This window comes from Ochlerotatus camptorhynchus, unplaced genomic scaffold (assembly GCF_037179485.1).
Source record: "Ochlerotatus camptorhynchus isolate MF236.1 unplaced genomic scaffold, CSIRO-AGI_Acam_v1.1 ptg000079l, whole genome shotgun sequence".
Classification (NCBI taxonomy): domain Eukaryota; kingdom Metazoa; phylum Arthropoda; class Insecta; order Diptera; family Culicidae; genus Ochlerotatus; species Ochlerotatus camptorhynchus.
Window position 1 is genome coordinate 31,687 of NW_027040569.1, and position 57,026 is coordinate 88,712.

General features: G+C 40.0%; 1 protein-coding gene across 2 annotated transcripts; it reads left to right on the forward strand.

Annotated features, from left to right (window-relative positions):
• The first annotated feature begins 7,044 nt into the window (after positions 1-7,044).
• Positions 7,045-52,154, forward strand: LOC135697899 (uncharacterized). 2 transcript variants are annotated; one of them, XM_065217752.1, is made up of 7 exons: positions 7,045-7,763; positions 23,453-24,893; positions 35,058-36,122; positions 36,299-36,420; positions 36,627-37,484; positions 37,553-37,693; positions 49,539-52,154. In XM_065217752.1, the coding sequence occupies exons 1-7, from the start codon at positions 7,101-7,103 to the stop codon at positions 49,608-49,610; spliced, it is 4,362 nt and encodes a 1,453-aa protein (XP_065073824.1). In that variant the 5' UTR covers positions 7,045-7,100; the 3' UTR covers positions 49,611-52,154. The 2 variants fall into 2 exon arrangements, with proteins under 2 accessions (XP_065073824.1, XP_065073825.1); XM_065217753.1 differs by having other exon boundaries at positions 35,058-36,116.
• Positions 52,155-57,026: the final 4,872 nt, after the last annotated feature.

Consider the following 57,026-nt stretch of genomic DNA (forward strand, 5'->3'; position numbering starts at 1 on the left):
TATTGAGGTTCATATTGGGTCCCCGGGCATGTTTTTGTTGTTGTTTATTAATTTATTTGATAAGGCTCAACCGAATTAACTTTACAGAGCCGAGGATTCTTGGTCACTATACAATACATCTTAAAGCTATAGTCAAAAGGTACAAAACAATAAACACTTTATCTTCCGCTATCCAAACAGCCTCCTCCATCAGAACTGGAGCCGCTTCCAGTAGTTTCATTGTATGGCAAATTGTTGTACGCCAACGAGGGTCAGAGCGCGTCCATTGCAGCAATGGACGCAAAACGTGGTCAGCACTCATCACGAAACGGTTGCTTTCCAAAGTCGACGACGCATCGACCGAAAGAACTGCTGATGAAGAACAATGAAGAGGACCACACAATGGTTGCTGCCGAGAAAAAAGACGATCGCGTAGCACACATCGAGAGTGGCCTGCTTTTGTCGACAGCCGAGTGAACACTGGGGCATGTTTTTATTTTCTTTGATTTGTTTCCGTTGATCTTGCTGCCGATGCTACCGGCGCCAGCGAGGCAGCTCCAACACCTGGACCCTTCATATCGACATCTACATTGTTGTAGAATAGGGCGAAACAGGGCCCTTGTCGTATCTCTTCGACTCCACAAAGGATCTAGGTGAATTAACTGGCACCGACTTTCGTAGCTTGGAAGCCGATGAGGATCCCTCCAAGGCAATCGTCGAAGGGCAAACCAGATGAATCGTCGTTGAATAGACTCTACTCTTTGTACACTGTTTTGGTAATTGGGATTCCATACAGGGTAGTAGTATTCTAACACCGACCGGACGAGGGAGCAGTAAAGCGACTTCAAACAGTAGATGTCCGTGAAACTCTTAGCTGTCCTGAAAATGAAGCCGAGCGTTCTGGATGCCTTGTCGATCACGTACGAGATATGCTGGCTGTATGTGAGTTGACAATCTAAGATGACTCCCAGATCCTTAATGTGATTCACACGATGTACGTCAACGCCTTCAAGGATATAACTGAATGAAATTGGATGTTTCTTCCGTGAGAACGTGATTACTGAACATTTTGTTGGATTTACAACCATGCGGTTCAGTTGGCACCAATTAGCAAAAGCGTTGAGTTGGAGTTGGAGAAGGTGGCAGTCAGCGATGGCTCGGATTCAGTCGTGGACCGTCGAGGACGAAATTGACTTCGTTGAAATACACAAGGAATATCAACAGGCCAAGGTGGTTACCTTGCGGTATACCCGAAGTGGCAGGGAACGAAGGAGATCGGCAGTCGTCGATTGCAACTTCCAATCGACGATCAGATAGATAGGATGCGAACCATCGTAGGAGACTGCCGTTTATACCGAGCCTATCCAGTTTGGCGATCGCTATAGGATGGCTCAACTTGTCGAAGGCGGCTGATAGGTCAGTGTAGATGACATCTGTTTGCATATGGTCTGTCATACTCTCCGTAATGTACGAGGTGAGAAACAGAAGGTTGGAAATAGTCGACCGCCCTGCCATGAAACCATGCTGGTCTTCGCTCAAGTGCTGCTTGAAGTGAGAGACTAATGGTTCCATAACGACCAACTCGAACAGTTTAGATATGGTACACAACGATGTGATGCCGTGATAGTTTTCGATGTTTTTTTTTGCATCCCTTCTTATGCACTGGAAACATCTCAGCTGATTTCCAGCAGGAAGGCAACACCCCACTGGAGAGGGACATTTCGAACAGAAGGCAGAGCGGAGCCACAAGGCTATCGATGTGTTGCTTGAGGAACTCCGTCAGGTACAGGCTTAAATGAAGACTTCAGTTGCGAAGCCGCCCTAGTTATCATAGCGAGGTCTATGACGGTAAATGTCCGGAGGGGATGAAGCTTCTTCGCTGTTCAGTACCATAGTCGATGGAAGGCCAGACTCCTTTCGTTGCTCATTCACATAATTCCAAAAAGTTTTCGGGTGAGATTGAAGCTTCCGTTGAACATCTCGTTGATAAGGCCGATAACATTGGCGACTGGTTCGTTGATACGTATGATTGATCCTTGCAAGATGGTCCTTGAGTTGTAGGCTGTAGTACTTGGTGTATTTTCTTATCGTGGCTCTTTTGGAAGACTTTAACATACGGAGTTCACTTGTTTGCCAAGGATGATGATTACCTTGTTTAGGAACTTTTTTCCGGAACGTGTCGCTCAATGACGTAAGCCAAAATATGCGTTTGGGCAGCTGCATTGACATCGGCAGCGACGAGTATCCGGTGCCAGTCCAAATTCGAAAGAAGTTCCCCGATACTGTCGTGGTCAGCATTTCGGAAATCGTAGGAGACCTCTAGGGAGGGGTGGAATGACCTCAGGAATTTGGTTGCCTTCAAGTGCAATAACTAAAGGAGGATGGTGTGGAACAGTCTTTATCAACGGAGAAACAGCCATAGACAAATGCGGAGCAGTATCCTGAGCGGTGACGAAGCAAAGGTCTAAGCTACGATTGTTCTCATTAACCACGTAGTTCATTTGCTTCAGAGTGGCGATACTGTAATGATCCAAAAGGCTCCAGAGTGGTCGTGGTTCGGATACAGGAATCCACCGTAAGATGATCGCCAAGAAATTGCTCGAATAGACTGACTGTGGGATTCAATTAGCGTAGAGTCGCGAGTTCGATCCGAAGGAAAGTAAACTACACACAAAAACAAAGTGCGGTCAGCGAGCTTAATGGCAATCCAAACTTGTTCCACACAATTCCATGAATCGTTTTCGATAACTTTTGCCTTCAACCCAGACCCGATCGCTAGTAGATTTGTGGCTGTTGTGCGGATTCCGATCGCATCGAAAAACCTCGTATTCGGAACCAAACACTTGATTTGACAATGTGCGAGTATTGAGCCAAGTCTCAGTGAGAGCGATGACGTCGAAGCAACGATCCGAAACCGCTAAGCGATAATCATCGATGTTGGAATTCATCCCACCAGCGTTCTGGTAATACATCGAAATTGCTTATCATTTCATCATTGAAAACATTTGTGCTACGATGCTTAAATCATGAGTTATGATTTTTAAAAGTGATGTCCGAGAAGCTCTGAAAACTGTACTAAAGTTTTCCGGGAACACTGGCCACCTCATATTTTTTCAGTATTGTGAAAACCTTTGGCCCATTTTGTCCGAGAATAAAATAAAACCAACAGTTAGAAGTAAAATTATAATAAATTAACGAGTGTTCAACTTTTGACGTAGGATTACATCTTTCATCAGCATACTGGGGGTGAAATAAAAAAAAACAAAATCGACAATGTTACGAAAAGTGGTCAGCTTTTGACCACTTATAACTCTGTCAATAGCGGATGGATTTTAATTATAAACAAGCCAATCGATTGGAAATTCTTCTACAAATCTGCTATAATAAACACTTTCCATGAAAAACTATTGCAATGGTGATCAAAATTATCACCGATTGCCTGAAAAAAGCGCTTTCCCTAACACAGATTTTAAAAATTGCATTCCATCCGGTCTCGCCGAACAGTGCTTATTCAATTACCATGTGTGGGGGTGCATTGTTCTCCAGTACACAATGAAAGCAGCTAGCTATCAAGGCTGCTCTTGACAGCCCTCGATTCACCGAAGAAAGAGGACGAAGCCACACCGCTAAACCGATCATCAGTAGCTCGTCGTGATCCGTTGTGGGCCATCTAATACCCCAATACCCGAGCATGATGTAACTTATTTTGAAAACACCATTTGATCTCATTTTGGTTGACTTAACGGTTAACACAGCAAAAATGAGAGCAACATTTTACACTATTGAATCAAACGGAAAACTAATCCTGCTTTCAATAAAATCAATGTGATTACTGATTTTGCATTCATAATGTTTAAATGAATACGGGCCTGGCGTAAATGGTTAGCATCCATGCTTCTCACGCTGAAACACTTAAGCTCAAATCTCATCTCGGGCTAGTCACGAATGACCTAAAATGTGTTAAACAAAACAAATAAACAATAATCGTTAGTTCAACGACCGATGAACTTAAATCAAATGTTAAACAAGAAATTAACAGCAGAACTTCAAGTTAAGTTGCTTTGATTTAAAAAGTCTTGACTGCATAATGAAAGCACAATATGATATCAGACTTCTGTCGCGACAATTGAAATCAAAATGAGTTTTCATTATGATAGGAACTTCAAACTTTAATATCGATTTGCTTTCATTTTGTTAACCGACTTTGCTCGGGTACCCAACCATCACGACAAAACGGTTCTTTTCAGGACCACAATAAATTATTGTTGTTTAAGAGTTCATTTTTATTGAACGTTCACGCGCCTTGCTACCACCCACATAACCCCCAAAGCTCTTCGACAATGTACCCAGCAACCAAACGATTGTGGTCAAATGCGTAACAGGATTGAAGTGGTACATACAAATTCTAGCAATGACCGAATACCTTGTCAATTAACCAGAAACACTTCGAATAAAGGCAAGGTTTCTCGAATTTATATGATTGATCGCGAATATCCTGCGAATGGAAAATGTTAACCAGAAATTTCACCCAATGTTCGCTTGTTTTTATTGTCTATTGAATAAACCAAAAATATCGTGCGTTTTGTGCACGAAAATGAATAATTATATCATCGGAACACGAGGCGTTTCCGTGATGGGAAAAACTCTTTTCCCTAACACAGTCGTCAAATTTTGAGACCGAGCACGTTATCCTACGCCAAATTTACGGTCGTGTCTTGGATAGAGCCTGTAATTTTTTCTTCGATTGAAAACACGCGCTTTAATAAATAAATCACTTGAGAAGCCCCTCGTTCCATAATTTTCCGTTTTCCTTCAGTTACACACAATTCCTGCTATACACAGTTAGTTGACCGACTGGTTCGTTAGCTGATGATGGCTGGCTAGCTGGCTGTTTGGCGATGGCGATGATACGTACAGTGTATCTCAAACTTAAGCGTACGCCCGAGAAGGGGGAAATCTTTTGCAACACCGTGAATAGATAGATTTTTGAAATCTTGGCTGGTGGTTGAACAACTATTTATTGATTTATCGGTATGGTTTTGGATTCTATTGTCAGAAGTGAAGTTCTGTGATAAGCTTGATTTTCAACCTTCTTAGTGAAATTTGTGGCTTATGAAAGGTCTTTATAATGAGGCGTTTTCTTTTTTCCAATACTATACAAAAAATTGATAGATGGTTGATGAGCCAGTAGCCAAAAAAAATCAGAAATCAATCACTTAAAATGGTGCTCGTTTTACTAAATTCTTAGGACAACTGTAGGCTCAATTTTGAGGTACACTGTAGGTATCCAAGTCTGCCACCTCATTTCGCTGGTGGCGGATGGAGTTTGCTCTGCTTCTTTCATTCGCTGCCTACAATGTTTTTGTCAGCGACTTTTCCGAGCGCTGCAATCTGTTTTCCTTCATCTGTATTTTATGCTTTTTTTTTTGTATGTTCCTTGTGTGCCCACCACATAGCTCGAGGAGGTCTTCTCGTGTACAATTACCAACTGGTTATGACTGACTGGCGGGACGCGCTCGGTCTGCTTGAAATTTTCGCTTTTGTTACACACCGTATTGTTACAGATGATGAAATGTGGGTTTGATGAATGAAATTTGTTTTGTGATCAAATACCAAAAGTCATGTGTGTCTCTCTAACCTTTGAATAAATTCTATTCAATATTGTTTATTCGCTTCAGTCGCATTAATGATGTAGCATTCTTTTTTCACTCGTGCAATAAAGCAGGCAGCCATACTTGACTGCTTTCAAAGTTCAAATCCTCTGGAAGCTCAGCAGAAATTATCATAAAATGCAGTTCGTCTCACGGAAAATGCCGACTTTGTTGGAAAATAAACCCTTAGCAGCGTGAAAAATCTCATTTGCATTCAGCTTTTTTTTTGTCGGGCCTCACTACAAACTACAATGTGACGACCGACGACGACGACGGTTGAATGATATTTCAATGCCTCAATGTAACACCGTATAGGAGAAACAGGTCAAAGCGCTTACCTATTCATGCTTTCTTGTTGGTTGGAGGGAAAAGTTTTCCCGTTGTTGCAAAGCCGTATAAGCCAAGTTCTGCAGTGACAGAAATCAATCCCTGGCATGCAGGAATGTCGATTCCGGTTGGAGCAGAATATTCTTTACATTTGCTATTCTCTGTCCGCTCGAGTAGAGTAGAGATTCACCCGGCAATGTGTGTTAAGGGCTCCCCGCTGGCTGACTGAGTTACATTGTTTGCTCTTGCCTTATAAATTGGATTTTGATATCATTTCTCAAACCCAAAGCAGTTCTAGTGTGCACATGTGTGCCGAAAGAACGGGATGCCGAGGGTTTGGAAATCCGATAGCTCTCACCAAAAGTGGCAACCACTCTTGAATGTATGTTCTATGTAGGTACGTGGTGCCGGCTGCAGAGTATAGGATTTCCGCATCTGTTGTGTCAGATATGAGTTGGCGTGGTGAATGGAAGTGAATAGGAATGGCGGTACTACGTATCCCGATTGGCAGGGTTGCGCCCGGAATGGTTCAATTTTCATCGAAATTGGTCATCTGTGATGTCGTACGGTAATATAACCAGCAAGTATATTCGATGCCTGCATTGTGGAAGTGGAATTATTTCGATTTGTAAAATTCATTTGGTTGCATTCCAGATTCTATTTGCCCAAATATCAAATAGTGCATACTTGATAGAAGCCCTAGGTGGACAGATATGGATATAAGTAAATTAATTTACAGCGACGTTTATTCGATGATTCAATTATAATCAATTATGATAATGATGGATTTATTCTCAACTTCAACTTTTATTTGTTTTGTTATATGTTGGCAACGCATCATTCTAATTGGTCGGTAATGTGAGCTCAGTCTTTTGTAATAAATATATCAAAGAAAAGGTACAGAGAATGATCCCACAGACAGCGAAGAAGCAATTTCAAAGGGATTATATGCTTTGTAACAACTATCTATAGTAAAGAAAGTTTTGTTACAAGAAATCAAAGGAAACACGAACCTTCCATCTCCATTACCACATATACTAACCTACAATCTTGTCTGTTCTCGTCCATTTCTTTGAAATAGAGTACGATGGATCCCCTCGGCGGTTCGGGCTAAGTTTGAATGAGGACAACTCGTCCTACTACATGTCGTCCAACTACAAGCTAAACCTGACATCCCCATCGCTACTGACACCGCCACGTCCAGGCTTCCCGCAGCGTGTAATACCACAGCCAGCGAATACGAGTAATACGAGTGCTGCCACGACTCCTACCCCGACCAGCAATAGCAATAGTCACTATCCGTACCACCCGACGCGGTCTCCCACGTTACTGGAGCAGGTCAGTTCGGGGCTGAACAGTTCGGTCACGTTCGATGCCAATGCTTTGCTGAGCGAATTTGATGCCAAACGGGCTGCCGTCAATGCCAGTACGATCAGCATCAACAGCACACCGGTGGCGATGGAATCGGCATCGGAGACGAACAAGCTCAACGTGATACGGTTGGACAGTGACTACCGCAGCGAGGACCCGGGGCATCAGGAGGAGATCCCCACGAAACGGTCCACGCCGGACATTAAACCATCGCTGGGACTGACTTCGACTACGGCCGACGATAATCCTACGTTCGGTGCGGGCTCTTTCACGACGCCCATCACTGCCTCGTCGACGTTCGACTATCTGTACGAGTTTTCCGAAACGCGAAAGGTGCTGGAGGAGTTCTTCAAGTGTCCTACCACCGAGGATGTGGAGAAGGCGTTCGAGAAGTTTAGCGACTATAACGAAAGCGGGGATGACGTCGAGAGTTTGGTAAGTTTGAATTAGTTTGGTAGGTATGGTTCAATTGTGTTTATCCGGAGCATCCCCCTTACGTTTAGCAAAGTCAAAAATTTTGGCCCGTGATTTGTCCAAAGTTCATTTTTACGTAAGTTTCATCGTCCATCAAAATACATCCGTTATACTTGGTCAGAACTTGCCCGTGCAGCTTCCTTGCATGGTTTTTGGCAACCAGGTTTTGTTTCAGCGTCCTGTTGGGATGTTTGCTGGCATGGGACGACCGGAAACCTTCTCACATACAGATTCGTTGAACTGTACTGTGTGCTACACTGAACCTTTTCGCCAAATCACGACCGGAGATCCCAGAATTCTTTTGGGGACGTGGGTGTGCAGTTTTTTATCACGTCTGTCACGTTCCATCTTCGATAACCTTTGAACAAGTATATGAATCCTGATGAAATTTTCACTACTAAATATCTTCCGGATCAAAACGCTGTCAATAGTTTCTTGCTGCGACAACTAGAGGCGCTACAGTAATTAATAAGAAGCGGCCAAATACTAACTGGAACAGACTTTTAGCATTTTGATTTTTTTTTTCAAAACCGAACCAATCTTTTACTAAAATTTGCCAAAAATAAACAAATTTTCGCAATATTTGTGTATTTCACGGATTACCAAGGTGCTTTTGAATAATTTTGGAAGATTTATGGATAACTTTTTCTTACTCGACCTCTCCCTAACTCTATTGAAATCCAGGATACTGCGACCTCTTTGTCCATACAAATTTCCTGAATCTACCACTCTAACTCAACATCCTCCCTTTTCCCAAGCGCAATGACAGCGAAAGCGGAAAAACTTGATCTGAGTAAGCCTACTTGTCGGATTGAAAACTAGTTAGAACCTAGGACAGGACGTGTCAGCCCAGAGTTAGATTTCCTGATTTAATTTTTGTTTGAGTTTACAAATCAATCATTCACATCCATTTCTTGCTACTCATAGTCCAACGGAGCGACGTCAATTTGAATGATCCAGGTTCCATTTGGATTCGTCTTGTCATTCAGAAAATGAACCTACATTTATCAATCATAAAAGTTGATAGCTGGAAACTCAGTTAGTTTAATTTACGATTTGCTTACGCAGTTCATTCAGCCGTGGGGAGAAATCTTAAAAAAGAATTTCTTCCTCGTTTGCGTTTCCCAAGCAGACTTGAATCCACTCCTGGCGAACAATTCGATCCTTCGAGAACTGATAAACGTGATGCCATGGGTTTGATACGTCACTGTGACCACATTTAATAACTATGCATCGTTTTCCCAGTAAAATTAAAACTTGATACCGATATACGATTAATAAAGATGATGATGATGGTCCCACCTCTTACCCTTACAAAGGTTTGAGCTGGACGATTTATCTTTAAGATAATTAAATATGACAATTTAACCAGGTTTGCAACACAAAATCGAACTGGTTTCAGTTACAGATATAAATTCCCTCTAGAGTTTACAGTTGCTTCACAGCGATATGAATGTGGAAAAGCTCAGGCGCTCACCTCTTAGCTCGCCTTTTTGTCCACCTAAAATATTCATAAGTATTACAAGCAATCAAGAGTTAATGAACAATCAACAAAGCATCCTATTACACTAGTAGCCCCGCAATCTGATGCTATCATAATTTTCAGCAATGTCAGGAATGCTCACGAACCCCCAACATTTGCCAGAAAACTTACTACTAATTCAAGGTATCTTCCAAATAAGCTTCAAAATTGCATTTTTTTATCAAATGTTTAATTCAGTCCTCTATATCCGTAAAACGCGCGCGAGGCTCAAATCTTTGTAGACTACTTTTTTTTAATTAATCTATTATTAAATCAAATATTCAAAATCCATCATCACCATCGTGGCGAACAGAAATAGTTTTTGCAGTGCTACAATAATTATTAAAAAGTCGTTATGACAGCTATCCATATAAAATAATCCGTTAGAGATAACTTCGTCAAGATACATAATTTGTCAATTCATAAAAAAAAAATCACTGGATAACTGTTCAAAAGACATAGAGATGAACTAGCCTAAGGCTAAAAATCTCTTTAATAAAAAATAAAAAATTAAAAAAAAAATCAAAAGGCAGTTTTAACGTGTGAAATGCAGTGTCTTTTAAATTCTGTAAGTGTTGCTGAACGTTTGATGTATCTAAGCATCGAATTGAAAACATTTATTCCTTTATAATATAATGAATTTTGTGAAGCACAAGTCAAGAAATGTGGTGTTCTTTGCTTCATCGACAACCATTGTAAGGCGTCTAGCATCAAAGTTGAGGAAGTGAATCTATTACATCTTAAAATCAAACACATTATTTTATTCTGAAAGCGCTGTAATCTCGATATTTGTGTTTCATTGGCCAGATAAAATGGAAGGGCAAAAGTCTAGATGAGGAGAGATGATTGATCTGTATAGCTGTATTTTACTGGCAATAGTTAAATCGTTTTTCAGTCGACATAGAATTCCATACTTCTTGGAAATTTTCTGGATGACATTGTCAATGTGAGAGTTGAACTTAAGTTTGTCATCAATAATCACGCCAAGATATTTAATCTCGTGAACGCGATCAATAGTCTCATCATCAATTACAACAGAGACGTTCTCATTTACTCGATCCCGCGAAATTACCATAAATTTAGTTTTACTTGTATTCAATTTCAACTGCTTATACTTCAACCATCTACTTAGAGAACGCAAATCTTCATTCAAGTGTAAAACGGCATCATCTAAATCCTTAGCTGCAATGAATAACACAGTATCATCTGCAAAAAGATTAATGTCACAAAATCATAAAACACGTCGCAAGTCATTAATATACATAATAAATAACAGGGGCCCTAATACACTTCACTGGGGCACTCCAAGATTTTTCCCCACGGGACTGGAAACAGAATCATTAAAAACAGTCCGTTGAGTTCTGTCAGACAAATAGCTTTCAAACCATTTATATGCAGTACTCGTAATTCCAAAGCGCTTGATTGATCTCAACAATAAGGGCCTAGAAATTGTTTCAAAAGCGCGTTTAAGATCCAAAAAAACAGCAACAATCGTACCTTTACACTCCAAGTTATTTTTCCACTTCGCTAATACCAAATTCAACGCGGTTTCACAAGAATGACCTTCCCGATATCCCGATTGTTCTGGTATCAACAAACTATTACTATTTAAATACTCCAACAGCTGGCCTGTAACAACAAGTTCTAAAATTTTCTCTAATGTGTGCAACATGTGGATGGGACGAAACTCTTCGGCTTTAATCGTTCCAGCAACTTTTTGAATAGGAACCACTAAGGATTCCTTCCAAATTTGTAACACATGTCCATTCTGCAATGATTCATTAATAAGGTCCAGCAAGATGTGGCCAATGACATGAAAGCAATCTTGAATAACTCTAGCATTAACATTATCTACTCCAGCCGATTTTCCTAATGAAAAACAAATAACTCTAAGTTCATCTAATGTAATTGAGTGAAAAACTTCAAATCTACAACTACTATTAACTGGCTGTTTTATTTCGTCAGGTTCATCGACCAATTCAATAGATTGATTAATCAATGAAACGCTATCATCGAAATAATCATTAAACTTAGCTGCAATTACTTGTTCTGACTGTTCTAATGTGCCATTAAAAGTTATGGACCGCGGTTTGCAATTACTAGGTTTTAATAAAGATTTCAAAATTTTCCATAACTCTTTGCTGTTTTGATGCTGATCAATCTTCCTTTGAACATATTCACAACAAGTTTTCTTCATCGATTGTGAATACTTATTACGCGCGATTGTGTACCTATTCCAATTATTTTCATTATTTGATCTACAAAACTTTTTGTACCATTTGTCCATTTTCCGTTTAAGACGCAAAAGATTCAAATTGTACCAGCTGTTCGAGTTTTTCAAAGAAACAAACTTTTGCTCACCTAGTTGATTGGTACACGTTTTCAAAGCGTTATTAAGAACAGCTGTAGATTCATCTAAGTTACCGGCCGTGAATGGAAAATCCAGACTTCTCTCAACAAGATTCGAAACAGCTTGCTTCGAATATTTCCTCCAGCACTTCAATTTTACAAAATTATCGTTATCGTTAACATGGTCTAAGACATTAATAACTAAAGTCTCATGATCGGTTATTTTTAAATCAGTATCAGTAACTGAACAAATGGAATCAACATTGGAATAAACGTGGTCAATTAAAGTTCTACTGTGCCTGGAAATACGCGTATATTCATTTAATGTTTGCTTTAAATTAAAAAACTCAGCTAAACGCTTCAAATGATTCGAATTATGGTTATCACGCCAATTAATATTAAAATCACCAGCCAATATATTTAATTTACTAGAATCAAGGAATGTCTCAAGCCAGTTCTCTAAAACTTCAACAAAACGCTGGTCACTAGAACTGGGAGAATGATACAAAACACCATAATTACCCATCTTCATGCCACGTACAACTGTAATTCCCAAGAACCAGTTGCCATCAATAACTTCCTTGGTACGAAGGATGAATTGAACTGATTCCTTGACATAAATAGCAACACTGCCAGTGTGTCTAGAATGTGATAAACAAGCAGCAACAATATATCCCGGAATACCATACTGATCAAAAGCTTCAGTTTCTACAATATGAGTTTCAGATAAGAAAACTAAAAGAGGACGTTTTTCCACAACAATCTGACGTAATGCTACGTAGTTTGTTGACAACCCCGCAATATTAAAATACAAAAAATCGAATTGATTCGCATTCCTGGAACTTGGTTGCTATTTATTGAAACGCAAGCTGCTTTTCTTCTGATCAAAAAGTCTTTTATAGAGCGAACATTCAGAGCTAAATGTGGCATGGTTAAAGTCCAAGTTAAACGGCGCCGGTGGTGTAGTGGTAAGCGTGATTACCTCTAACCCCAGCAGGCCTGGGTTCAATCCCAGTCAGCGCCGCCGGGATGTTCTGAGGCATAACATCTCTGATCACACCTTCCTTCGGATGGGAAGTAAAGCCGTTGGTCCCCGGTTCATGAGTTGATGGGTCGATAGGTAGGGTCCAGGTGTGGGAGCTGCTGCCTTCCTGGCACGTCGGTAGCATTGGTGCTCAGCACGAAAACCAAGATCGACGGAAAAAACAAACCAAGGAAAAAAAAAAAAAAGCCCAAGTTCATTTTACGTTCTTTATTCATTTTCAAACAATTAATACATTTCAATACAGTTGACGTGCACTCCGACGTTTTGTGTTGCTGGCTGCACCTAGAGCATCTATCACAATTTTTGCAATCCATGTTCTTGTGCCCAAATTCTCCACATTTGAAGCATCTCAACACATTAATCGCGGGAACTATCGAGCGCCGATCAAACCCTACATTTACTTTTTTTTGCACATAACAAACATTTATACGTATCGACATCGACTTCAATTACAACACTAAACTTGTTATAAGTGAAGCGTGGATTTTCAAACATGTTCACAACTTTAACATCATTTATAGCGATGTCTTCATTTTGACTTTTTAAGTAGTCAATGAAGACATCGGAGGAATACTGATCGCTCATGCCCACTATTTTCAATCTTGGCACCAGATTAGCTCCTGTTGCACACTCAACAATAATGGAGCCATCTTTACCATTCCTGAAATTACTGATTTTGTGTGTTTTTGGATCTAATTGTGTTTTCAAAAACTTACGAGTATCTTCGCAAGCTTGTTTGGACTCTTTTGGTTTAATCACAATGACCAGACGAGTCTTACGATTACTCTGTTTGTTACTGTTACTGTTAATGTTACTGTTAATCTTACTGTTACTGTTACTAATATTTTTACTTTTACTTGCACGACTATGTCTTTTTACAACATCCGCAAAACTCGCATTTTCTTGAAAAAAATCATCATTATCACTATTACTAATCACTAATTTACGTTTTTTGCGTCCGGTATTTTGGTCCAATTCCGACTGAACCATCCTAGATACACTACGCTGGTCATTCGTTGCAGCTAATTGTTTCTCCGCAGTAATTTGAAAAAAAAAAAATGAATTTTTCATATTGTCCAATTTCTCACATATTAATTTTTCAATACCATTTACATTTCGGCTAATGTTTACCATTCCGCTCTTTAACGCGATGTCTATCTGAGCAGCAATGTGATCTCGCATGCCAGTGATCGAGTCCGAGAGTTGAAATACATTCTTCTACATCTACATCTCTTCCTCTATCCTTTTGACGCGCGAGGTCAGATCATTTTGCTCGTTGCAACTGTGATCTGATAGACAATTATCACACTTGAACAGAACATTTGCATTGTCCGTGATAAGCTTTGCCTGAGTCCGCGTAAGTGTAGTGTATTTGCAATGAAATACACGAGCACACATACCCACACAGATAACTGGCAAATCACTTACCAAAATCCCCAAATTACATATTGCACACTCAGCCATATATCACCTATACACATAAACTTTACATGCAACACTACAGAGACACAAGTAAACACGAACGAAAGCAAAAATCTACAATGCCGTAGTTTATTAAAAGGGTACCCAATAGCTTGCCGGACGAAGGGAAAACACAAAAATTGAAAGAGAACCAGCGGCAACAGCAACCGTTCTCCTACTTATCCAATAAATTACACTAGTTTACAAAACAACATAAAAAGTGTGAACTTTAGTGGTTGACCAACGTTTCTAATGCAAAATCCTACGCTAAATTCAATGCCGTGGTCAGAAAAAATTAAAGTAGAGCCATTTTTGAGATATACAAAAAATTTGATTTTTTGAATTTTGGACAAAAGTACGATTACTAAAATATCAATATCTTTGGAACTAGTGCACCAATTTTAAATCTTTTTTTATGAAAATGAAGCTAAATAAATTTGTTCACTTGAATATTATGTCTTGATTAAAAATTTAATTTTGAAGTCATTTAAAAATTTACAGCATTTTTTTTATTTTTCCTGCGAATTTTCCATAAAAATCTTGTTTTAATCAACATTTTTAATGGGATAAAAAGATTCAAAAATCATTCCATAATTTATTCTTAAAGTCCATTCAAAACCGGAGAAAATGAGCCTTTAATGGATGAAATCGGTTGGAAATTGTCGAAGTTATGAGCATTTTTGTAAAACACTTAAAAATGTTGCTGAAATACAACAGCTTTAGAGTTCCTTTTCTAGGTGTCGTTGTAAGCATCCAAATCGCATGTAAATTTTTCATGGGAGATTCTTTTCTCTACATATCAATTTGATTAAGGCATTTCAGGATTTAAAACCGAGTTGATACAAAAGAAATTTATTTAGGTTTTATTAAAAATGAATGACCTTGGGTAAGCCGCGAGTATTCGACCCAACTCCTACTAGACATAGAATTAAGTGAATTTTGTTACAAACAAAGAACAATGAATTATCGGCTCCGTAAAGCTAACGCGATTGAGCCTTACAAATAAAAGAACTAGGTAAAAAATGGATTAGTATGGAACCGCTCTCAAGCATGAGTATGTATCTACCTCCAGACCGGAAATCTGATTCGAGCAGCATTGCAAACCACATCAGTTCGATTGGAACCGTGTTCTCTCGACTAGAATAAAACGACCTAGCTCTGATATTTGGTGACTACAATCAGTCTGGGCTCTCGTGGAACGTTCCTGCAAACGATCTTCCTAGCATTGATGTTCTTCGCTCGAACATGCGCGCATTATGCTGTGCTCTCCTTGATGGTTTCAACCTACATGGCTTAACGCAAATCAACTCGATGCTGAATAGCAACTCTCGGCTGCTTGATCTCGTTCTGCAGGACTGGAATGTTCTATCCTAGAAGCCCCAGAGCCTTTGATTGGCATCGACACCAATCATCCTGCGTTGGAAGTTTCCACCAACCTATCTGTTCCTGTTCGCTACGATAACCCCCCTGTTGATGTACATGAGCTCGACTTTCGTAGAGCAGATTTCGTCGCGCTGAGTCACTCGCTTGCCCAGGCAGATTGGCAGTTCCTTGACACGTGTTCATCTATTGATGAAGCCGTCAACTACTTCGCTGAGGTCGTCGGCCGAACAATAACTGATTCTGTCCCATTGAGGAGACCCTCTCCCAAACCCGTATGGTCCAATGCTCGACTACGTAATTTGAAGCGTCTGAGATCGAAGGCCCTCCGTAAATACTGTTGTACTCATAACCCATTCACCAAACGATTATTTTCAACAGCGAGCAACGAATATCGCACATATAACCGCATTCTTTACAAGAGCTACACAAGGCGTGTGCAGGCTAATTTACGGCTTAATCCAAAGCAGTTCTGGTCATTCGTGAATACCAAACGAAACGAGGAGGGGCTACCAGTCGAAATTCACCTGGGAGATAGAATCGCCAGCACTTCCCTTGAGAAATGCAATCTTCTGGCAGAAAATTTCAAAAGCATTTTCAATGACACTACGGCTTCGTTGTCCCAAGTTGCTGAAGCGGTGAGGGACACTCCCAGTGATGCTTTCAATTTTTCGATTACCTTGGTTACAGTAGACCTCGTCGAATCCGCCATCAAGAAGCTGAAATTTTCTAATGCTGCTGGCCCTGACGGGATCCCCTCAAGCATCCTGAAGCGATGCTGTTCAGAGCTTACAACTCCGCTTTCGAAGCTGTTCAATATTTCATTACAGCAGGGGGAGTTCCCTAGGCGTTGGAAATTGACCAACGTTTCTAATGCAAAATCCTACGCTAAATTCAATGCCGTGGTCAGAAAAAATTAAAGTAGAGCCATTTTTGAGATATACAAAAAATTTGATTTTTTGAATTTTGGACAAAAGTACGATTACTAAAATATCAATATCTTTGGAACTAGTGCACCAATTTTAAATCTTTTTTTATGAAAATGAAGCTAAATAAATTTGTTCACTTGAATATTATGTCTTGATTAAAAATTTAATTTTGAAGTCATTTAAAAATTTACACCATTTTTTTTTATTTTTCCTGCGAATTTTCCATAAAAATCTTGTTTTAATCAACATTTTTAATGGGATAAAAAGATTCAAAAAATCATTCCATAATTTATTCTTAAAGTCCATTAAAAACTGGAGAAAATGAGCCTTTAATGGATGAAATCGGTTGGAAATTGTCGAAGTTATGAAATTTTTTGTAAAATCATGGAAATTGAATGTTCCAAGATTGGCCGTTGTCCCGCTCCTAGGTGTTCATACACCACTTCCAGTAAGCCTTTCTGCGGACGTGTACGCATACGGTGCATTTCACTAACACTACCAGCTGTCACGCAAAATTAAATGGGATATTTTCAACAATATAATTTACGCTAGTGTTTGTGAGACCGCTCGGCGAGAACCTAACGCAACCAACTCAATTTGACAGCTTTCTTTCTTTAACATTGCTTAACGATGTATACGACAAAACGTGAATTCAAGTGTAAAAATGATCCTCAAAAGTTTTGTTACGCGTGTGGCAACTATATATTTACAAAATCGGTCAATTTCACTGCTTCGTTGCAAACTGCATACAGGCTTTATTTTAAAATTGACCCTGGAGACTTTGACAAACCGTGGATTCCAAAAGTATTATGTAGTTCGTGCAAAACGTGCTTGGCTAGGTGGATGTCAGGTGCAAGGTAAATTGATTTTTTGAATAACTTTCATATAAACAATTTATGTACAGCATGGTAGTGCTTTGTTCTTTCCTGATCGACATTATCTTACTTCATCTATTTTTGATAAGTGTTAATGTCTTACTTACTAACTCACTTATTTGTTATCTGTCAGTCGCTATTTGTCCTTTGACATGCCCACCATATGGCGTCTACCGTTTTGTCATGCAACGGATTGTTATTTCTGCTTGACAAAAGTTAAGCAACAAGGACGTCACAAAACAGTTGAGTATCCACAAGTGGCTTCTATGACAAAACCTGTTCCACATTCAAGTTCGGTCCCGTATCCTGTTTATCCAAAGCGGAAACGAGCGCCCTCTGTTGAATCGACCGTTACAAAAAGTGCGGAGGAATTCAAGGAGGAATGCGAGGAAGACTTCGAGGTGGAATTGGAAAGAATCCCAAAACTGTTTACACAATCCGAATTTAATGATTTGGTGCGAGATCTCGACTTATCGAAGGAGAAATCCGAATTGCTGGCATCACGCTTGAAAGAACACAACATGCTGAGCAAGGAGGTCAAAATTTCTTGTCACAGGAATCGTCACAAGAAATTTGACAAATATTATTCTACAAAGGACAAGGCATGTTTTTGCCATGACGTAAACGGCTTGTTTGAAGAGTTTGGTGAGCCATATGATCCAGCTGAATGGTGTTTATTCATCGATAGCAGCAAGTTGAGCTTGAAAGCCGTTTTACTGCATCAAGGGAATGAGAAATCTTCTATTCCATTAGCTCATGCCGTTAATATGAAGGAAACGTATGAATCAATGGCTCTATTGCTCAATTTGATAAATTACAATCAACACAATTGGAAAATTTGTTCCGATCTTAAAGTGGTTGCCATGTTGACTGGATTGCAACAGGGATACACAAAATATATGTGTTTTTTTGTGTAAATGGGACAGTCGAGCTCGTAAGGAACACTACGTCCGAAAAGATTGGCCAAAACGGGATAATTTCACAATTGGTAAAGACAACGTTAAAAATGATCCTCTTGTGGTAAAAGAACGCATAATACTTCCACCACTACATATAAAACTAGGGCTATTCAAAAATTTCGTCAAAGCGTTGCAAAAAGAAGGGCCGGCATTCCAGTACTTGAAATCAGTATTTCCAAATTTATCTGACGCAAAGATAAAGGAAGGTGTATTTGTTGGCCCACAGATCAAAAAACTGCTCAATGATTCCGCATTCAATACAGTTTTGACACCAGATGAGGAAGAAGCGTGGAAATCGTTCCAGCGTGTTGTCACAACCTTTTTAGGAAATTTCAGAAGCCCAGATTATGAGGAAGCCGTCGATGAATTGCTCAAAAATTATGAGAAAATAGGTATAAATCAAAAATATTGTGTTTGTTACATATAATTAATTTCAAATCCTTTTATTTCACTGAACACAGGTGTGAATATGTCTTCGAAGATACATTTCCTACATTCTCACCTGGATTTTTTCCCAGAAAATCTTGGTGACGAGAGTGATGAGCACGGCGAACGTTTTCACCAACAAATGAAGATGATGGAACGTCGTTACCAAGGGTTTTGGGATGAAGCAATGATGGGTGACTATTGTTGGTTTCTGATTCGAGAAACAAGTTCAAAACATCGAAGACAAAGTCATTCGATTCTCAATCATTTTTAATAAAACCTAAATAAATTTCTTTTGTATCAACTCGGTTTTAAATCCTGAAATGCCTTAATCAAATTGATATGTAGAGAAAAGAATCTCCCATGAAAAATTTACATGCGATTTGGATGCTTACAACGACACCTAGAAAAGGAACTCTAAAGCTGTTGTATTTCAGCAACATTTTTAAGTGTTTTACAAAAATGCTCATAACTTCGACAATTTCCAACCGATTTCATCCATTAAAGGCTCATTTTCTCCGGTTTTGAATGGACTTTAAGAATAAATTATGGAATGATTTTTGAATCTTTTTATCCCATTAAAAATGTTGATTAAAACAAGATTTTTATGGAAAATTCGCAGGAAAAATAAAAAAAATGCTGTAAATTTTTAAATGACGTCAAAATTAAATTTTTAATCAAGACATAATATTCTAGTGGATAGCAAATTTATTTAGCTTCATTTTCATAAAAAAGATTTAAAATTGGTGCACTAGTTCCAAAGATATTGACATTTTAGTAATCGTACTTTTGTCCAAAATTCAAAAAATCAAAATTTTTGTATATCTCAAAAATGGCTCTACTTTAAATTTTTCTGACCACGGCATTGAATTCAGCGTAGGATTTTGCATTGGAAATGATCATCACCTTACCGAGTTCAAAAATGCTGTAAACTAGTGTTATCACTACGGGGCACGCGTAGGATCAATTCTACCGCGGCACAAGCACAATTTCACACTTAATTTAATAAATATTTATCACAACACTGCGAAACAAACTATAACGTTCGCCATTACAATACCAATACCAAAAAATAAGCTTTCACAGAATACCGATTTTTGAGATTTTATACCGATTTATACTGATTTTTATAAATAATCAATGTCTCTCTGCCCGCTGAACTGTCAGATGAAACTATAGTGATAGATTTTTAGCTTTTTGATTATCTAAATTTTTTTGAGTCTGCTCAAAAAATTATTTATCTATAAAAATGTGTTTTGCTTGATACTCTTTCGACTAATGTTTCCATTTCCTAGCCGTTTTCGGCTAACCATCAGTCGAAAAACAGCTGAATACTTTTATTCAGTGAACTCCATGTTAGTTTTATAACTTCCTGATGTTTATTTATTTTCCCCTTTGAAGTTTATTCCATCTTTCCCCTGGAATTTTCATCCACTTTACCCCGTAGGTTATTTACCGATTCTTACCGGAAAGTTATTTCGACTTCCCTTGGAAGCTTCTTCTGGCTTCTCTAGGAAGGTTTTCCCGTTTTCTACTGCCAGTTTTGTTTTCAGCTTCCCCGAAACTTCAGGGATGCTTCCAGAGTTTTATTGCTTTTCTAAGTATTAGCTTCAAGAAAACCGCAGGAACTTTTAATAAGTTCTGCATCTTCAGAAAACTCCAGACTTTTGGGTAAGTTTAAAGATCTGTCAGGGTAAGTTCCGCTTAATTAAGACGGGCTCATTTACTTTTGTTAAAATTCGAGAACCTGCAAAGTTCAGAAAAGTATAGAGAACTCCAATGAAATTAAAAAAACATCAGACATATTTTGGAATTTTTTTTAAAGTCCAAAGTACTTCAGGGAAATTTAATGGTATTCAGGACAGTTTAATTTGTTTCATGTTAATTGAACAGATCAATTAATTTCTATTAAAGTACTGAATGTCCAAAAACTTCAGCTAAGTTCCAAGAGGTAACATTTTGGAAACGTAAAGGAACTAACATGAACATTAGGAAAATGTGCGAATATTTTAAGGGAGGTTCGTGCATTTTAATGGCAGTTTCGAGAACTTTTAAAAATGGTAATTAAATCGGGTAGATCCTCGGGTAGATCAGAGAACTTCAATGCTGATGTTAAATTAATTTCAATTAAATTGTGAGAGTATTTAAGAAGTTTCGAAATGTTCCAGAAAGTCCAGAGGCCTTCAAAGAAGATTAGAGATTTTCCGGTAGTTTCATTATAATCAGGGAAGTTCCAAATACTTCTAGGATGATCAGAAGAGAACTACAAAACAGCACAAATAACTTTAGGAAAATTGTAAGAACTTTCGGGATATTCCGAAGTGTATTTCAGGAACATTCCGAAAACTTCAGGTACATTGCGGGGTCGTCAGGTATATTTTATAAATATCAGGAAAATTTCTGAATCATTAGAACATGTAAGGAACTCCAGGGAATGTTGTTCGCACACTTCCAAGAAATCTCTTTCTTCCGGCATTTTTTCTCAACTTGAATTTTCTTTCGACTGTCCCTCTGACTTCCGACTTTCTCCAAAAGTTTATTCCAATCTTCCATACGACGTTTCTTCCAGCGTTTCTAGGAAGCTTCATTCGTCTACTCAAGAAGGTTCAATCAAGCTTCTACAGAATGTATCTGTAGACATTTCTTTCGCCTTCTTCTGGGAGTTTCTCCATAAGAGTTTTTTTTTGACTTCCAATAGCAAGTTTTTCTGAGCTTCTTCTGAGCTTCTACTTCTGGAATTTGTTTCCGAATTCCAAATATTTTCTGGCATCCTATGGATGTGTCATCCGATATTTTTCCGATAGCTTGTTTAAATGTTCGTCAAAAGTTTCCCAATATTTGTCTTGGAAGTTCCCCGGATGTTTTTTCCGACCTTTCGTAGAACTTCTTCAAACTTCCTCCAGAAGAGCTTCTTTATTCTTTCTCTGGAATTTTGTTCGGCTTCCTTCTGAAACTAATTTAAACACTCGCCGCAAATTTCTGCCGACTTCCAAGCAAAATGTTCGTTCTTGGTCCAAAAGTTTGAATTTTCGCCTTCAATAACGGCAAAAATATGAAATTAATTAAAAAAATAAAATATCGATAAATATCGATTTTTTTAAACCTTTGATACCGATAATCTTGAAAACAATCCGGCAGCGCTGGTGATAGCAGGCGTTTGTCAATTCCTAAGAGGAAGAGGAGACAATACGGGGCGAAAACGAACAACTTTTTCGTCAAACGCGAACCAGCTCATGATTGACCGATTTGAAGTGCGTAAGATAGAGATAAAGATATATTGAGATAAAATAATTAGAAGTCAGTTGTCTCCTTTTCCTCTTAGGTCAATTCGACCAATTTAAAGTGGCCGTTTCTGGCAGGCAAATGGTCTTATTTTTTCACTAGCAGCTGGCGGGTTCTGTCCTTGATGTCATTTATGACAACTGTCAAACTTTCCGTTTCCGTTCTGCTTCCGCCCACATTGCGTTTGGGCCTTAACCATCCCTTGACGTTGTCCGCCTTAAATAATGCAGCAAACATTTTTTTTTAGAAATTTCAGGGAAATTATTTAAATAATCTGAATATGTATATTTCCATTCATTGAGATTTTATATTTTTGTCTCACTTGCATGTTTCACCAAAAATAGCTTTATAAACCGTGCTCATTTGGAAAATAATAATACTTTTACATCATGCTCTCGTGAAACTTGAAATTTAATATCAAATACGAACATTGCTGCAAATGCTTTATTACGTTTATAATTGTGGTATGAGAAGGTTCATTATATCAAAATCAGTTTAGACAGCTGGCCTTAGACGGTTCATGTTGGGCATTCAAATTCAATCGAATCGTTCATGATCCAAAACATTTGCACGTGAACCAAATTAGGATGTAGTTTCACATTATTTTTTCATAACAGTCGTAGTCGGTACTTTTTCTTCGAGCTGCTCAAAAATGCGTCCGACTCCGACTCCAATTTCGTGGCTATTTCTCAATTGTAGAACACCTTTGCCGTTAATGGGTTAACAGCGCAATAGAGCTATAGCACAGAACAGAAGTGGAACTTCGGATCAGAAAGTGGCTCCACTAACGCACCTAGCGGTAGAAGGCATCTACTGCCTACAGTTAAGATAGGCAGCATGCTATGATGGTGTTAGTGCATATAGAAGCCCGTGTGGAATGCTACCACAACGCATCGCTTGTTGGGCAAAAAAACGAGCCACTTTTTGATTCACCGATTTGTTAGCAATTCCCCTTCTGTTCTACGGCTATAGATGATAAATCATTTTCATTTAATGCTTGAAAGTTTGACCATGTTTGCTTTTTGATACGTGATAGAGCAATTAATCAATTGATCCCTTGATTCAAATATAAACCGGCAAAAATCATGTACACTGCGTTTTAATGCCGAAACCGTGTCTGGAACTTGCTGATCCCATCGACGACAAGCTGCTTGCACTGCTTGTAAGATAAAATGGAAAAAGCTTTCCATCAATTCTGACCGCAAGCCTGCGACATGACGCGATGACAACGAAAACACGTAACAACACTTACGGTGTGCGGTGTACGTTATTCCGCCAGGGCAATCCATTCTATCCCAATTTCATCAGACGGTCATACCGACTGAGGCATATATTTCAATCAAACAAAATGAGCCATGTCCATGTCCCAAAAATGTTAACCCATTTTCTGGTTTTCTCTTCTCATTTCTACCGCACACACAGGACATCCATTATGAGTATCCGGTTGAGCTGGATGGAAAAGCACTGGAGACGACCTACATCGGTGCAGCTACCGTCACGGAGCAGCAGAAACCAATGACGACACTGACCGGTACCGGCGGCAGTATCAGACAGCAGCAGGACATCTGTGCGGCAATTGCATCTCGCAAATCACCAACCAATAACAATAATAGCGACGCCGATGGGGATGGCGATGATGACGATGTTTGTGAGGAATTGGAAGAAGGTGAAGAAGAAGGTGAGGAGGATGACGAAGACGACGACGACGATGACGCCGATGGTGGCATTGGTAGTAATCTGAAGTACATGATCAACGTCAAGAGCAAACCAAGAATCAAAAACGGTTACACCAGCTTCCGGAAGAAGAAACAGGAAAAGAAACTCGCGGGCGTTGGTTCGAACGTTTTAGCCGGAATAGTTACCGTTAGTGGCGAAAATGATGACGATAACGATGGAGAGGATGAAGAAGAAATAGATATTTATAGTGCGAATCATCATCATCATAGTTTCCTCCACCACCAACAGCAGCAACAACGACTACAGCAACAATCTCAGGAACAGCAGCAGCAGCAGCAGCAACAACATCTGAGCAATGTGCGGCAGCACGTGATGCTACAGCATCAACAGCAACCGCAGCAGTATCAGGAACACGAAAGACATTTTAGCCTGTACTTGGATCCCGGAAGCCGTGCCAGCAGTTGTGATGTGATTAATGAAAGTAATCTCGACTCGACGCAGTTCATTGCGAACGGAAACGGGATGAAAATGAAGAGCAACGGCGGCGGTGGTGGGGGTTCTGGAAACGGCAAAAAGCCGTTGACTCGTCGTCATAGTAAAAACTTCAACTATTCCCCGGATACTACCGATTACGAGAGCAACTGCGGCGATTACGATAGCGAGATCTCTCTCAAGTACGGCAGCGAGTATGGTATGATGGCTAACGGTGGTAGTGATATGATGTGCGACGATCTGAATAATGGTGTCATAAGTGCATCCACTGGGATCAACTCTTCCACGATGATTGATAATGGAGTGAATACGGCAGCGGTTGGCAACGCCAGTAACTATGCACGCTATTACACTAGCATGCCGGTTCTCGAGGATGGGCTTTCGAGTGGCCACGTTTCTGATACGGAAAATAATAATCCCGGCATTTTACCAACACCGGATTTGATCAACAGCAGCCATAAACTGCAACAGGCCACCAATTCGTACAACTTGCTAACGTCTCCTACGAGTCACTCGTTGAAACCGATGAGCTCGTCGCCTGTGATAGGAAATCATAATAATAATCTGGATGGGCTGTACGGTAGCAACGGGTTCCGCATGAACGGTACTCCCGGAGGGCTTAATTCGAGCACCTTGCAGAACAATAAGATCTTCAAAAATCGTGATCCGGAACTGGAGTCTTTGTATACTATCAGTAAGTATCTTAGTACGAGTTTTTCTTTTAACAGTTTGTTTTAGTTAACTGTCTTTATTTAGATTTTTTTTTCGCGTTTATGAAATTTGAAAACATTTCAGAGTTATTATTATTATTATTTATCTTTATTAGGTCACATTTCAGAGTTTTAGTATATGTCGCATTGCTGTGGTTGAAACTCCAGCAATAGGTGGGACAACAGCTCACCAGCGGTGCCAGGTCATTTTCAGAAAAATCTGGACCAGCTAAAATATAAAATCTGGAAAAATCTGGAATGCTCCAAAATATCCTGTTTTTAACATGATGCTATTGAAATCAAAGTGAAGTGCCAATCTTCCGTAAAAATTGGTCAGTATGATCAGCTGGAATTTATTTGAAGTACTAGAATCGTTATGAATTACTAGTTTAAATAAATTATAGAGTAGAAACACATCGTTGGTACATGAGCGGGTCGACGATCATCTCTTTTTGCAAGTGGTGGCGGGGGGAGGGACACCCCTCACCCTCCATCTCCAAAGGGGGAGTTTGGTAAAGAGATATGATTAAACTGATTTGTACCTTCCTAAAAGTTGTCTAGCTCGCTTTCTACTCTCTGTATCCAATTTTCACACTACCGTACTCTAAACGGAACTATCAATTCTATGCTTTCATCTCCTCATCTATCGTATAAAAAATACCACTTCAGTCTGTTATTTGAAATTAGCATCTTCAACTATGTAAATCGTTGACTTCACGCAGAAGTAATACTAAACATATAGTCAAAGTTGTTAGCATTGCTAAATCATCTAAAAGTTGAAAAGTATTGACACAGTGTGGCCAAAAAGTTTAAATATCAATTACGCAGCAGTTCAAAAATTGAATTAAATGTGGGTAAAAAAGTGTAGAAAATATTTTTAGAATTGTTTTTTAAAATACAACTTTTTTTTTAAAGAATGAGAAGAAAAGAATTTAGCAAATTTGATGGGATGGATTTTTTTAAAGTCGATGTAGTCCTTACGATTTGATGCAGTACCAGAATATAAAGATTTTATTAGTTCTAAATAATTCTAATATTACCCTGGGGTTGATCAGATTTACAATTTAATTCAATACAACACACAACACCCAATAGGCAATTTTATTTTGGAGCAAAATTCACCTGGCTTAAGTTTACCTAACCTACAGGTAACTGTACCATTCGTGCATAAATATTACGAATAATGTTATGCCAAAGAATAATTTTATTATATTACTAAAATGAAAGTCTGATAGCGTCATTTTTGAAGTCTCAGGATCTTGAAATGATCATAAATTCCGGAATTTCTATTTTTCCTGGGTTCCAGATCATGAAATTTTTTGTTAGTTTGAATTTACTTGGAACTCTTCACAGGATATCTTCGCCCTTTTTTTTGAGTTCCATTTGAATGATCCTAAATTTTCTGGATTCCCCTAAAATAATCTCTTCCAGTAACATTCATAGCAGAATGCATAGCATTACCTTTTTTAATCTCTTATACATTACTCTACAATTCCACAATTCCCTGGACTCCCTGTGTCCAGTTTTCCTTATGAAATTCTTAAAATATTCTTAATAATTTCCTTGATGCACTTTTCAGAATGACCGTCACACTCTTCTCAGACCTATCCGATAATTCCCTTTGAACTGCGTTGTAGGTAAGGTCAGAATTATTTTGAAATCCTCTTCAGTATTTCCTGAGTACTCAAGTACTTTACCAAAATGGCCTTGAAAGTCTCCCAAAAATTGCGCATAATTCCGTTAAAATGTCTTAAAATATTATTAAAATGAATCTTCATAGAAACATTGGACAGAAAATTCATTGAAATTATTCCTACCATTCGTATCAGCATAGGCTTTTTGACCTAATTTCCGCCCTACTAAGCACAACCCACGCTTTACCTCTCTTTTCCGAACGAGTTTAAACAAAAAATGGAATACCTTTACCCTGTCAAAGATGTCTTCTAAATTTATTCACCTTTCCATACCGGTGGATTTGATAAAGAATTTGTTCTACGAGTTTCAATTCCGTCCTAACGCATTGAAACACATTTAGATTTTCTTCGTCCTACGGATAAACGTAGGAAAATGGGATTAGCTAGGAGCGCTTCTTTTATTTTGAGAACAATGAGCGTAAATATTCATACAATGCGCTCTAACAGGGTTATGTTGTAGCTAATGAACTAACGCATCGGAACCAACCTATCATTGATCTACCCTACTCCTCAAGTTTCATCTTAAGAATTTTCTATGATTTCTCTTCCGGATTGTATTTCCTATATTCACAAAATCTCCACGCAATTGTCAACAGAGTTGAGAAGCCAATTGAAACCGCCTTCAACCAGAGGTTGTACAGACTGAGTATTTAACACTAAACAATGAACATCACATCACACCCAGTAGATCAGTAGGGAAATTTTCAGGTTGTCAAATTATGTACCGGCTGGAGCGGGAATCGAACCCTTACTTCGTGGCACACACAATACGCCTGAACGACGGGTGACGCCGCACGACCACGAAGGCCGAAAAGATAGATGGAACTCTACTCAGAATTAGCTTGAAGTTCTCCTTTGATTACACAAGGAATTCGCCTCACCCTTCACTGTGAACTATTTTCAGAATGTGTGTGTGTGTGTGTGTGTGTGTGTGTGTGTGTGTGTGTGTACAATCTAACCCCCACTGTCCGGCAGTGTTATTATGGAAGAAAACTGCTTTTTATTACCCTTAAATTAAAGCAGGTTTAGTCCGGGAGTTAGAAGGTGTTAGCTCTATTGCAGCTCCAGTGACCCATTTCAGAATGCCTGGTAATTCACGACCACTCCGAGGTCACTTTTACTTACAATAAGCCCCGCATGTTCACTCTACCTTTATCAAATGGATAATGGTATCATAAACACACTTCCAGATTCAAAAATATTATTTCCAAATCTGGCACGTATATAGTTTTGAAATTTGTTCAACTGTATTAAATCGATTTGAATGGACATTTCTTACCAATTTTGTTTCGAATACCTCTTGATTCATCTGCTGGCAGCACTTACTGGCCCTTACCGGCGACCAACCCTTACTCAAATGCTTCAACTTCCCGGATGGCGGCCCACTTGATTCACTCCATCTTGATGACCTTCTGTTTGCCTATCAGCCTCTTCCACTTTTCATCCTTCAGATACAAATCCGGAATAACACAATCAATTTTAGAGTTTTTTTAATCGTTCAAATTGATAAAAACCATAAAAACACATAGACTTTTTTTTAGCAAAATCAAAACACGTCATTTCAATCGCGCGGCCTACTTCCTTGTCCACTGTGAACTATTTTCAGAATGACCTTAAAATTCCAATAATGTCCAACGTTGATGGCCTTTAATAATTAAAGTAGCAAGTTTTATTTTTTTTTTATTAGAGGGTAGATCAATTGCAGTGATATTTTAAAGCAACATGTTTAAAAAGTCTGGGAAAATCTGGAAAATATTTTAAAAATCTGGAAACATCGTTGTCTGTCTGTGTATCTGGCAAGACTACTAAAAATCGGGAAAATCCAGATAAATCTGGAATACTGGCAACGCTGCAGCTCACTTTAAAAATGACGTAGTGGTTCGTGCTGGGGCTCTCACGCAGAAGGACTGGGTGTAATTCTTCAAACAGCTCCAATACTACTACTAATGCTGATTAAATCAATACACGTTCATACCTGACTTTAAAATTAACTTTCATAAACTGCGAACTAAATATAAAATTGGTGTAGAGGACAAAAACCTTTTTGTAACTTATTTTCTAAAAGTTCCGTTCAAGTTCCGCCAGAAGCTGCTTAGAATGCTCTTCAATTATCGTACCGGAACTTTCAAGTTCTTATAACGACTTAAAAATGAGGCTGCTTAGAATTCTATTGACCACCTACAACCAAGCTGCTTAAGCCACAAATAGCCTTTTATCGGAACTTTTGGTTACTTGGGTATTGTCCCATATATATATAGGAAATCAAGCAAATATGGGGGGACTGATATGCGATTTTGGGCAAGTATATGTTACTTGATCCTATGTTTCCATCCATATTGGATCGTCGGATCAAGAAAATATATAGTTACTATACTGTCCGTAAAAGCATAACAGTCCTTTGTTGATTTTTGTCAGAAATGAGTTATCGATTAGAATCAATTTAAAAATTCCAGAACTATTCACTGTGCACTAAAAGTTACATGCTTTGTTCAGAAAATGTCGTAAAAATTACCAAATCAAGGTTGTCCCATCCATAAAAATATATATAGAAAAATGAAATTTCAACAGCGATTTTCACGGCTTGCTGTTTTTTTTTTTCAATTGGAACTGATATGCTTTGTAGACTGAAGAAGGGGCCACTACCTCTAAGGAATTACTGTTTAGTTATAAAAAAAAAAAAAAAAAACGATGAGAAAGCTATTGGAAGCCATGTCGTTGTGATTTTTTTTTCATATTAGACAATTTTTTATTTATATAGTATGGCATACTAGCCATTTTGATTTTTGATACCAACTGCGTGATGCCGTTTTTGGTGATTTGACATGGGTGGAATATAAAAGGATTTTCATATATGGGCAGTAGAAATATTGCTCCTGTTTCGTAAATACGTTCCAAAACGGCATCGATCATCGATTTTCCCCCTCTACATGTCATTTCCATCCCAAAAATACTCATATTTTGGGGTTATTTGTCACTTTTTCACTAACTAGAAGCCGCCATCTTGGATCGGTATGTCTTCTTGCTTTATTCAGTATTTAACGTTTTGTTTGTCTTTTCGACCTTTTGTCCTATCGATCTTTTGTCATTTCGACATTTTATCACTTCAACTTTTTGTATCTTTGACCTTTAGTCCATTCGATCTTTTGTGCCTTCGACTTTTTGTCCTTTCGACTTTTTGTCCATCGACCTGTTGTCCTTCGACCTTTTGTCCTTTGACCCTTTGTCCTTCAACCTTTTGCTCTTCGAACTTTTGTCCTGCGACCATTTGATCTTTGACCTTTTGTCCCTTGGACCTTTTGTACTCATCATCGATTTCCGACCTCTACACGTCATTTCCTTTCCAAAATTACTCATATTGTAGGGTATTTGGCAGATTTTCACAAATCGGAAGCCACCATATTGTATTCTAAACTGACGTCAAGCAGCGATTTTCGGCCTCTGCACGTCATTTTCGTTCGATAAATACCCATATTGTAGGGTATTACAGGTTTTCATTGCAATATGAAGGTTTCAGGAAAAATTTCCTCAATTCACTAGGAAGGTTAAAGTGAAAGCCACCATCCTGTAATCTAAAATGGCGTCAATGATTTTTTAAACATTATTAAAATAATTTTTATCAGGGCATCAATCGATTTTCGTGTGGGGTATTTGTTAATTTTTCGCATAGTGGAAGCCACTATCTTGGATTTAAATGTGGCGATGGATCTCACTTTCCGGCCTCTACACGGCTTCTTCGTTCCTAGAATATCCAAAATTTAAAGCATATTTATGTCAGTCCAGTTCCGAAAATGGCTATTTAGTAGGTTATTTAACTTTTTCTTCCATATTGGAAGCCGGAATACTTAATTCATGTCATTTTCGTTCCAAAAATACTCTTATTGTAAGGTATAACAGGTTTTCTTAATCTTCCTAATGCAATGGGAAAAATTTAAACAGTGTTTCCAGGAAAAAATGACTCCAATGCACTAGGAAGGTTAAACCGGAAGCCGCCATCCTGGAATCTAAAATAGCGTCAATCATCTCTTTTTGAAATTGTATGAAAGTGATTTTCAGCTGAGTGTTAGTTCATAACTGGCGTCATTCGTCGATTTTAGAGCTCTACACGTCAATTTCGTTCCAAATAAACCCATAGTGTGGGGTATTTGTCAGTTTTTCCCATACCGGAAGCCATCATCTTAGATTTAAATGTGGCGATGGATCTGGCCTATACACGATTTCATCGTTACTAACGTTTTCCGGCCTCTACACGACTTCATCGTCACTAACATTACAATAACATTACTTTAAAGTACACTACAGTACTCTAAAGTACATTACATTAAGTTGTCCCGATTGCAAGGCATTGGAAAGCATGGACAGCGCTTGTTGGAATTGCGGTGAGCATAGGGTTTCCTTGAGTTGTTATTTATTGTTTTCATCGCCTTCGATGTTGGGTAAATGTTCCACAAGGGCGTCAACCTTGTCCGGATCGGCGACAACCGACGGCAGGGATTCTTAATTGATCGCCGTAGAGAGTTCAACATAGCGTCGCTGTCCGGTACCCGCAGTAGTTGGGTTAATGCCTGCCAGATAGTTCTGCAGATCCGAAATGAGGACACGGTTACTGATGCCGCCGCTGGTGCTGCTGCCTCCGTTTCTTCCATTGGTGCCTTCTCCTGTGGTTGAAGCAGTCACAGGTGTAGCCGCTGCGGTTCCACTGGATCTTGATGAATCGGAAGTCTTTTTTGCGAAGTCGAGGGGTCGAAGGCTGCATTGATTGACGACCAAGTGCTACGGCTCGACGGTGTTGTGGCACTGGTACGGCTGCTAGAATTACCCGAAGATGAGCGACTCATCAACCCGAGCAAGCTGCTTAGTCCTCCCATCTGGCCAACCGCCTGCTAAAATCATCCATTCGTTTCAAAAACTCACAGAAAAATCCTATGACAGTTCAAAGCGCATTGGCATGTATTGAGGCCTCGACTGAGGTATTACAAAAGCATTACTGATTTATTGAAGCATTGACACATTAATGGTGTATTTGCATGAAATAAGGTATTTTCATGCATTTAAATATAATTGAAATTTAAGTATTTTTGATTCAGCACACCACATTTGCCCTTCGGCAGGAACTAAGTTTGTGTTGAAATTCGACCATTTTGACTCGAACTTATTTTTTTAAACGGTGTATTCGGTAAAATTCACAGCAGAATGCGCAGACCCTCCAGTACTTGGAGTACATCTGATCACCAACACCAACATAGAACGATTAGAAAACCCACCATCCGACGCAGGCATCGATCGCTTCACTATTGGAGCACTTATGCTATTTCACTAGCGCTAATGAGCCAGCTGCTAACAGAAAAGCTCACCAGCATTATGTAAACAGGGCATCAGCGTCCACCAACATGAGATTTCAGGAGCAACTGAAATTCGTGCTACTTGGCTAGTACACTAGCGCCAACAATCAATACGAAACTAACGATTTTAAATTGGCTCACTACTTGACTAGCCTATTGGTCCCAAAGAAATCGACTAACGTACCCCATTCTAGTATAAATTTCAGTAATACACTATGTTTGTTTTGATTCGCTACGAAAGTTTGACAGATAAAATGAGGGGTTAGTGGATTTTCCTATGTTTCGAGGGGTGAATCGATTAGCTTGGGACCGAAGATAGTACCAGAGTTGAGCCAAAGAGTTGAGCTCGTTCTTCGGGACCTTCTTGTCTTAGAGTTACCTCTATGCTAGCGCTACTAAATCTAAAAAAAGGAGTAAACACCCCATATGCCACAAATTTCTGGCCTGGGAGCACACGCGAAGAAAATAAAACAAGTGCGCAGTTAGCGACATCTCTTCTGATGCTTGCAAACACGATGAATCACGTTTTCTTCTCGATTCGAAAACATCCCAGAAAGCAAGAAAACCACCACAATCACACACGTATAACCGTCCGGAAGGCAGAGTGCCAGCGCCAATCAGCCAAATGCAGCCGAAAACGATCAAAGCGAACGCACGCACAAAAACAGAGAGCATACTTAAAACAGAACTGTATCCAACGGGTTTCGAGTCTCGAATCCATTTTTAAATAAATCATAGTACGAAAACGGCATAGGTACCTAAGAGCAGTTCCACGCCAAATCACGAATCGAAAAAACTTGACCTTCTCCGATCTGCATACAACTTTGCATAATTGTGTATTATGGGCAATCATTCATATACCTATTTTACAAAAGTTAGACCATTTAGTATCCTGTTTTTTTTTTTTCATTTCAAAATAATGTTTTTGTAATTTTTTCAATAAATTGTATCACAAATACTTCACTTCTGATTGAAATGATGTCTGAGACAAAGTTGTAGAGAAAAATATAGTCTTTCTGGGAAAAATATGCCTGGCTTTTTTTTGTAATGTTGAATAAAAATTAAAAAAAATTGTTATAAATTTGAATTTTTTTGATTGGGTCATAGGGGCTGTTCATAAACTACGTAGACTCTTTAGGGGGCAGGGGCTGCCAAATATCTACGGTCCATACAAATTTCCAAAACATTGTATGGGCGATTGTCTACGCTTGGATGGGGGTCGTCAAAAACCTCTTAAAATCGGTCTACGTAGATTATGAACAGCCCCATACATCATTGCGACCAACACATTGATCTTTTGTGATATGTCAGTGTCCTTTGTATAGTGACTGTCGTAGTACTTTCGTCATGACTATGGAACAGTAATGAGGAATTCGTTTTCGATACAGTTCATACTTGCTCTTCTCACAAGAATCCAAATTCAATTGTGATGTTCCGTACCCAAGGCGAACCAGCCAATGGCTGAAAGCCTTGTAAATAAAGGAAAAAAAAAAAAAAAAAAAAAAAAAAAATTGTGATGTTCCGTATCATTTGAAGAGTTCTGGAAGTTTTTGGTCAAAAGTACAAAAGGTCGAAAAAATAAAAGATCGAAGGACAAATGGTCGAAGGGACAAATGGTCGAAGAGCAAAAGGTCGAAGGGACAAAAGGTCGAATGGACAAAAGGTCAAAGAGACAAAAGGTTGAAGTGATAAAATGTCGATAGGACAAAAGGTCGAAAATACAAACAAAACGCAAAATACTGAAAAAAGCAAGCAGACATACCAACATGGTAATATGAACAATTTTACCGAAATTTTCAAGCAATTTATCTCTTTTAAAGTTGATTACTTCTTTACAACATGAGCAGTTCTTTGGAAAATCAAACAATACAGCTAAAAAAACTCGAATGACTTTTCTTACACTTGGAGATGTCTACACTGAAAATATTTTTTCGTTAATTCTATTATAATCGTTTCGTTAAAGTGGGTTTCGTATTTTTTTGTTTAATTATTTATTTGATAAGGCTCAATCGAATTAACTTTACAGAGCCGAGGATTCTTGGTCACTTTACAATACATCTTTAAACTATAGTCAAAAGGTACAACACAATAAACACTTTATCTTCCGCTATTCAGAAAGCCTCCTCAATCAGAACGGGAGCCGCTTCCAGTTTTCATTGTATGACAGTATCACCAATGGGGATCAGAGCGCTTCCATTGCAGAAATTGTGGTCAGCATTCACACACTCATCACGAAGCGGTTGCTTTCCAAAGTCGACGACGCATCGACCGAAAGAACTACTGATGAAGAACAATAAGGAGGACCACACAATGGTTGCTGCCGAGAAAAAAGATGATCGCGTGGCATACACTGAGTTTCGTATATAAAACACATTTTTCGTCAATTGTACGAATCATTCGTATTGCCTGCCATCTGACAAAATGCTAATACTACGCCTTATTCGTAAAATACATGAACTGAATTTCGTAAACTGCAGCTCTTCTTGTCTTCTAAAGTGTCTGTCCTTATTATTGTTGTTCATGTTGCTGATGGCGGTGATGGGCTAAGTTTTGTGTGTTGAAAAACTGTTACTGCTTTTGTGCTCACATTTGTTGTTGCTGCGAGTGATCCTGATGTGAATAGAGGTGGCACAGAACAGAAGGGAAAGTGCAAACAATCGTTGGTGGTTCGTTGTTCTGCTCAACCAGCAATGTATTGTGGTAGCGTTCTACACGGGCTTTCTATGTGCACTCACACTATCATAGCATGCTGCCTATCTTAACTGCAGGCAGAAGATGCCTTCTACCGCTAGGTGCGCTAGTGTTCGAAAATGACAAGTGGAGCCACTTTCTGATCCGAAGTTCCACTCCTGTGCAGGTGGCCAAGAAGGTGGAATACTGCGGCTAAAAATCTCCTAAATAAGAGAACAAAAAAAATATTTTTATTATTATTATTATTATTATGTTTGTGAAAAAAAAATAAATCCTGACGTCTATAATTATCTTTAAAATCAGTTCATAATTATATTTTGTAGTCCACAATTATATTTTAAATCAAAAACGTGCAAAGTATACATAGTTTATATTACTACAAAGTTTGATCCCGCATGACTAACATAAATTTCCCTTCTTACAGACACCATCCAATCTACTCCCCCGCCGCCAGCACCGGCTCCCCATAGGAAATCCTCCATCGATTGTGACGCGCAGACAACACTGCAGCAGTTGCACAATCAACAACAGGCTACTTCCGATGTCCAGGCGGCTCTCAAAGATATACGAACCTGCCTGCAACGCAACAAAACGCTTGCATCATCTCCCACACAACCCCAACCGGGATGCCTGTCATCTCAACAACAACAACCTCATCAGCAGAAAAACTACGACAAACATTCGATGTTACCATCGGACAAGCTGGACTCTCCAGTTCCGTCCATATCTCCGGTGTGGATACCACGCTCGAGGGATAGCAAGCTGGTAGCCATATCACCCACTACGGTGATCAATTCTTCACCCGGACTGTTGCTACCGACGACACCGACTACGGGTGGACCAACTGAACGGTCGACCAACTTGTCCACTGAGAAGGACTCGCTACTGCATGGAAACAGTGCAAAGAATTTAAGTGCTCTTGACGATGACGAAGATCCGGATACGGACTTGGAGACTGATCGATTGCTAGGTCATCAGAGGTTGGATGACCAGGGCTTCTACGACGACAACAGCAAGAGTTGGACTGACCGAAAGACTCGCTCTTTATTGCACAAATTATCTCCTAAGCAGCAGATAGGTTCCGTAGGAGCCAATGGTGGAACTTCCCTATACGGAAGCAAACCCAACAACCAGGGATCTTTGCTACGGCAAGGTCTCTCGACGTTACTGTCACCGGCCAGTGTGGTAACGGTTGCTCAACCAGCCAGCTCACTACCGGAAATTGTCACATCCAGTAAGGCCTCCCCAGGACTATTGGGCAGTGTACAGAATCAGAACTGTAGTAATATGAATAGTAGTGTGAATAGTGGAAATTTGATCAATCTCAATGGTCCGAACGAGACGAGTCCGGTTTCGCCGGATCACAGCCTTCAGACGTCACCAATCAAAATGGAAAACAAGACCACTGAGAGCGCGAGTCCCGGTGGATCTAACAACTCTAAATCCGACACGGACAAGAAGAAGAAGGGCAAGAATAAGGAAGGTGAGTGTAAGTGCTTGCATTTTCATTAAGTAATATATTCCGAGGTGTAATTCAATGTTTCTCAAACTAATGCTTTCATGGATTTAAAATTAATTATATTTCACTTAACGTAAGTAAAACACTATTTTCAATCGATAAGCAATGAAAATAAAGCTGTAATTCATTCTGCAGGTCTGCCGTAGTCCTTATCGAGGGAGTTCTCTTCCGAGCCAGATACCTGGGGTCTACCCAATTGGTGTGCGAAGGTCAGCCGACCAAATCTACACGAATGATGCAAGCCGAAGAAGCAGTATCTAGAATCAAGGTATGACTTCGGAACAAAGTTACCAAAAATAGAAACCTCACACAGTAAACTTTCCTCTTTTCCCATCTTTCTATGTCTCTTTCCTGATTGCACATTTTCAACCAACATGTATCGCTATAATCGTTCGTATAGGCCTTGGTAAGTGTGCATTGTGCACGTGTGTAATATTAGCGTCCTATTTCAACATGTCAAACGTTTTTTTCCAGTCTCCCGATGGCGAACCACAGCCCAGTACCGAGGTGGATCTTTTCATATCAACGGAAAAAATCATGGTGCTGAACACGGATTTGAAGGAGATTATGATGGATCATGCCCTGCGAACGATCTCGTACATAGCGGATATCGGCGATCTGGTGGTGCTGATGGCTCGAAGACGATTTGTGCCTCAGGATGTTGATTCCGGGGATTCTGGAGGGGGTGGTAATGCAAATGGAACGAACCAGTCCGGTACAAACCAGACCGGCTCGACTCCAACGCAGAAGACTGCCGGTGGACCGAAGGGTAACCGGACACCGAAGATGATTTGCCATGTATTCGAAAGCGAAGAAGCGCAGTTCATAGCTCAATCGATTGGACAAGCATTCCAGGTGGCCTATATGGAGTTCTTGAAGGCAAACGGAATTGAAGATCACAGCTTTATGAAGGAGATGGATTATCAGGAAGTGCTCAACAGTCAGGAAATATTCGGCGACGAGTTGGAGATCTTTGCCAAGAAAGAACTGCAGAAGGAAGTGGTTGTTCCGAAGGCAAAGGGTGAGATATTGGGAGTGGTGATTGTTGAATCCGGCTGGGGTTCTATGCTACCGACGGTAGTGATTGCCAATTTGGCATCGTCCGGCGCCGCTGCCCGGTGCGGTCAGTTGAACATTGGCGATCAGATCATTGCCATCAATGGGCTGAGTTTGGTTGGGTTGCCACTGTCCACTTGTCAGAGTTACATTAAAAATACGAAAAATCAGACTGTGGTCAAATTTACCGTAGTTCCTTGTGCCCCGGTCGTGGAGGTGAAGATCAAACGACCCAACACCAAGTATCAGCTGGGATTTAGCGTGCAAAATGGAGTGGTATGTTGTTGATGAATGTGGTGATGGTGGTGGAATAGTTAGTAATATGATTCAATATTTTGCAACAGATTTGCAGTTTACTGCGCGGTGGAATTGCCGAACGAGGAGGAGTTCGTGTTGGGCATAGGATCATCGAGATCAACAACCAAAGCGTGGTAGCTGTTCCACATGAAAAAATTGTGAACCTTTTGGCTACTTCCGTTGGAGAGGTAAGTAGCACCGGGATTGAATTCAAAATATGAATATTCACAAGCTCTACAATATTACTCCAAACTGCTACAGTAGCTTTGTATAATGAGCGTTCAAAACAGATCGCAACAACTTGTGATCTCCTTTTTGACTTTCATTCAGCCGAACCAACCTACTTCAAGTTGCTTAGCAGGTCGAGATAAGGACCTACGACCACGAGGATTTTAGAGAAGATTAAGAGAAATGAATCGACATCTAATTGGCAAAAATAAAAATAAAATGCATTGCATTGAGACATGCAGTTCGGGCTATAGATACTATAGATTTCATAGATAAGCGGAAGCTCAAAAAGTTCCTTTGGCAACCATGACAAATGAGTGTTCTTACTGGCATCCGTGAAAAATGTTCATGCCATTCAACAGCTTTTCGTTTTGCAGTTTTGTTTTGTTCCTAACTTTGCTCAAATATTACAATACTTCCCGAAAAAAAAACGCCATGATCGTTTGGCTAAACTAACTGACAGTTCGTTTGGCTACATTTTACTTCGCTTCCGCTTATCTATGAAATAATTCAAACTCGACGTCAATATCAATGACACTGATGAACCTTTGACAAAACGGTGGATTTTTTTCACAAATCGCCCAGTTGTTTGACCCACTTGGCCTGATAGCTCCAGCAATCTTGCAGGCTAAATTTTTAATGCAGCAAATATGGATATATGCTTTGGGATGGGACGATCCAGTTCCAGCTATCATAGAAGCAAAATGGAGAACAATTCGCCAGTAATTACCAAAACTTAAGGACATGAGAATTGAACGTTATGCATTTTTGCCAAATACCTCAGTTGAAATGCATTGTTAGGATATGGAGCATCTATCTACTGCAGGTCTGAAACCTCTAACGGGACCGTCAAGGTTCAATTAATTGCCGCCAAATCAAGAGTAGCACCACTCAAGCAAATCTCATTACCTAGATTGGAACTGTGTGCTGCCTTATTGGGTCCTCGACTGTAGGAAAACATCGGTCAGCTTTGGACATGAAATTCCAGAATGTAACTTTCTGGTCGGACTCTACGGTGGTTTTACATTGGCTTAAAGCACCACCAAACAAATGGAAAACGTGCGTCGCTAATCGAGTGTCTGAGATTCAATCCACCACTCATAATGCAAAATGGTACCATGTAGACGGATTGGAAAATCCCGCAGACTTAGTTTCAAGAGGTCTGTTACCTGAAGAAATAGTACACAACAGAAAATTGTTTGAAGGACCTGAATGGCTAGTAAAACCCAAGTAACACTGGCCGTACGCGCATCAACCCCAAGGATTACCCCCTGGAATCGACTTGGAAGTTAAACTTGCCTCATTGGCAGTGCAAGTAAATCTGAAGAAGGAAATCAACCCGATGTTCCTTAAATTTTCATTATACAACAAATTGATTATGATCACTGCATATTGCATATATATATATATACGCATATATATATATATATATATATATATATATATATATATATATATATATATATATATATATATATATATATATATATATATTCATACATAATGCACGACCAAAAACAAACAGAATAAAATCGCAATTTGTAACAGTGGAGGAGCAAAGTAGTGCCACTAAAACCCTAGTGCGGTTTGTACTAACTTGTAAGAAGTTTTCGCCGAAGAGTTCAAGTAGCTTAGAAAAGGACAACCAATTACTAAACACGCAAATTTGAAACTTTTGAATCCATTCTTAGATAAAAATGGATTGATTCGCGTTGGTGGCCGGCTGAATTTGTCAGCGGAGACATTTTCAGTGAAGCACCCTATTTACAAAACTCTTGAATGTGATATGGCCGTAGACCGGATTTACTACTACTTGAAAATACGTCTTAGCTTGATGAGAGACAAACTTGGAATGGCATTTTATTTCAGACTATGAGAATACATTTATTTGTAGGTTGCTTCGATTATTCGTCGCTTGCTAGGTTTCTACCTCCAACACTCCTTCTCGACGAAAGAATCATGGCTGCATCTCGAAACCGCGTTTGCTTGATACGTTGATGAGGCTTCGTCATCATGTCTGCAATCATTTCGTTTGTTGGAAGGTATTGTGGACTGATGATTCCTTGCTCCTTCAGTTGACGCGCATAGTGGTACTTCGTGTCAACATGCTTCGAACGTCGCTCGCTGGAGTTGGATTCGAGTTGCTTGATGGCGCTCTGGTTGTCCTCGTTCATAGTAACCGGAAACTTGGTGTGGATTCCCAGATCGTCGAATAGTCGTAATATCCAGCATAACTCCTTGCATCTCTCCGTTATAGCAACGTACTCAGCTTCCGAACTGCTCAATGTTACGCAATCTTGTTTCCTGGAACACCATCCAATCATACCACCTGCATCAGGTAGCCTGTGGTTGACTTGCGATCTTTGGTGTCACCAGCTCAGTCGGCATCTACGTACACCTCCAATTGCGTGGAATCGGCTAACAGGATTAGCTCGTGGTCAATAGTACCTTTTAAGTACCTCAGGATACGCTTCGCCTCCACCCAATCAGCCTGTGATGGGCAACTAGTTTTTCTCCCCAGGATTGAAACAGCTGCTGCAACATCAGGTCGAGTACACATGGCCACGTACAACAATTCACCAATCAAGCTGGCATACTGATGGTTATTGGGCAGCGGGTTCTCCTCCTTTGGATGTAGGTGACCTGGGTCCAATGGTATAGCGGATGGCTTCGCGTTTTCCAAACCGAATCTGGTCAGAAGCTTCTGGATGTAGGCTCTCTGACTTAGTGCAACGTGTTTCTCGGAACGGAAGACCTGGATACCAAGGAAGTGCTGGATATCCCCGAGCGACGTCACCGTGAAATATTGGTTCAGCTTATTAACGATGGCCTTGTAGTCGTTTTCATTCTCGCATTCTATAATGAAATCGTCAACATATACAGCAATATAAGCGATTTTACCTCTGTTCTGCATGACGTAGAGACAAAAATCGTTCTTGTACGGCTTGAACCCCATTTGTATCAGCGTTTTATCCAATTTGTGGTTCCAAATAAGCCGCCCGTACAATCCTTTGCGAAGACAACAAACCACGTTTTCTGCATCCGCTGTGCATCCAGGAGGCAACCGCATGTAGCTCACCATTCAAGTACGCTGTCTTGACATCTGCATGTTTGATGAGAAGTTTCTTCTGGCAGGCGACGGAGAATAGTGTCGGTCTGCCAAACTTTGTCTTCATTTTCTGCACATAGTCCTGGATAGCGTCAAATGTTTCTGATTTTTCTCGCATCAGATACAGCGTTGTGTACCGGCTGTGGTCGTCAATAAGCGTCAGGAAATAACGACGACCACCCGGAGTCACCGTCCTCATTGGTCCACACAGGTCACTGTGTACCAGGTCCATCACAGCCGTCGTTTTCTTCGTTGCTTCCTTTGGAAATGGCAGTCGTGCCATCTTTCCTTGCAGACAGGTCTCACAAGGCAAAACCAAACCGCACTGCTTAATATTGATGCCCGTCGCCAATTGTCGTTGCTCCAGTTCTTGGACTGCCTTGACATCACGGTGACCGAGCTTACGGTGCCAGTCATGCAAACAATTCTTCTTATTGCAATGCTCAATTGCCGCACCCACGCGTTCCTCCATCTGCAAGTGGTAGAGACCGTTGCTACGCCTTGCTATACAGCCGTAATCCGTGTTCCTTTGACAATCGTACAGCCATTGTCGTTGAACTCTACCGCTGCGTCTTTCTGGACGAGTTTCCCGACGGAAACGAGGTTCATATCCAGATCTGGGACGTACAGGACACCGGTGAGCACGATTTGCTTCGCTTCGCTGTCTTTCCCGTAGCAATGGATCTGGCAGTTACCCACACCTTTCACGAATGCTTTCTTCCCATTAGCGACAGTAACGAAACTTGGGATATCATCTCGTGGTTTCTCAACGGATACGAAAAACTTTCGATTGGCACACATGTGGGAGCTGGCTCCAGAATCCACGATCCATTTCGTCACTGGTCCTTCACGAGCGTTGAAAACGAAATCCTCTTCAGTGGACTCCGTTTTTCTTGCATTTGCCTGTTGCTTGGCAAACTTCTTGGTTTCCTTGGCAACCGATTTTTCACTTCGAGAAACATCATCCTGGCTCTGCTTCTGCCAAATTCTGCAGTCTCGCTTCTTGTGGCCAACCTTCTGGCAGTGGTGGCACACAATGGATTTCGATTTCCCGGCCACCTTCAATACCGCTGAATCCGCTGGAACAGTCCCTTTTCGCTTCTGCACCTCATTGATAATTTTATCCTTTACAAGGGCCAGCGTCAGCTCGTCCTCCGACCGATTTTCGAGGGTAGTCGTCAGCGCGTCGAAAGAGCTTGGTAGACTGCGGAACACCAGGATTACCTGCAAATCGTCGTCGAGCTTCGTACCAGCGTTGGCCAGTTTTTCAAACAAACTCTCGAGTCCAAAGGTGGTCCTCGATTTCGTCTCCTTCCTGGAACTTGAGATCACAAATCCGCTTCAGCAGGTGAACCTTCGACGTTAGTGACTTTTTTTCATGTTGCTTCTCCAGATTTTTCCATACTTCCTTTGCAGTTTTCGTAGCCCGGATATGGCCGTGTTGACACCTGTTCAGCAGCAGCCCAATGGTCGCACGCGCTTTCTGATCCCCTTCGTCCCAGGCAATCAGCTCCACCGCATTCGCTCGGTTTGCAGCCTCTTCCGGCTTGACTCCGGGCACGATGTACTTCCATAGTCCTTCGCGAACCAGCAGGAATTCCACCTCCAGCTGCCAGGTTTCGTAGTTTTCGTTCGTCAGCTTCGTTATTCCGGATCTTTCCATCTTGAACTTCTTCGGGCCCAAAACCTCTTTAATGTGATATGGCCGTAGACCAGATTTACTACTACTTGAAAATACGTCTTAGCTTGATAAGAGACAAACTTGGAATGGCATTTTATTTCAGACTATGAGAATACATTTATTTGTAGGTTGTTTCGATTATTCGTCGCTTGCTAGGTTTCTACCTCCAACAAAAACTACTAATAATCAGTCGTCATCGCAATTTATTGCATGGAGGATTGTCATTAATACTCTCAAACATACGCGAGGAATTTTGGTTGATAAACGGAAGGAAGCATGATAACAACCCAAGTAACACTTGCAACATCTTGCATGAAAAATTAAAAAAATCCAGTTGTAAATAAGTTATATATTAATTGCTTTTAAAACATCCTATTTTAGACGCGTTGTATTGTTGTTTGTGAAGTATTCAACCTATCTGACTAGCACTTGTTATCTTGTAGTTATAATTCGATATTGCATGTCTCAATTACCAGTTTATAACACATTTATAACTGATTGTATTCGGTGAAAACTGGCTAGCCTTATGTACAACATGTTTTCAAATGTCATTATTAGAAACATGAATACATCTGAGATATAACTTATTGATTACATGTTATAAATAAGATATATTTCAGTTGTACTCATGTTTCCAAAAATGACATATGAAAACATGTTGTATATGAGGCTAGCAAGTTTTCATCAAAAATAAGAAGTTATAAAAGTGTTATAAATAGGCGATTGAGAGTCGCCATACTTAATTTTAACTTCAACTTACGATACGAGTAAAGTTCTTGTTTTTCGTGTTACAAACATGTTTTGATAACAATTATGAAATTTCTCAATGTATTATACAAACTGCACTACAATATGGCTGACTAATTAAGCAATGTATAGAATGAAAATAAAATTGTGCTTTCAACATCACATGTACGTCTTGTAAAAGAGAAAAGTAAGATAATTAAAAAAAGAAAGCTTATATTCTATTTGTTTTTTGTTTTTTGCAAAGTTGGGGAATTTTATCCAGGATTTTTTAGACAATTCAATTTATTGTATTAAGCTTTTTCTAAGAGCCAATGAGTTTTTTAGAAGTATAGATTTACCATAAATTTGCAACCGCTTAAATGTTTGCAGTACGGAATCTCAGTTTAGGCACTTTATTCGCACGATAAAATTCCTCTGCAGAATAAGTTGTGTAAATTGATGATAAACAAATTCCATTCGTAACAAGGATGAAATTAATTTGCAACATATCCAATACAGTAGGTTGCCTTATAGTCATAAATAAGTTGCGCAAGTCAAGCATATGTTATATATAGATCCCACCTCTTGCGCTTTTTTCGGTATAAATAAGTTGTATAAAAGTGACTAGACGTAAATGTTTACCGCTGATATTGTCATAAATAAGTTATGTAAACCCGTTTACGACAAATTGTGTTGCTTGGGGAAAAGTGCTACAAATGTAATAGAGAAAATCCACGTCCAATGCAACAGCCGATTGGACAACTTCCTGTATCACGAACGCTTTTCAGTCGTCCTTTCTCAAATACTGAGGTCGATTACTTATAAAGGCCGCACTAAAAAAGTCAACAGAAATCAAGGCTTAAATAGCCATCTTCGTATGTTTTAGCACCAAGCCGGTGCACATCAAACTCGTGAGTGGTTTGAGTATTCCAAGCATGAGATGAGCCGGAGATATCGGTTGTGGATCGTTTGGGGCATCTGACGAAGCATACAATGGCCGGGAGTTTTTGCCAAATGCAATTTTACCACCTTTACTCCAGTCTCCCACAATCCTCCGAAGTTCGGTGATCTTGGTGGGATGAATTCCCATTCCACTTCTCGACGTAGCAAGAAATTGTTGATTTTGTCCTTTTCGAGCTCATCATTGAACAAGGCACGTAGCTGGCGTAACTCCTTGAATGCACCAACGAAATTTGTTCCGTTGTCCGAGAATATTTTCCGCACCATGCCTCGACGATTCACGAACCGGTCTAGTGCAGCCAGGAATGCCTCCGATGTTAGGTCTGACACAAGTTCAAGGTGAACCGCCTTCGATACTAAGCACACAAATAAAGCGATGTATGCCTTCACGACCTTTGTCTTTCGTTTACCTTCCTTCACGAAAACTGGCCCAGCGTAGTCGACGCCAGTCAGTTCGAATGGTGCGGTGATATTCACTCGGGATTCAGGAAGATTCCCCATTAGTGGTTGGATCATCCTTGGCTTCATACGGAAACATCTCATGCAATTATGGATTACCTTGCGGATGGTTGAACGGGCGTTGATGAGCCAAAATCTCTGACGAATTGCTGCCAATACTCCGGACTGGCCTTCGTGGAGTCGTTCTTCGTGAATTTTCTTGATAAGCAACTCCGTTACTCGGTGTTTTGGTGGAAGCATCAGTTGATGTTTGGCGTCAAAGGACAATTCCGAATATTGTAGCCGTCCACCGACTCGTAGGAAACCGTCCTTGTCTATGAATGGTTGCAATGCGGCCAGACGCCTAGAAATTTCACCACGTTGGACACACTGGATCTCCTCATGTAGTTCGTTTTGTTGAAGAACACGGATGATGTAACTTGTCGCCTTACGCATGTCCTGCACGGTCAATCGTCCACAGGAATCTCGCTTATCCTTAGGAGTTCGCACACGGCGAACGAGGCGTGCTATGTGAGCATAAACACGCTGCAGCTTGTAGAATGAATCGAACCGTTCAAAGCTAGTATCGAGTTTCTTCACTATCGGGTTTGCGATGACCACAGTTTTTAGTTCAGGAATCAGGTCGTCGGAAATCTCTTCTACCGGCTCCATCCTATAGGTGACTTCACGAAGAAAAACTGGACCGTTCCACCACAGCTCACATTTGTTTAATAGGGTTGGTTTCATTCCTCGGGATACGATGTCCGCCGGGTTTTCATCCGTATTGATGTAGGTCCAACGGCAGTGTTTGGTCAGTTTGTTGATTTCAGCCACTCGGTTGCGAATGAAGACTTGCAGCCGATCCAAAGGTTTCTTTATCCAAGCCAAGGCTATTTGACTATCGGACCACAATCTGATTTCGTGGACCTTATCCACCAGATTGGCTAACAGTTGAGCAGCACACAACTCTAGTCGAGGGATGCTCAACTCACGAAGGGGAGCTACCTTGGATTTGCTGCATAAACGATTAGACACTGCTGACCCGTCTTTACGAATGCAGCGAAGGTAAACACATGCGCCATACGCATATTTGGAGGCATCAGCGAAACCATGAATCTCCATTGTTTCTGTATCAGGAACCACAACGCATCTTGGAATCTTGACATTGTTGAGGTGGCTCAATGATGTCTGGAACTCTGTCCATCGCTGGAGTAATTCACCTTCCATAGGTTCATCCCATCCAAGGTTGGTAGCCCACAGGCACTGCATGATCATCTTTGCTTCGACGATCACTGGTGACACTAATCCCAATGGATCAAATAACTTCGCTATTTGGGACAGGACACGCCGCTTCGTTGGTTTGTCTTCGTTATCCGTTGGTTCAGACGACTTGAAGAACAGGAACAGGTCTTTCTTTGGATCCCACAGAAGTCCCAAAGCCTCGATTACTTCATTTGCGCTGGAGTCCTGGATGGGCACTAGGGTCTCTCGAGTTCCTTCAGGAATTCCTTCAAGCACATCTTCTGAGTTGGAACACCACTTTCGAATTGGAAATCCTCCTTTCAGCATCAACTCCTCCAAATCGCAACGTAACTTTTTGGTTGACTCAATTGAATCCGAACCAGACAGAATATCGTCCATATAGGAATCATTCAGGATAACTTCGGCCGCTTCTGGATAATCCTCACTCTCGTCACGGGCTAGCTGGATAAGTGATCTCCGACAAGTGTCCTCGCCAGAAGATTCTCTGGTACCGAGTCTGGGAGGGATCAACGAGAATTTGTCGGTAAATTTTGGATACGTCTACGGTGAAAACGTAGGTATGGGTTCGAAAACGTAGTACGATGCTGAACAGGTCACTTTGGCTGCTGGTTCCAGTCATTAGTCCGTCATTCAGGGACAGTTCACTCGCTTTGGCTTTTGCGTCAAACACAACACGAAACTTTGTGCTGCTACTGGATGGATTGAAGACACAGTGATGCGGCAGATAGTACGATTGTAGACCAGGAGGATCTTCTTCCTGCCTCACTTCACGGCAGTGACCCAACGATTGGTATTCGTCGATGAACTCCGCATACTGAGCCTTCAGGTCAGGATCTCGCGCCAATCTTTTCTCCAACACCAGGAATCGTTTCAACGCCAGGGATCTGGAACTTTTCAACTGGTCCACTGATTCACGGAATGGCAGCTGGACAACAAATCGTCCATCTTCATTACGATGATAAGTCCGTTGAAAGTGTTCTTCGAAACGTTCTTCTTCACTCGTCATCATTGCTGGTTCAGCGATTTCCTCTTGGTCGAAAAACCGCTGCAAGCATGTTTCCAATCCATCGGTCACAGCAAGGTTGACACATACTGAAGAATCTTCTTGCATTTCCTCGTACGAGCCAGCCACGACCCATCCGAACTGCGTTTCGTTCAAGGTAGGTAGGTGATCGGCAAGTTTGATTTGGCCTTGCTTCAGAATGTTGAAGAAATGTTCGGCACTAATCAGCATTTCCACTTCTCGTGGACGGTTGAATGAAGCATCGGCCAACAGTACACCGGATGGAATATGCCAGGAATCCACTCTAACATTTGCCGACGGAATGGTGCCAGTCACCTTCGGTGTGACGAGACAATCTACATTGGAAGTGAAGTTGCTGTAGTTGGATGTCATTCTTACCACCGTTCGATGGCGTATCTGGGAACGCGTACCTCCTACGCCGACTAGAGGAACATTAGCTGGGAATTTCAGCAGGTTTAATTTCTTCCCCACAGACTCCGACAACAAATTGATCTGTGATCCAGAATCCAGCAGTAATCAATCGCTGGTTTCCAAATCGTTCTTCCAGGATCTCCCATGCTCGTGCATAATTGTTGTTTTGCAGTGTCTTCAAGTCAATCACACCTGCAGCATCTGCCTTCAGCGAATTTTCCAAATGGTACAGCTTTACAGCGTCGGAATCGTTTGATCGCTGCATCATGTCCTGAAACATGGCCTTGAAGCGTGGCCATGCTTCATAACGACCGTCGAAGGTTGGTAGAGGAGTACGGTAAGACTAAGTGTGAATGATGACAGGTTGAGTTGAAGCCTGGTTCGCTCTTGCTGATGTTGAAGGCACTGACACGGGCAGGGTTGCTCTATTCTCCATCTCAATCATCTCGATCATCGTCTCTATCGTGACCAAGGTTTCATTGTAGAGGGCTTCGAATGCGATATACTTTTCCTCATGAGCATCGACGTTCTCCTCTTCCACGGAGGCGGCGATGGCATCGTGAATCTCGTTGTATTCTTGATTAATCACTTGCAGGTTCTTGGAGTAAACCCGCAATAAGGGAAGCGGTAGCCTCTTGTTCGCAGTTTCTGCTGCAGTCAGGGAATTGAAGATCCGTGTGACCTTCGCCTTTACTTGGCCACGCACCTTCACATCTTCCGAATTTTCCATTTTCCGGGGTGGGGTGTGAGGTAACATCTCCTCATACGCGAAGGTTTACGGTTACTCGGAAGGAATACTTCACACTTCGCAGGTTTTCTTGGCACGGTTCACGTTCGGACTACAATCGCAACGGTGGAACACACACTCACGAAATATCCGCTCGATTTAGTACGACACGTGGATAACGTTTCTATGGTAACCGTGACGGAAGGGCGAAAAACACTCACGGACGTCGCGACGAGGAATATCAACACGCACTAGGGCGTCGCGACGACGGAATAAAATCACGGGGTTTCGCGTTGTCAAAGCCACGCGAACGCTTTTTCACGTTGTCAAGCCACGCAAAACGCTTTTCTCACCTAGCAGCAACACGCCAGTCCAGTATCCGGTTCGAAGGACCAATGTTTTGTATTTTTCCGTGAACACAACGACGATATAGGCGGAACGGTGGACTGGGAGTTACGGACAGCACAAGGTTCACCACCGGGTACCAATTCCAGGGCAGGGTAGGCAGGGATAATCCAAACAATTCACGTACTGCTGCTATTAACTAGTTATTATTTATTCCATTCTTTAATTCTTTGTTTTTCACTGGTTGACTTCCAATTTTATTCTGATCATCCTCGGTTTAGGGGTCCCATATTTATACCAAGTTTGGCTTACTTCGAGAACATTCGAAACAAGCCTGTTACTAACGACGTTGTTACTGTTGCTAACCTAACAACGTTGTTTGCTTGTTGCTCCTAAAGACGTTGCTGACTTGGATCGTTTTAGGAAGTGTTCGTCTCTCACAATATTCATTCTGATAATGGAACAATTTTCATTGGAGCTAAGAACGAGCTTCATGCTCTATACAAAATATTACACTCAAAGAACGAGGAACAAAATATCGGACATGCGTTGGCCCGCGAAGGGATCAAATTGCATCTAATTCCACCCCGCGCACATAACTTTGGAAGACTATGGGAAGCCGCAGTAAAGGTAGCGAAGACTCACATGCTGCACCAAATCGGCAATACATCATTATTGCATGAGGATATCATTACGCTTCTTGCGCAAATAGAAGCTTGCATGAATTCGAGACCGTTGCTGCCAATGACTGAGGAGAGCAGCGACTTAGAGGCTTTAACGCCTGGACATTTTCTGATCGGTTCAACATTACACGCCATTCCTGAACCAGACTTAAGGAATGTAAAACTCAATCGACTTAACATGGCCTCAAATGCGCGCGCTAAGTGAAAAATCAATGGATAGTTATAGCATCAACACACTGGGCACATGTACACTGTAATAAAACAGGTGTTCATGAATTAAACATGAGATTCAAATTTCAAAATCATGGAAAGTTTGTATGGGCCAAGGATCATAAGTTAATATAGTTGTACGACTTCAATTCCTTGCGATATCATATAAAATTAAATGAATTTGATTGATTTTCTCATTGCACTGTTTACTAATCTTTTTCATTTCAGATCCTGATGAAAACCATGCCAACGTCCATGTTCCGTCTGCTTACCGGCCAGGAGAATCCGGTCTATATTTAAAAATGCCCGAAAAAGGTCATCGCACTTGGTTCCAGCTTGTGTTTTCTTTTGTGCAACTTAACGTAAACCCGTTCGCTGACTGTAGCTCTCATAATACACATAAGCAAGCACAACAGGAAAAAAATAATAAGAGTTATGAAACAAAACACTATCACTATTTAATCTAATGCAAACACATCTCATCAGAATCACCTTACCAAAACTCTGCTGTGAGAATCTAGATAAACAAGAAATGGAAGTTCTCTGCTAAATAAAAAAAAATGAAATAATTAAGCAAGAGGATAATTGTATCGGAATTTATTCACGCCTTGGCCTTGCAGTTATAATTGAATAATAGAGAAGAATTACTTGACAGTCGAACCATACAAGGAAGAATCGCATTTACTAATTATCATATTGCCGCTGGACAGCAAGCCACCTCAGCTACACTGCAATAGAGGTATTCAGAATAAGAAAAAGGGAACGTCACAGCTTTTTGTATTGATATCACACACAAAATACACACTCGTATGTGGAATAAGCGATAAGATAGCTTAACAAACAGTAACGCGATGTAACGCTAACCAAAGAGGATGATAAAGACGAAGCAGACAGGACAAATTGAAAACATGAAGAAAGCAAATGTTGAAAATGAAATATATTTTTTGAAATTGTTTAACAATAAGCTTAACTTAGCTAAACACGAGAGGATGCGGTGAGTCTTGATTATGGTATAAAATGAAGCATTTGGAGAAAATTTGGAAACACTGAAATCTCAAACACCTGAACGAATTGTCCATCATTTATTGACTTACTAATATTCTTACAAAAGAAAGTATAAGGTGTGCCGGCTCATTGGCATTGGTTTGGAAAGTGTACGTATCATTGCCGTATGGAGAGGATAATTGACAACAGAGGTTCTAATCTAGAAAGCAGCTGCTTAGTGGCACCAGTGTTAACCAGTTCTGATCTTTAAGTATTAAACAGACTCATTCGCTGTACTCGGTATTCTCTATCCAGAGGTCACAGAGACTTCATTATATTTGTACCGGTTCCTTATTTTCCTACTAGCGTGGACGAACAAAAATAAATAGCTGAGATGTAGACTTGCAAAGAGCTAACAGTGCAAGTAGAATCCGTGTGAATATTGTCTTTATGCCGTTACAAGATGAACAGCTTTTTTATATATAGTTTATACATATATGTACATGTAGATAGGTTTTGCTGAATCCGGATAGTAGACACAAATGAGATTGGGCCGTCCCTTGACAAAAAATAGAGCAACAAAAATATAAGAGCCATCTTTTTCTTATTGTAGGAATCGAGCTAGAATCAAAAGAAGAGGTATTATTTCCACCCAAACACTGCTGAATTTCCGTATAGTATACAATTCTTGCTTCGACGTAAACATATCACCATGTTCCGTTCCGAGTCTGATTTGTTCTTCGAAGCTGATTTAACCTACTGATAATTTGAGCACATCAGTTTGCCAACAGGATAAAGCGTAATACCGTGAATTGAGAAAAAAGCTGTCTAGAAGCGAAACAATAAATCCCACTAGCTTTGCCTAACCATAAACCAAATATACATGACTGTTGTTCGTGCTTACATATATCGCTGACAAATTGACGCTTGACTTTCATTTCCACGCATACATGTGATCGTAAAAGTGTACCTTTTTTCGGTCATCCATTTACCGTCTAAATGTCCTACCCTTAAGTGTTTTGATTTATTCTGGAATAAGATAAGGAAGCTAATAAAACAAAATTGAACAAGGCAGTGAAAAGCTAAAACAATCGGAACAAAAAGTTTACGCAAGCTTAAGACGAAAGAAATGATACTTTTGTAATTGAAATTATTAATAACAAAAAAAAAATGTCATAAGTAATTATTAACAAACATGCAAAAGTCGTCCCTCACTTAGGAGAAAAAGAAAATCAATACAAAAATCCCTAACAAAAAATGCACTTTTTATGCGCCACTCACCCGCCCGCCATAGGATCAATGAAAAAACAAAAATAATACTCTAAAAATAGTCTATGAAAGTCATAGTTTATCAATTATTTAACCGGTAACGAAAAAAGGAAAAACAGAAACAAAATAAACGTAAACAAATAAACCTAGTCTGCTAAATTAAAACAAACAAAATATTTACAAGTACCCTTGAGATTCGTTAGGAAGAAGATGATTGGAAGAGACAAAAAAAATACATGGTTAAACTGCAGCAAAACATCTATAACTGTGTCTGAATTTAGGATCGACAACATAAAACCAAAACAAGGGTCGAGAAACGACAACAACAACAACAACAACCGCTAAATATATTGCAGTTGGTGGTGGTACCGTAAGCTATGTGTAGACAAGGTATAATGGAAATGGATCACGCAAACTAGTTGCAAGCGAAGGTCACATACATGATTGTGAACACGGAAGGACGTAGGAAACAAACTTGCTGGCATGGAAAAGAAAGAAACAATGAAAAACAAGAACAACTCTAATGTAATTATGGCTAAACAAACTAAACAACACCTATAATGGGAAATGTATATTTATTCTAACAAAGAAAAACAAATATATAAAAATTTTGTGATGTAACATTCTCAAATTGTAGTTTCATTGCGGTAATAGGATCATTTTGAGTTGAACTTTATCCCGCTTTTCTAGGGCGTAAAGCATCATTGTGCTTGGAATATGATCAAGTGAAAGTATGCGAAATAAAGTAATACATTTCACTAGATTTTTACGCCACATTATTTCACTATTTATGGATTCAATCTCCTTGATCGTTCTACTTGTTTTTAGTTCATCAGCTTCTTGGCCTCCACTTCTTCTCCGCATGGCCTACAATTTCAATTTTGTAAAACATAATACACATCATTCCAATGCTTCAAAATAGACGGTTGCTGTTTTGTAAGTACCGTTTGCTTCCTTTTCACTGTTTACACATTTACACCATTACACCAATACCATTATACACACACTCACACATTTTGAATCCATCCGAATAATGGAAAATTAATCCATCACTGTTGTTACTTGATGCACAAAGCACAGAGATCTGCGACTTGAACTTAATGAAAATCACTTGCTCCTCCGAAATCCGGTAAGATACTTCCATCTTATTAGTATTCACAGCCAGCGTATTGACGAAATTGGCAATTTCGCCCAAAGTCGGTCTCACATTTCCATTTTTGAATTCAAAACCAAGGGGTGGTCACTAGAGTGATGCAAAATATGAAATTTTCGCTCCACAATAATCGGATCCTGACTAACCTCTCAAAATTTGAACCCATTTTGTGAGAAACTGAGATGGCACAAACCATTTGAAGTTTGTATGGGAATTACTATGGTAAAACCAAGATTTTTGATCATGCTTATCTAACAATTCACCATATCGGTCTGCTTCAAAAACTTTCAACTGTACTTGTAGAAAATTTTCCTAGCTACAACTTTGCTGAATACCACTTTTTGATTAAATGCAAGGATTGAAAGTTATCAATTGTTCAATGCGCTGATGTCTTATGATCATGCACAATCAACTGCTCAGCGGAAACATTGGTGCTTCTGGGGCGTTGAATGGGACACAAAAATCATGGCTACTATGTCACACTGCAAAAATAAGTGTAGCCTACAGAGCTGCTGCCTGATCATGTCATAAGTTTACCAATCTCTTAAATAATTAATAACTCTTTCCTGTCTCGTTTACCATAGAAACGATCTTTAGCAAAGTTGTTGCTGAGAAAATTTTCTATAAGAATGGTTATCGAACTGTTTCGCAGCTCAATATGGAAAAATACTAGAAGGCAATGAACAAAAAGTTGAGATTTCCCATAGTAATTTACATGTAAACTTCAAAAGGCTTGTGCGAAGTCTGTTTCTAACCAAATGAGTTGTAACTTTGGGAGGCTAATCAGGACCCGTTTTGAAACCATTTCATCAATTTGCATCAGTCTAGTGGTCACTGTACACATTTATTTTGCACCAACTTTTTCTCAGTGTGCTTCAGTGTGCCGCAACTCTTGTTATTTCAGTACCAACATTTCAAAGGGGCGTAATTGTATATGTAAACAATGGCTTTAGCCGTCGATTTTTCGCGAATAAAAGCTCACTAATGGAAAATAATGACACCAGCAGGTAGATGAATGTTTCCTCTACCAGCTAGCACTGTTATTTTGGAGAGGCAAGATTTCATTCGCGAGAAATTGACGGCTAAAGTCATTGTTTACAAAAACAATTACGCCCCTTTGAAATGTTGGCACTGATTTGTCGACAGAAAAATTCGACAGTAACAGATGTCCAGATGTTGTATGTCACTCAAGACCCTCAAGACTCAAGAGGGTACAGGAGCTGATTGATGAAAGTATGAGTTACATTGGAGGAATTACTTGTCATTGAAATGATTTTTCACATTTTCAGCAACCGAACATTCACGAGTACTACAAACCACTGCACCAAATGGAGACGGCCTTTTCTGGGGCCTCCCGTCGACCGGTCGTGAACGCCATCAAGGACGGTCACATTTAGTTTGAAATACAACGCAGCCGCAAGGAGCTGCGCATCGTCCAGGAGGACATTGTCGATTTTCGATTTCTCGACTTCTCAATATATGTCTGGGAGGCCCAGTTGAAGGAAGAAATACATCCCTGCTAGAGGTTATCTTGGCTAATTTCACGTGCACCCTTGCACTTGGTGGCAATTTGGGTGCTTTGCTCAGATCCCATAGCTGCAGAGGGGAACGATCCGGGAGAATATCCTATGGGGAGCAATGTACGACGATGCTAGATTCAAGGTGGTGATTCATGCTTCTGACAGACGACAGCACAAGTTAGTGAACAAGGTCGAACGCTATCATGTACCTTCTAAAGTATAGCACTGCTTGCAAATTTTGTAAATTAATTAATGGCTACTTCTGTTTGAGAGCTGAACTAATTTTCTGTTTTATTACTATTACTACTGCCAGGTTCTCGTTAATAAAGAAAACTAAACTATGCCAGGTTAAACTATCGTGCCATAACTCGTGTTAGACGAGTAGGTATCCACTGGGGCATATTATTGGTGTAACCATATATTCCGGATTGATGATCACCTCCGGTAGTATCCATTGGCTGTATTGGGAATGTCTTTTCAGCACCGATCTTCAGTGGCAGACCTCTCGACGATATTTGTGGTCAACCGGTGTAGGTTATAGTCGCTATATTTATAGTCTGGCGAATAGAATCTCGGGAATAATTTGAGCTGTCAAATAACGGAACCAATCTAGCATATAACGACCAACAACAGAAAAGAGCACATCAGTTTTTGCGAACAAAACATCGGAAAACCTTTTCTCGTGACTCAAGGCTCGTCTACGTAAACCAATAAAAATACTGTTAATATGCGTTCGGTTGGCGAGGAAGGAACTGTCAAAGTTTTGTTTATAAAAGTTGATATCACCTTTTCAATTGTTGGTCTACAATATATTGAATTGGTTCCATTTTTTGATAGCTTGGAATTATATCCGCCAGACTATGAATATAGCAACTATAGTGTCAGTCTGTTTTTTGCTAGCTTTATTGCCATCGTTTCCGAATACATCACCCGTTCGGTGGCCGAATCTGATGACGAAGATCTCTACTGCATATACTCGTATTTGTGGTTCGTGACGAGGGGCACGCAATAGCCTTTTTGACTGCGTTGGATTTAAAGTACAAGGTGTTTAACTATGTAATTAAGTAATTAAAAATGAAAATTAAGTATGTCATGTAATTAAAATTAATTTCGCGTAATCAAAGCAGTGCCAGTGTAATTACTGTAATTAAAACATGTACTGCAATTTGATTACGTAAATAATGTAATTAAAAATTAATTTTCTGTAATAAATGTAATTAAAGCTACACAAATGTAATTAAAAACGTACCCAAATCCTTATTCTTGAACTATTTAAAAAAATTGAAGAAAACCCTTATATGTAACCCCCTTAGAGTGAATTAATTTATTCAAAAACTCTTCTTACACCCTGAAATACGCATATCAATGTTTTACTAGACTACAAACATGACCAATTCTGCGAATACTTATACTAAATTTCTTGGAGCACCATGCTAGAGTTGGAAACTGAAATAATCCACTCGCGACAATCGATTTCACTTTCGTTTTGTACGTTCAACATAATGTCGTATCTAGTGCACTGTATTCGTTGAATAATGCGCTTTAATGCAGAACTAGAATAAAATCGATTGTCACGAGTGGGTTATATCGGTTTACAACTCTAGCGACAATATACAGTGAAAAGGAAGTGATACTCATAATGAGGGCCGTGATTGCCATACAAATGAAATGGGAATCACTTAGTTGTAAAGACAAGTCTTCAAATTTTACATTTCCTTAAATTCAAGCAATTCCTCGAGCAATTTCCTCCCGATCAAAAAATGTTCGAATTTTAAGCCATGCTCGCAGCACAGTTCGACAGATGATGATATTATGATGATGCCTGAATTAACAGATTCAATGGAAGATGTATTTGCATTTGCATTAATTTTCTGATGTTACGCGTGAATTCTTAGATTATTTCAATATATCTTTCAAACTTAATATTATTATAGTAATAATAATTAACAGATTTAAGGCAGAGTTCATTGACAAAAAAAAATATAATCAGGTTTTGGTTGCAGACACTAAGATGATTCAAACCAATTGTGTGCTTTTATTTGTATTATCGCCAACATATGATCACATCCGTATTCAGAATTGACGCGATAGCACTTATGAAATTCGCCTCCCCATTGTTCATCTTTCCATGGGTCAACTAAACAATACTATGGGCAGAACTCCAAACCGATAGGAAACGATGAGTCCAATGTGCACAGGACACGAATTGATCGTTACCGATCAACTTGACACACTCAAGTTATCCGTGCTGGGAAGACAATTGCATACCAGCTGCGATTTTTTCCCGGAAATAGCACAGCATGTGAATGTCCAAAGTATTCACCAGCTCCAGTGTCCGTTCAGCTGTCTGGGATAGCAAATTTGAACTCTTAATATGGTCATTACCGACGGATTTACGTAAAATAATGAAGTTTGATATGTCACACGAGGGGTTCTGGTTCTTATTGGGAGTTGGAAATCTACCCGGGGGGGGGGACAATTAAATGGGACTGTGGACTGTCATATTACTAAAAAAAGTCATTTAATATTCAACGCAACTGTATCTTAAGCCTGTCTAGTATTCTTTCCACTATTTGCCATCTTTGTCATCTGGCCAAGTCTTCACAACAAAATGTACCACCATTCGATTTTTCGTTTCTCTTTGAATCATGCGGCATTTTGTCCATTCATTCTTTTGTTTCTTTTTTTTATATCTTTATTAAGGAGACTTTCAGCCGTTGGCTGGCTCGTCTCCGCCTTCCCACCATTCGAACTTTATCTTCCTTCTCATCATTGGACCATTTGTCCCTC

Excerpts from the sequence above, each read along its gene's own strand:
- LOC135697899 (XM_065217752.1), top strand. The coding sequence starts at position 7,101 with ATGTCGTCCAACTACAAGCTAAACCTGACATCCCCATCGCTACTGACA. Across the intron at positions 24,894-35,057 it reads GGAGTCTTTGTATACTATCA|ACACCATCCAATCTACTCCC; the intron begins GTAAGTATCTTA and ends CCCTTCTTACAG. Across the intron at positions 37,694-49,538 it reads TGGCTACTTCCGTTGGAGAG|ATCCTGATGAAAACCATGCC; the intron begins GTAAGTAGCACC and ends TTTTCATTTCAG.